Source organism: Paroedura picta, chromosome 2 (assembly GCF_049243985.1).
Source record: "Paroedura picta isolate Pp20150507F chromosome 2, Ppicta_v3.0, whole genome shotgun sequence".
In the NCBI taxonomy this organism is placed as follows: domain Eukaryota; kingdom Metazoa; phylum Chordata; class Lepidosauria; order Squamata; family Gekkonidae; genus Paroedura; species Paroedura picta.
This window is the reverse complement of record NC_135370.1, coordinates 59237285-59300416: the sequence shown is the minus strand read 5'-3', so window position 1 is coordinate 59300416 and position 63132 is coordinate 59237285. Positions and strand designations below refer to the sequence as shown.

At 40.2% G+C, this 63132-nt stretch overlaps 1 protein-coding gene across 10 annotated transcripts; it reads left to right on the top strand.

Annotated features, from left to right (window-relative positions):
- The first annotated feature begins 8126 nt into the window (after positions 1 to 8126).
- Positions 8127 to 53816, top strand: SLC35F5 (solute carrier family 35 member F5). Of its 10 annotated transcripts, none has more exons than XM_077320271.1 (19): positions 8129 to 8233; positions 15481 to 15548; positions 16607 to 16739; positions 19449 to 19515; positions 23152 to 23235; positions 26091 to 26232; positions 27557 to 27700; positions 29610 to 29672; positions 32439 to 32520; positions 34090 to 34280; positions 37192 to 37273; positions 39094 to 39181; positions 41652 to 41707; positions 43608 to 43712; positions 44520 to 44679; positions 46780 to 46870; positions 48883 to 49037; positions 49876 to 49967; positions 50524 to 53816. In XM_077320271.1, exons 5-18 carry the CDS (start codon positions 23180 to 23182, stop codon positions 49958 to 49960), a joined length of 1500 nt encoding a protein of 499 aa, XP_077176386.1. In that variant the 5' UTR covers positions 8129 to 8233; positions 15481 to 15548; positions 16607 to 16739; positions 19449 to 19515; positions 23152 to 23179; the 3' UTR covers positions 49961 to 49967; positions 50524 to 53816. The 10 variants fall into 10 exon arrangements, with proteins under 10 accessions (XP_077176380.1, XP_077176386.1, XP_077176388.1 ...); XM_077320273.1 differs by lacking the exons at positions 8129 to 8233; positions 16607 to 16739 and adding exons at positions 8240 to 8384; positions 25436 to 25646; XM_077320269.1 differs by lacking the exon at positions 8129 to 8233 and adding an exon at positions 8240 to 8384.
- Positions 53817 to 63132: the final 9316 nt, after the last annotated feature.

The window sequence follows — 63132 nt, the reverse complement described above, 5'->3', positions numbered from 1 at the left end:
ACAGAGACTGATTCTGCACGAAGGGATGAAACACATGCTGCCGCCTTCTTGCAAACTTGCGATAGGAAACTGCATGTTTGTACGCTTCCTGATAGGAGATCCCTCCTGCATTATCCCGCTGCCTCATCGTACAAAATATGTACTTCAGACTGCCATGTACTGTTTATATCCTCCCTTAATGTAATAGTATCACCTGGAGACCATGCCTTCTCCACTGCAGTTTCCACTTTGTGGTGGTAAAAGGGGCATCATCTTTTTTTAAAAAAATTGACAGGGTTTTTAACAGGGTACAGACTGCGGGTTTTTTGGGGAAAGTGGGATATCTGTTTTATTTCGATTGTTTTAAAATGTGAAGTTTCTGATTGATTTGCCTTTAGCAACAAGGCAAGTTGGCATATAAATATTTTAGTAAATAAAAATAATTCCCCCTACCTTCATGGATATTTTTATTATCGATAACTATGCTGGAACTTCATCACCAGTATGTCAGCACTGAGACTAGGGTTAGAAGCTGGTTTGTGAGCTACAGATTAAGCCATGGTCAGCCATGGTCCAAATGCAACACTGAACTATGTGAGCTAGGGAAAGGAGGATAAATCCATGGACAATCCATGACATTCAAGTAAGGTGATAATTATGTTCATGGTAGTTCTTTGCGTAAAATTCTGTATCTGAAGGAGTCCAATCATTTCTTATAGGCGGTGGCAAGGGGCACAGGAAACTCTTCCAAAGCTATATAAAATTATTTAGCAAACAGTCCTGCAAAAGTACTTAAATTCTCATATATCTTTCAATAAAGTTTAAACACTGTTGTAATTTGGAAAAATAAAAGAAACTATCAACAAAATTACGCTATATTTATGTAACAACCATCTGATACCACAAAAATATGAAAAGTATGCATTCCACTAACCTCAGACCATTTCAGGACAATTAAAAATGGCTATTTCTTATATTTTTAAATATTTATTTAGAAGAGTTGGTTTTATATGTCACTTTTCCTCTATCTGAAGGATTCTCAAAGCAGCTTACAATCACCTTCCCTTTCTTTACAATAGACACCTTGTGAGGTAGGTGAGGCTGAGAGATTCCTGATATTACTACTTAGTCAGAACAGCTTTATCACAGCCGTGATGAGCCCAAGGTCTCCAGCTGGCTGCATGGGTGCATTTTTATGCTGCTGTTCCTCCAAAGAGCTCAAGGAGGTCTACCTAGTTCTCCACTTCTCCATTTTATCCTCACAGCAACTCTCTGAGGTTAGGCTAAGAAGGAATGGCTTGACCAGAGTTATGCAGAAAGCTTCATGGCAAGCCAACGAGGATTTGAATGGGCTCTCCCTAGCCCTAGTCAAACATCCTAACCAGAATACCACACTTGTTGTTGTTGTTAGGTGCAAAGTCGTATCCGACCCATCGCGACCCCATGGACAATGATCCTCCAGGCCTTCCTGTCCTCTACCATTCCCCAAAGTACATTTAAATTTGCACCTACTGCTTCAGTGACTCCAACCAGCCACCACATTCTCTGTCGTCCCCTTCTTCTTTTGCCCTCGATCGCTCCCAGCATTAGGCTCTTCTCCAGGGAGTCCTTCCTTCTCATGAGGTGGCCAAAATATTTGAGTTTCATCTTCAGGATCTGGCCTTCTAAGGAGCAGTCAGGGCTGATCTCCTCTAGGACTGACCGGTTTGTTCGCCTTGCAGTCTAAGGGACTCGTAAGTCTTCTCAAGCACCAGAGTTCAATAGCCTCAATTTTTTGACGCTCGGCCTTCCTTATGGTCCAACTTTCGCAGCCATACATTGCAACTGGGAATACCATAGCCTTGACTAAACACACTTTTGTTCGCAGGGTGATGTCTCTGCTTTTTAGGATGCTGTCAAGATTTGCCGTAGCTTTCCTCCCCAGGAGCAAGCGTCTTTTAATTTCTTTGCTGCAGTCCCCATCTGCAGTGATCTTGGAGCCCAGGAAAATAAAATCTGTCACTATCTTCATTTCTTCCCCATCTATTTGCCAGGAATTGAGAGGGCTGGATGCCATGATCTTTGTTTTCTTGATGTTGAGTTTCAAGCCAACTTTTGCACTCTCCTCCTTCACCCACATCAACAGGCTCTTCAGTTCCTCTTCACTTTCTGCCATTAGAGTGGTATCATCTGCATATCTGAGGTTGTTGATATTTCTCCCTGCAATCTTGATCATATTGAGTGTAGCACTTTTATTGCATCATCTTTTAAGATTTTGAATAGTTCAATTGGAATGCTGTCACCACCACTAGCTTTATTGTTGCTCAGACTTCCTAAGGCCCATATGACTTCACATTCCAGGATGTCTGGCTCCAGGTCAGTAACTACCCCATTGTGGTTATCAGGGATGTTAAGCTCGCTCTTGTATAGTTCTTCTGTAAATTCTGCCACCTTTTTAAAATTTCTTCTGCTTCTGTGAGGTCTCTACCATTTTGGTACCTTATCGTACCCATCTTTGCATGAAACGTTCTCTTCATATCTCCAATTGTCTTGAAAAGATCTCTGGTCCTCCCCATTCTATTGTTTACTTCTATTTGTTTGCACTGTTCATTTAAGAAGGCATTCTTATCTCTTCTAGCTTTTCTCTGGAATTCTGCATTCAATTGGGTGTATCTTTCTCTTTCTCCCTTGCCTTTCACTTCCCTTCTCTCCTCAGCTATTTGTAAAGCTTCCTCAGATAGCCATTTTGATTTCTTGCATTTCTTTTTCTTTGGGATGGTTTTAGTTGCTACCTCTTGTACAATGTTGCGAACCTCCATCCATATATCTTCAGGCACTCTGTCTATCAGATCTAATTCCTTAAATCTATTTGTCACCTCTACTGTATATTCATCGGGGATATGATTTAGTTCATACCTGAGTGGCCTAGTGCTTTCTCCTACTTTCTTCAATGTAAGCCTAAATTTTGCAACAAGAAGCTGATGATCTGAACCACAATCAGCTCCTGGTCTTGTTTTTATTGACTGTATAGAACTTCTCCATCTTTGGCTGCAGAGCACATAGTCAATCTGATTTCTGTGTTGACCGTCTGGTGATGTCCATGTGTAGAGTCGTCTCTTGGGTTGTTGGAAAAGAGTGTTTGCTATGAAATTGTATTCTCTGGACAAAATTCTACCAGCCTGTGCCCTGCTTCATTTTGTACTCCAAGGCCAAACTTGCCTGTTATCCCGATTATCTTTTGGCTTCCTACTTTAGCATTCCAATCCCCCATGATAAGCACATCATTTTTTGGCGTTGCTTCTAGAAGGTGTTGTAGGGCTTCATAGAACTGGTCAACTTCATCCTCTTCAGCAGCATTGGTTGGGGCACAGATCTGGATCACTGTGATGTTGAATGGTTTGCCTTGGATTCGAACTGAGATCATTCTGTCATTTTGGGGATTGTATCCCAAGACTGCTTTTCCTACTCTCTTATTATGAAGGCTACTCCATTTCTTCTGCAAGATTCTTGTCCACAGTAGTATACCTGATGGTCATCTGAATTAAATTCACCCATTCCTGTCCATTTGAGTTCACTGATTCCTAAAATGTTGATGTTCAGTCTTGTCATCTCGTTTGACCACGTCCAGCTTGCCTTGATTCATGGATCTGACGTTCCAGGTTCCTATGGAATAAAAATCTTTACAGCATCGGACTGTCTTTTTGCCACCAGTTACTTCCAGAACTGAGCGTCCTTTCGGCTTTGGCCCAGTCGCTTCATTCATTCTGGTGCTACTCATACTAGCCATCTGCTCATCCCCAGTAGATTCAGATTTAGTTTATTAGTCGGCCATTGGCCATTTCCAGCAAATTGACTGTACAGTACAAAAGTCAGTTAAAATTAAGACATCAAACTGATAAAATCACAGGGAGTAATAAAAGTAATAAAAAGTTACACAGATAAAAGGAGCCATAATGATTAGGGTTTTAATCCTAATTGCACAATTTGGACCTGATTTTCCTGATTTTCCTGGCTGCGAGAGCAAACAGTGCAACTCTGTTGGTAACGTAGGCATCGATATCAGACAATAAAAAGATCATATACTCAGTTTTTGAGAGGCCTGAGGTGGTAGGGAGTATTCTTTTAATAAACTTGCCTCTTGGTTCATCATAGAGGGGGCAGTCCGTTACATAGTGTGTGAGGTCCTCAATCACTCCCCTATCACAATTGCAGATTCATAGGGGGAGATGGGAGAACCGACCACTACGCACTGCTATGGGTAAGGATTGTAACTTTAAATGAGTAAATGCCATCCTGAGTGTTAAAGATGGCAGACTCTCCAGATATGAAGATCTGCAGTGAATTCTCTTGAAATGTTTAAAAAGAGGGACAGCTCTGGACCAAGCAATTATATCACCATCTAGAACTGCATCCATTTGATAGATCCATTTCCGGAGCTCCTTTACTGAGCTTCCAGGCCTGATTAGATCATCTGGGATAGAGTAGTGTAAGATAATACTATTTATATACTCTAGATGGATTCTATCAGTAATGGAAGTGAGCTCTAGGTTTTGACTGCTGATGACTTCAGAATTCTTTCACGTACATTTCAGCCAGTTTTTCATGGTGATTAGTTTAACCCGTACTTTTATGGATGGTAGTCCCAGTTCAGCCCTCATAAGAGCCACTGGAGATCCTTTAGGAAGAGCTAAAATCCTTCTCATAAAGAGGTTCTGAATTTTTTCTAGGTGGTTAATCACTTGCTCATTCCAGCCCCAAATCTCTGCACCATATAGTATGGAAGATATTACTTTGCTGCCAAATAGTTTAATAGCGGGGTCAATCAAGCAGCCTCCTTTTGAGAAAAAGAATTTGACAATAGCCCCCATACTTCTCAGGGTAGCCACTCTCAAACTGGACAAGTGTGCCTTCCATGTTAAAGTTTCGTTAAACGTTACACCCAGGTATTTGTAGGAGCTGCATTGTTCTATCCGTGTACCCAGGATACTCCAGGAAAATTTTTTGGGGCGTTTCCTGAAGACCATTACCTTGGTTTTAAGATAATTTATGGACAGGCCCTGATCTTTGCAGTATAAGCCTAGGTTGTCCAAAAGTCTTTTTAGCCCTATTCTAGTCAGTGATATCAGCACCATATCATCAGCATACAGGAGGATGAAAATCTTGGTCTGCTCATCCCCAGTAGCATATTGGACACCTTCCGACCTGAGAGGCTCATCTTCCAGCGTCATACCGTTTTGCCTTTTGAACTTGTCCATTGGGTTTTCATGGCAAAGATACTGGAGTGGTTCGCCATTTCCTTCTCCAGTGGATCACCTTTTGTCAGAGCTCTCAGCTATGACCTGTCCGTCTTGGGTAGCCCTACACGGCATAGCTCATAGCTTCACTGAGCTACGCAAGCCCCCTTGCCACGGCAAGGCAGCGATCCTTGAAGGGGGAGAATACCACGCTAGCTAAGTCATTAATTTAATTTTGTCTATTTGGGGGACATTTTAAATTTCACATATGATTAAATATATATAAATATATATCTTATATATAGGGCTAACCTTAAAAAAACAAAGTTGTTTTTTGCATTGTGAGGGTCAACCTAAAATGATGGCATAGAAAGAAAAGATTTATTGCATCTTTTGATGTGTAAACTATCCGTAATTTTGTTCTTAACCAAGAATTACTGTTGTTTTGCTGCAGAGCAATCTCCTTAGTCATAATTCTTAAAGAGTAGCTATGGAAGTCTATTGGAGAAAAAGAGTTACTGGAGTCTTCTGGCAAGCTAAAAGCTAGGTGGTCTGTCTCCTTAGTCACTGTATTTATAGGCCAATCTTAGAGTGTGTAGCTTTCCAAAAGCTAAAGAAACTTTTAATATTCAGGGACTCAGTAAGCAATGGGGTTGCCACCTCCATCTTGCATAATGCTTGGATATTTGGGGGTAGAGCCCTGAGAGGGGAGGGGAAGGAGCTCAGTAGAGTTGCAATACCCTAGAGCAGTGGTCCCCAACCTTTCTGAGGTTTGGGACCGGCAGGGCATCGGGGCGCGGCCCGTGCGGGGCGCGCCCACGCATTGGCCGCGCCCGCGCATCGGGCTGTGCCCGCGCATCGGGCCGCACCCGCACAACGGGCGCGGCCGGCCCTGATTCCCTCTCCCCGCCCTCCCGCAGTAAGAAACTTCCCAGGCCGCAAGCTTGCAGCCTGGGAAGTTTTTTACTGCGGGGGGGGGGGCGGGGAGAGGGAGCCGTGGCCCGGCGCCATGGCCTTCACGGCCCGGCACCGGGCTGCGGCCCGCAGGTTGGGGACCACTGCCCTAGAGACAACTTTCTATCTGTAATATAAAAATATTACCTAGTCAGTATATAATTGCATCAGAGTGTGCTTAGTGCAATAATGAACAAACTAGGGGGACTCAGCACACTGCTGTCCAGTGAATGCTGGAGAGGGAGAATTAAATCATTAACCATGAGCACAGAGTAAATCTGCAGATAAGATTGCTCACAGTATAGCTGCATGATCTACAGTACAATCATAGTTACACCCTTCCAAACCCACTGAAGTTAACTCTGTTTAGGCTTACACTGTTACTGTGCTAACCCAATTCCCTTCCGAGCAGTCTTAACACAAGTCTTTTAGCCATCTCCTTGCCATAAGTATAACTGGATCAATCAATTAATCATTCTTGATGTACAGATTAGGAGAATTACCCATCTTTAAAGAAGGTTGTCCATTTATCTTTGCACAAGTCACTCTTTTGGGCCTGGGCTCCCATTCTATGGTGCAAAAACACACAGGAGATGCTCCTCAGGCTCTTTCTAGGTTTCAAAATAACACATGCCTCCAATTTTCATTCTGAAAATGTATACGTCTGCTATCAGACCTTTGGAAACATGGATCTAAGGAACAGATCAGGGGACTGTGAGTCACAGACTCTGTGCCTGATGCTGCTATTTGCTAGTGGCATAGCCTCGGTTACTCAAATATGCTAGTGTTCAATGACTCAATTTTCCCTTGCTAGCAAAGCATACTGTCATTTAAAAATTGTTTATCCAAAAAGCCATGCCATTTGTTTTGTGTCAGCTTATTTCATGTGGGTTTGACAATTCTCAAACAATATTTTAATTGGAATTTACAAACCACAGACTCCAGAACTGATAGATCAAATGGTACTACTTTATAGAAAGTAGTTTCGTATCTACTTTAAAAGCATTTTTTTCTTTGTTAAAAGTATCAGCCTAAACAAGGAAGACTAATGCTTACCTAAATGTGTACAATTTAGTCTTTCAAAAGATTAGTGAATTTTTAAAAAACACTTAATGCTTATATACAATTTACATACTTTAATGGCAAGAATGCTTCCAAATTTAAAGCAACAACTGACTTCAATTAATTTATAAGTAGAACAAATGTTGAGTCCAGTTGCACCTTAAAGATCAACTTAGTTCTCTTCAAGGTATGAGCTTTTCATGTGCACACACACTTCTTCAGATACAATGTCACTGACCTTGTATCCGAAGGGTGCATTTACACGAAAGCTCATACCTTGAATAAAATGTTGTTGGTCTTAAAAGGTGCTACTGGGATCAAAATGTGTTCTGCTGCTTCAGACCAACGCGACTACCCTTATAAGAATGTAACTCTGATTAGGACGGTGCTGACCATGAAAAATCTGCTTCCGAATCAAGAAGCCAGACAAGGGATCAAACAATGTGACAACTCCAGAGTTTTAATTCAACTCCAATCACGTTTATTCAGAAACACCCCAATACCTAAGCTCAGCTAGCCTCCCAAATAAAATGATGGACCTCAACCTTTAGCCCAGGTAGCTATCTTGAGTCACAGCGAATCGCCAGAGACCTGCAAAAGGTCTGCGTTTGAGCAGATCACCCTGGAATCCAAGCCACGCTAGCTTCCATGCTGGGGGAAAGGCGGGCTACAAATCAAACGAAGGAATACTCAAAAACGCCCCGCCGTGTTCAGCGGAATTTACTCCCAACACACCGGTGCGCAGAACAGCAGCCGTCAGCATATTGATATGCCTTTATCCCACCCATCTATTTTAGCAGGCATTCCAACGGGGAGTTTAAAACTTCCCATCAAGCGCAAAACTATCGCTTCTTCCTCACGGCGAACCCTGACCTCGTGACTCTTCTCCCCAAAACCACGCCCTTCCCTCAGCCTCCCTTCACACCTCGGAGAAACGCGCGTGCGTGAGAAAGGAGGGGGCGGCGGCGGCGGCAGAGCTAGGGCGGCGAATGGAGTGCCGAGCGACTCGAGGACCACCGGGGCGGGTAGGTGTTTCGGCGGCCGATTCACCTCGGCCCAGGCGAGCGGGCTGGGGAGCCGAGTCAGCTGCGAGTGGCAGCCGAGCGGACGGGTCGGGGCTGCCCCCATTTCCGACGCAGGCGCGGGGCCACTCAGCCGGGACGGGACTCGACCCAGGTACTGGCCGTGCTTGCCCGAGAGCTGGAGCCGGGTGCGCTGTGGAGGTGCCCTGTCAAGCGCCTGCCGCGCCGCCCTCTCCCTGCCGGCCTGAGCTGTGCTGTGCCGGGGAGTCGCCCCGCCGGCGCTGCTGTCGCCGGAGGGTGGGGAGGCAGGGCCACAGGTGGGAGGCGGTCATTTGGCCCCCCCCCCCCCACTACCACCTCCCTGGGGGAAAGGCGAGGAAGCCTCTTCTCATGCCGCCGTCTGGGACGGTCCTGTGTGTGAAGAGACCTCGATGCCGCCTCACAGACGCCGCGGGGGTTATTACGAGCCGGGGGACGTCGTCGCCCCCCTTCGCCGCCAGGTGGGTGCGCGGTGAGACGGGTCCGCAGGTAAACTTCGGGTATCCTCGGAGTGCTTGTTTTAGGTCCTCCTCTACTTCCTTCTCGCACCGGACTGAGTGGGAGGAGAAGGAAGCCACGTTCTCTTTCGCCGTGTGAGGCAGGCTGAAGAACGTGATGCCCCGTTTCCTCCCTCTGTGCGTGCGTGTCTGTATTTCTTATTTTAATGCACCCTATGTACGCCCACGCTTACTTAGCCCTTGTTTTTCTTCTTCTTAAATCCTACCTTACTTTTGATTCTCAGATCTTCTGAAGAGGTTTACAAAAGAGGGAAACAACGTCGTTGTGTTTTGAAGCTTGTCACCCTAAATGCAGTACGGAGGATTTATTTTGCACTCAGTTTGTTTCTTTGGGTCGCATAGTTACCCTGCTGTCCTTCCTAAGGAGCTGAGGGCAGTACATATGGTTCTCTCTCTCTGCATCCATTTTATCTTCCAGCAACCCTGCGAGGTAGATTAGGGTGAGAGATTGTGGCTGGAAAAGTGAGTTTCATGGGATGGTTACTTGATGTGTTTTGGTATATATTTGATATGTTGGATCAGCCTGTATACTTACAGCCTTATGACCAGTTTTACTTTCCGTATTTGTCTCCAAGACAGCAGCACCTTTTAAGACAAGGAAGTAGTACAATAGCATTTTGTGTTTGTCATGTTGTGAAATGTGGTGCAGGAGGCTACATTTGATACATTTTTCTTCCTCTTTTGCTTTCAGTATGAAGTCCAGTCTTGGCACATACTTTGGTTGTATGCATCTTCACCTCCAGTGCTACCATAATGTTGGATTAAAAAATATTTTTATTTATTTATCTATGGGGACCCAGAGTGTCACTCATTGCACCCTCCATCTCCTCTGTTTTATTCTCACATGTTATGATTTTATATTTAAAAACATAACATTTATGTAATGTTCTAGTTCATATCATATGTTGAAGGGACCAACTTATGCTGACCCAGGCAACCACAACAAGTTGATAGGCGAGGGGAATATGCTACTCATAGATTAGTTGAGATTAGTTCCTGTATTGTTCAGGGGGCTGGACTAGATTACCCTGGAGGTACCTTCCACCTCTATGATTAAAAGGCAGATAGAGGCCAAGGTACAAGTGGTCCGCTGAAGCACCATGTCTTGGAATCAACAGGCTGCAGTCATGTACATATCTGGGAATAAACTAATGAACTGACTTGGACTAAGCACTCCGGAATAATGACCTGAAGGCCTGAGTTGTCATTCCCCACCCTCAACACACTTTCCTGCCCCAATGGGAAACTGAAAATTGGGAGAAACATTGCAAAAGCCCTCATATGAAGTATCATCTTTTTTAGAATGTGAAAATCTTTTAAAGAGGATTTGCTAATTTTCAACACCACCTCTCTGTAGTATGATGACCTTTTATGTAGGACTATCTGAAAAACTGTAATGACTGGGGAAGGCACTGGCAAACCACCCCGTATTGAGTCTGCCATGAAAACGCTAGAGGGGGTCGCCCCAAGGGTCAGACATGACTCGGTGCTTGCACAGGGGATACCTTTACCTTTACCTATCTGAAAAAATAGATAATGATAATCCATTTTAGATTTTTTTGCACTTAAGAGTTTTTCTATCTCTAATAGATGAGAATAGAGGACAGCCTTCATTTGTGGAATGCTACCTGTCTGTCTATCCATCCATCCAATGTGTCTAATCTACCACCCTCCACTGAGGCTCAGGGCAGTTTACATAAAACTTAGTGGAACAGGGAACAATACAGATAACTCAGTAGTGTTATAAACAGTAACAATACAGCGATGACAATAGAACAGTAGAACAAAGGTGAGAACAGTAATTTAACTACAGCATACTGATGGCTAAAAGTATTTCCTCTCTGTGGTCAGTCATTTCACTTCTATCCTCAAGCAGACACCTGGTTACATGAAAACATGCAACTTCTTACTCTGTAATGGTGGAAGATAAAGTTAGAAGGAGGTGGGAACAGAAACTGTAAAAAAAAACCCTATTGTCAGTAAGCAGAGCCTCAGAAGAGAACATTTTTGCCACCTGTCTGAAGCTAGGATATATATGCTTAGGTAACATAAGGACCGTTTATGCACTGGAGGTTTCATGCTGGGCTGCAGGCTGGAGATTTAGTTGTGGCAGGTTGCCCCACCTCTTCCTGCACTCACATGGGGAAGCATTTGGCCTGGTGTGCCTCATTTACCCCCGATTTGTGCTCCTGCACAGGAACTGGGGCAATGAAGTTCCCAGTGCGTAAACGGTCAAGGTGTGACAATTCACATTATATGCTCTCTGTCGAATACTGAGCCATTAAGAAATGTATGTGTCTAAATTTCAAGTAAATATTCTCGATAATCTGAGGAAATGATAATAGTGTCCCCCCCGCCCCCCCCCCCGTGACTTCAGAATTTATGGAAAATTTACATACATGTTTCCTTAAAACTAGCTATATGTATTTCCTTAAAACTTTATAGATCATCTGTGAGTCATTATGGTTCTCCAGGTGATCTATAAAAAACCAAAACATTTGTCTATCTATTCTTTCCATCATTTTCTGTATATATGAATGATTGATAAAATTGTCTTCTGCATTTTTAAAGCAATGAATGTTTGCTTTATCATTCCAAGGCTTATTAGAAAGGTACAGGTAATTCCTGGAACATAACAGGAACAGGCATTTTCTGCTTGTACGCTGGAATTGTTTTAGTTTTTGGTTAGGAATGAAAAAGGGCATCGCTCCTGGCACAAATCTTGACATTGGTAATCAGATTCTGGGTATTTAAATAATGTTCAGGATTAGGTTTTCTAATCAGGCATGTTCTTCATAGTGATTATGTCACAACAGTCACTGCTCTGTTTTGTTTTATTTTGTGCGTACCCATGTCATCGTATTCTAAATATTATTGTGGGGGAAAGGTAGCTCACACAGTGTTGTAAATTTTAAAATGTATTAGAAAGGCTAATCAACAAAATCTCTCACAGCTACTTGTGAAATACATGAATATGGATATGTATTTTGAAACTTCTGGCATCTTAATTTCTTGTTCCTTTAGCGAGACATGAGGAGACATGAAGATCTAAAGCCATAACATTTTCTTATTTGTATAAATGGTATAATTCTCTCAATGGACATAAATGTAGCTAGTCCTAAAATACTTCCATTGGTTGTGTAGGTTTCTTCAGTTGCCCTTACCATTCAGAATTAGGAGGTACACAACAAAGTTAGCCTACGTGTCATATGGTCTTCATGTTACCAGCACCTTGTCCTATTAGAGACAGAGTTCAACAAGATCTGAACATAGAGACAGAGTTCTAGGAGATCTGAACACAATGGAAAAATGGGCAAATGAGAACAAGATGCAATTTAATAAAGATGAGTTCTGCATCTGGGTCATAAAAATGAAAAGCATGCCTACTGGATGGGGGATACGCATCTAGGTAACATTGTGTGTGAACGAGACCTTGGGGTACTTGTAGATTGTAAACTAAACATGAGCAGGCAGTGTGATGCAGCGGTAAAAAAGGCAAATGCCATTTTGGGCTGTATCAACAGGGCCATCACATCAAAATCACAAGATGTCATAGTCCCATTGTATACAGCACTGGTCAGACCACACCTGGAGTACTGTGTGCAGTTCTGGAGGCCTCACTTCAAGAAGGATGTAGATAAAATTGAAAGGGTACAGAGGAGAGCGACGAGGATGATCTGGGGCCAAGGGACCAAGCCCTATGAAGATAGGTTGAGGGACTTGGGAATGTTCAGCCTGGAGAAAAGGAGGTTGAGAGGGAACATGATAGCCCTCTTTAAGTATTTGAAAGGTTGTCATTTGGAGGAGGGCAGGATGCTGTTCCCATTGGCTGCAGAGTTAAGGACACGCAGTAATGGGTTTAAACTAGTACAACGATATAGGCTAGATATCAGGAAAAAAAATTCACAGTCAGAGTAGTTCAGCAGTGGAATAGGCTGCCTAAGGAGGTGGTGAGCTCCCCCTCACTGGCAGTCTTCAAGCAAAGGTTGTATACACACTTTTCTTGGATGCTTTGGGCTGATCCTGTGTTGAGCAGGGGGTTGGACTAGATGGCCTGTATGGTCCCTTCCAACTCTGTGATTCTATTGTTTACATATTTACCTTGACTGATGTGTTTTTTCCTTGCAAGGGTTAAATCTTCAGAGATGCTTAGGTTCCTTTGACAGTATCCCTTCCTTTCAGGACCATACCTCTAGCTGACAGAGTTGGAGTTCTTTTGTGTGAGTCAATGTATAAAAAAGAAACTCTTCCACTTCAGGCCTAATTCCTTTCAATTGACCATTCTTCCTAGAAGCAGCAATTTTTAAAACTGCCTGTCAGTGGAGCAGCCCAATTTCCAGGGAGGGGAGAGGTGGTGGTTAAAGCTTTTAAGTTACTGAATATTTAACAGCATATCCTGTGGAGCTTGCAAAGTATTGATGCAAGAAGCTCTGGTCAAATGGACTTTCAGGACTTGGACTAATGTAAGTCAAGGCTAGGAAAAGTATAGCTAGGACTGTGTTAGGATTGTTTATTTTTTAAACCGTTTGCAAACACCATCTGTGTGAGTATTTATCTACCCATTCCCTTTCATCCTTAGATTCTCCAAGCATTCTTTTTTCTTTTTCCCTTATTTCAAATAAAGTTGTTGCCCTGAAGTCACAAGTTGATGAACATCTCTGATTGTTCAGTGAAAATCCAAGACGTGTGTGTGTGAGTGTGAGGTATGTGACTGTCATGAGGTAGAATTATAGTGGCAGGTACTCTGTGAGTGGCCCTTACTGGGCTGATAATAGCAGGGGAACACTCTGGTCATTTCCACGCATCTGTAAAAATAGTGTTACGCGAGCCAAATGGCGTAACCCTAAATATATGCTTTCCAGCCCCTCCTCACTTTTTTTCCTGTCTCACTCTTCTCTGCTGTCTTTTCGGGCTTCTCACCCTCCTCATGCCTGCTTGAAATGGCGGGAGAGAGCAACATGCTTTACATGAGACTCTTCCGCCTGTCAATCAAGCCAGGCAGCCAATCCCCTTTCTCAACGTTTTAAAGGGCCTGTGATGCCTGCTAATGGTTTTTTTTAAATTAAATTATTCTCCATTGAAATGCCTATACATGTAATTATAGTGCTTTTTTAATTGCCACTCCTTATGGAATCATGAGTCTTGATACTTAAAAGATTTTTTTTTTGGTGCGGGGTGCTTTAGAGAGGCATGCTTTGTGTGGTAGCTTTTAGGAAAAATAATTTTTGGCTTTGCCTGCACACTTCTATGCCTATTTGTTGCTCCAGGCAGTTCACTTAACAAAAAAAGAAGGAAAAGAAAAAAAGAAACCCGTCCCTGGGAGAAGGGAGAGGGAGGTGGGTACAAGGACGGGACATTGGAGGTGGAGATAGTGCTTCTTCGCCTCCATACCTTTCTTTAGCTGGAGGGCTGCTGGTTGTTCAGCAACTAGCGCTTTAAAATGGAGGATGTTGCTGGCCTTTTACTGCCCAGATGCTGCATGTTGGCAATATGGAGGGGCTGGAATATAATGACAATGAAAGGTAAGCATTTTGCTATTTTTAACAGGTGTGGAAATCCCCTCTCTCCCCCTGTATCCATCTGTATCTGACTATAATAACAATATATGTGAGCACAGACCCAAGACTTTATATATCATCCAGCCTCTGAGAATAGAACTAGTCACAATGTTTGAATGAAATCTCTGAAGTGATATACTTCTGAAAGCCAACATCAAAGATTATCTCCTCTTCACAATGCTTGTAAGCTTCTAGAACCATCTGGAAGCTGATGCTACAACTAGAATTTTAGAATTTGGTGGCTTGTATTCTGATCTAACAGAAGCAGCTATAAAGTCTCATTGGTAGAAATACAGCAGTAAGTTGAATACTTCTCGGTTCTTGGAGTGTCCATGACAATTGCTTATGCTGTGCTGTGTGTAGGATTGTGATCTCTTTCTGGCATAAGTACCATTTTAAAACTTCATTTCACCACATGATTCCTGTAACTCTCCCATCTTCCTGACTGCATCATGGTCTCAGCAGAAATAAGTGTTCGAAGATATAGAATTTGGCTTGGATATAAATTCCCCCTACCCAAGCTTGTGGTGTAAACATGGAGATATAAAATTTAAGGATTTAACAATTTAACAATATAGTACGTATAATAATGGTTGCCGTGTATGAGGTTATTTCGTTACATTCTAAATCAGACTGCTAAGAATTTGCATTTTGGAAGTAAATGCATAACTCTGTCAGTTCCAGAACACAATAAAGGGATTAAATGGACAATCTGATCCTTATGCTCTCCTTAACCCACTCTCCTGTTAAAACTAACTCTTTACCAAGTGTCCTCTCCCTATCAGAACTACTAACTCTGCGCTGCCAAAAAAGTCAAACAATCCTAAACTTACTGCTTCCTGCACTCATTGGATATTGTTAGCTTCAGAGAACCACTGATTCTCTGCTCTACCTGCCACAAGGATATATTAGGCTGCATTGACTCTTTATATGTTTTCCATGGATCCATTTTTGAAGGAAGCATACGTGTGAATCAGCTTCTGAGGAGTCAGGATTTTGTGCACCTTTAAACTTTTGTTTGGCAGCAATTAATTATTCTGATTAAAGCAACCAAAACTATGTCTAATACAGAATCTTATCACTGAATGGAAAGTGATGTCTTCAGGCTTGTTTTTGTTTTCTCCACTACTTGCAGGTTGCTTGAACCTTAAAGCCCAGCCAGCTGCCCATAATCAACACTGGCCTGCAACGACCTATTTTATGGCAAGTACCACCTTCTCTGTTACTAATGATAACTGTGGAAACAAATTATATTTTGTTCTTAGAGTCTGTTTTCATTATTGGTCTATCCTATATTATTTAATAAGATTTTGGACAAAATATAATTATAAACTCTATATGGAATTTTAGATATCTGTAATGAAGTTACATGCAAAGCTGTAATTTTTCTGTAGTTCAAAATTCATTGAATGTTTTTTCTTGTTCAGAGAAAACCAGATACTCTTCTCAGATGCTTTTTTGCACATGGCCAATAAAATATGTGTAGGGAGTGGTTTATGTTCCAGTAGCAAACATTGTACCATCTATAGAAGTTCATAGATACTCCAGGTATATATACACTTAGAAGTCTCTCCCCTTTTGGGGAACTCTTCATCATATGATTGGCACAGACAATACATTTGTACTTCCTAACCATAAAGTAAGGGAGTCTGAGCATAGTAATATTTGATATCCAGTGCTTTCCTTGAGTGGCCAGCCAGTGAGAACTGTCACTTCGTGACTATAAAAGGTAGCTCAGCCTCTGATCATCAGGCTCTCACCTGCACAGCACCAGGCTCTCACCTGCACAGCAAAACCTATCTTGCCTTCCCTTGATATAATGCATTGTGAGATTAACTTGTCAGTACAGGGTCAATAGAAATTCTTAAGGATTTCATGGTGAAGTCACGCAGAGTTAGTTTTGGTTGCATGCTGTATAATATCTTCAGGATAGGTCTAATTGACCTAGTTGTTATTTTGGCTAGTTAATTTAGGAGTTACAAGCTGACAGGATTAGTGTGGTTTATGGGAAAGGGCATAGGGCTTATTTATTTATTTATTTATTCATTCAGGGTATGTACCCTGAAACATTACTTAGGATAAGAGTGGTTTGCCTAAATAATTTCTTTATGACTGACAAACCCCAAGAGATCAGAGAAGGCCCCAGGGTATACTCCCATCTCTTCTGTTGGTATACATTTCATTACATTAACTTTAAAAAGTCATTACATTAACTTTTCTTCACCAGTGCAAGTGGAACTGATTTTGTCCAATTCTTACAGCTCCCCCTCATCATTGTAGACATCTGTGCCATGTGGAAGCATCCCCTGATTAATTCAGCATTGACTCTTTAGGTCATGCACGGAGCTCCTGGAAGAAGATAGGAAAGAGTTGCCTCTGTGAACTTCTTATTCGGTAGAATCCAACCCATATTTGAGGAAATAGTTATAAGAATAATATAAATTGGTATAATATTTAAACTAGAGACTACACTTCTAGTAGTTGGTGTTATTATGAATCCATTTTGAATCTTACCTTTTGTACATCCTTTCATTAGAAAATGATTATTAGCTGTTACGGTTTAGGGTTACTTGGTTAATAGAAAAAATTTTGCTTTTCAGATTACCCCTATAAACATTTAAACTGGAAAAATCTCGGGTGGGGGACAGCACCTAGAACAGTGGGACAGCACCTAGAACTTTGGACATGTTTTTCCATCTTTGTTTTTCCATCTATTGGTTTTTTTGTATAATGGAGTTGATAAAAGATCTGCATTCTTGATATGAAATGTTGGTTTACTATAAGATGAAAAAAGAAATCCCTATGATGCACTATATAGTAACTTATCTACCGGTGTCAAGTAGCAAGTGTACCTTTAAGAGCTTTGTTATTGCAGCATTGTTCAACCAGTTTCTATGGTGGTGCCTTGATGGTGTCTTATCTGTTCTCCCCCACCACCACTGCTGCAGCGTTGACACTTAGTATGCTTTGTATTTTGAAGGCTGTAAACCAAATAGATCAGTATTTCATACCAAGTTGTATGTTCTTAACCATAAAACAGTAAAAGCTTTGTTATCCAGTGCTTGATTATCCAGAATGCTCAGTTAATTGGTATCACCCAGAGGGTAAGCTGATCACCCTAAGCCACCATGTGCCTGTGTTTTCACACATTTTCTCCACTTCTGTCTCTCTAGCAAGCAGTTGCTATATTCTGACAGCTTGCACTGCCAGTGGATATCTCTTTTGGATGCCACCTTTCCTCTCAAGTTGCCGTCTTGTTGATTGAATGGATTGTAGGCTGCCCCTCTCTAGCAACAGTCTCCTGGTGGCTTGTGTTGTTAAAAGTCAGCATTGTCAGAGGGTTCCTGGACAGCTGGCTTGCTTGTCTCCCTGCTGCACAGAATGGCTCTGTGGTTCAGGAGGAAAAGGTCTTACCAGGTGTGGGGGCTGTCGCCATGGTATTCCCAGTAAGCTGGGGTTGGTCACTGAATTTCTATTGGTATGGGGCAGGGCAGAGCAATAAGTTTGCGTATTCAACACTGGCAATCCTCCCCATGAGTGCTGGATAAGAAACCTTTTACTGTCAAGATTTAAGTTTTGTCAATTTTAAATGTTTTTTTCACTTGTACTAAGACTAGTATCTGTTCTGAATCCCTCAACATGGTACACTGCCACACAACTTCTGATACCCACACACTCTAACTTAAAGGCGCTGCTCAGCTGCTGTCACCCCCTTGTGATCTGATCTATTGCAAGTACCCAGTGTGCAATGTTCTCAAATGTTGACTGTTTTGTGCTTTCTGTTCATATTGTTGCAAATGTTTCAATATACTTGTTCTGTTGTTCCATGTATACTGCCCTGAGATGCCACAGTATATAAATCAGTAGTATATAAATCAGTATATAAATCAGTATATAAATCAGTATATAAATCAGTATATAAATCAGATGAATGAATAAATAATTAAATAAATGTTAAGGGAATTTATATTAGTCATAACAAACAGTGCCTTCTGGCTTATGTATGTCTGATAAAAAATATAAAGTAACTGTGTTTTAGTATGTTATGAGAATTGTGTTTATTAATAAATTTGATTTGCATTAAATAGTGAAGCTTGGGTGTAACAGGCAGTGGAGTAGCAGAGGGGAAGAAAAAAGATAATGGGTTATTTTTTTGACTGAACAATTGAAGAAATTATCCTCATGAATAAAATGCTTGTGCCTCCCACTAATACAAGAGTTATGGGATCAATTTTTGCTCACTATTGTTGTTTTGCAGGCATTTATTTAATTATTTATATATTAATTAAATATTTGGGTTTGTATCACCACCCCTCCCAGATACTGGCTCAGGACAGTTTACAACATTTAAGAGTTACATTGTAACACTGAAACATTAAAACAGCTAAAAATGTTTTAATGTTTCAATGTTAATCTGTTAATAAATGTGAAGGGTACCTCCCAACAATGTACCAGCCCTCTGATGGGCCCACAGATGGGAGGCCTCTCCCCACTGAGAGCCACTTAGAGGTGCTGGTGCACTGTTGAGAAACACCGGCAGGTCTCCAATTGGCCGTCACTAGGAGGACCCTCCTTCACTGAGGACCAATCAGAGGCTTCCTGTTGCCACTCCTCCTTCCACTTCAACCATGCAGTGCTGTCAGGAGGTAAATTGCGTGGCTCTGCAACCAACCAGCCTGCCTCCTCATAGCTAGTGGGAGCTGCGCAGACCTATTGCTTCCTCCACTGACCCTGCGGTGGTGACTGGCCCATAACCTTAACACCTCCCAGGACCCCTTACCCCTAAGACTCTCATGGTTACAGATTGTTCCATACTTGTTTGTCTACTTGTCTACTTGTTTGTCAGCGCTTCTCCAGGGTTATGGGTAGATGTCTTTCACTTTATCTAGTGCCTGATCCTTCTGAGATGTGTAGTATTGAAGCTGGGCCTTGTATATACAGCACATGCCAGTAAGCAGTAGCTTCTTACAACAATATAAATGTCTTTGCTTAAATTATGGTATCTTCACTAGAATAATATTATCATAAAGCATTGTAATAGTAAGCAGATCACCGCTATGCAACAGAGTAGCTAAGGATCAATTTATTTTTGGATTTTTGCAGAAAATGGGCCAAAACTGGCTAAAAAATGTCCAATGAGATAAATCGATAACACTAATGAAATTCAAAGGTAAGGATATCTGTATTATAAAATCTTTTTTCAAGTGTATTTACTTTTCAATACTTTATTAAGATTTTATTTAAAATATTGAAAATGTTTCATGTAATGTTGCCAATATTAGTATGTTTGTCCATTTTTCCTCACCCTGCAATTTCTTCTATTTTCCTAAATTCCTGTGGCCAAGACTTCCTTTGTGGAATTTTTAATGGCATGTGTCTATTTTTTTTCTCTCAGCTTTCAAATCTTTTTGGTCTAACTTTTTTAATTCTGTTGTGATTTGTAAATTGCTATAAATGTACCTATTTCTTACTTTGTTTTCATCTTTCCTATGAGGTTAGTTTGGGTAAAGACTTGAAATTCTGTGTTTTCTGTGTTTAGTATTGAGATCTATTTCTCAATTCACATTTAATGACATAGTCTGAATATTTTCAGTAATATGGACATAAAATGGTACCCTCAGTAACATACTAGGTGGTGAGGGAAAAATCTTTTTGTGGAACATGTTCCAAATCTTGCCAGACTGTGTACTCCTTTCCATTCGTATGAGGAGCCCACTACATATTTCTCCACACTGATGTAAATTTTCCCCTCAAAAAATAAAGCGTTATTCCCTCATTGTCTGAGAAGCCCCATTAACGTAATTTTTGTTTTAAAGCTGGCTGACCACCCTGTCACTGACTTTAACTCAGCCATGTAACATTATGGGAAGGTTTAAGAGCCGTCTTAGAATCATAGAATAATAGAGTTGGAAGGGACCTTATGGGTCATCTAGTCCAACCCCCTGCACTATGCAGGACACTCACATTCCGTCACTCATCAACTGTAACCTGCCACCCCTTTGCCTTCACTAAGACCTTCTTCACTAAGACCTTTTCAGAATGGCACTGAGACAATGTTAAAATCCAACAAAATAAAATATTGTATTTAACATAGAGGGAAAGGGCAGATATAATGAGATCAGGTTTTGGTACTGTTGCAATTCTTTCTTACAGGTTTTAGAGAGGTTTACAAGTTTTTCTTAGTTTCTGAGTTCTTTACACTGAGAGATTTGTGTCTTATTTTTACCCAAACACTTCTGTCTTTCCTTTGAGTTCTTGGAACTCCCATGGTTTTCTTTGAAGGTCGGTATCCTCTGCTAGTATCCGAAACTCTTTAGAAACACCAGTTTCCTACTGTGGTGTTTGAAGCAAGTTTCTTTCCACAACAGCCCAAGGAAATCTTCAACTAATTTTCCTTTTTTAACTGGGCAGGGATTCTTCTTCTCTCAGATTTCTCCCCCTTCCTTTGGCTTGAATTTAGAGTATCACACTACTATCCAAATCTCTCTGACCAAATGTCTTTTCCAGTCCTCTCAACTATGTAGAACTGTGCTGTATCCAAACAATTAGTCAATAATGTTTTCTCTGACCAAATTCTCAGAGTAGATGTTTCTCAGTTTCGGCACAGTGAGATCTCTTTTCAATACAGACTTTCATCAGAATCTCAGCTAAAACTCTTCCCTCAGCAATACAACTCTAATATCATCTCTCTCACATCTGTTGCTGACTAGTCAGAATGCTTACAGCAGCCCATCACTCACGTTCTCTGCTTTACTGAAGAATTATCACTTCACTTACTGGTTTTATGTCATTTCAGCACTTGAAACCTTCCCTTTAAAGTGCTGTCTCACACGCTTTTTTTCTAAAATCTTTTGTAATAAAACCTCTATCTGTATGTCTCCATAGAGCCTTTCAATATGTTCATATAACCATTACAACATCTTCTTATAATAATTTTACCTTCTTTAGATCCATTCAGGAGACTTTGACTCTTAAAAAAAACCCTTCTTACTGTTTGAAATTTGTATACTTCTCAATGTGAATATTTCATTATCAGTCATTTAGTTATGTTGTGATTATGTGGTGATTAGATACAACTCAGTAGTCCCAAAATGTAATGGTGCTATATAATAATTAAGTTTGAGAGGAAAAGAGGAAGTTCTGTCTGGTCATTAAAAGACTGTTATAAATATCTGATATTTCTATGTTACATTTTCTGATTAATCAATGCAACAATTAGTAGCAACAGATAATAAATTAATAGCAGTGTAGAAAAGTAGTAAGTATTCAGTAAACAAATATTTAGGTAACAGTAGCTGCTGTTCAGTTGATGACCATGGATTGAAAAGTCAGATGTCCAATTAATAGATACAAATATTCCATAGCCGTTAGTACTTGCAAGTGATATAAGCAGCTAGTATAAATCTACCAAGAGTAATAGGTGATAGCAGCAAATTTCTAAGTTATAGCAACAGCAGTTAGGCAGTCCATGACAGCTGATCTTTTTGAACTAGTAAGCATTAATTTGATATTTGAACCTGAAGTTAGCAGTGACTCATAAATTTTCCAATCTTACTTCCCTTGTACCTGTCTAATCGAATTAGCACACTTTATGCCATTCCTAAACTTAATAACTTCCTGTCTGGCCAATTATAGCCATTGTCTATCTCCTTGTAACTCCTAGTAACTCATTGAGGTTTCTCCCAGAGCATTGTCCTTCTCCAGAAAGACTATCACGTGTCTCCCAAAAGTTGTCGTCAACATGGGAGATCTCACCAACTCATTGTTTTACGGGCTTACATGTCAGCAGTGCTCCGGGGAACATTTTTCCTACATCAAGAGGCATTCTGCCCGTGTGTGTGTTCTGGACACCATGCATGCACCCCTATTTACATGTAGGTTCTTTTCTTTGTGAAACACTGGTTGCTTTGCAACTGAATCCACTGACCTATCTTCACATGGTGATTGGTAAATATTGCCTTTCCCAATAATGCTATTTCCCTTATTTCCTTAGCCAGAGTTGTTTGTCTGTTTTATTGTATTTGTGTGTGTTGTATCTATTTAATTACCCTTTCTAAAAAATATTCCAGCTTAATATCTGACTGGTTATGCTGAATCTCTCTAAAGTAATAATCCCCATAATCATTGGTGGAGATTCTGAGTTACTCTCTCTTGCTACAACTCTGTTTAAAAGCTAGTTTCCCAGAATAATCAAGAGACCTCCTATTTGGGTAACAAAAGTGCCTCATCGCAAAAAAGGATGCATCCTTACCAATAGACTTCTTTAAAAAATGGGCCTTGAAAGAAGTGGTAGGCAGGAGGGCGTGAGAGGGTGGGTGTGGCTCCCTGTGGCCCGCAAAGCAGGCTAATGGGGGTGGGAAGCTCCCCCCCTGCCGGCTGCGACAGGGCTCCCAACCAGCTCCCTCCCAGCAAAGCCCTGTCGCTGCCTCTCTCCTCGTGGGCGACAATGGAGGCCACAGCCACAAGGCTTCTAGCAGGCAAGGAGGGAGGGTGGGAGCTGCTGTTGTAGGGCCAATCAGAGTGGACCTGGATGGACAGGGCCTGGACAGTCTCCTCCCAGGAGGCTGTTTCTCAAATATATAAGGGAGCAAAATAGTGTTAAGGATGGTATTGTGGTCTTTGTGACTTCACATGTTGCACAATAATGGTTTTCATTAACATGCTAGATATGCTAACTTTGCTGGGGGTGCAGATTCTGGAAAATTGTGAACAATCTGCTTTAAAAATAGGTGGATATGTGTATGTTGAAGCCAGCAGCCAAGTTAGAAACAATGTAGATTCATTACCTTGTTTCTTTATTTTTCAGAGGACAGCTTTCATCTTAATGTGATGGCATGAAGCTTATCCAACACCAGTTTTTACATTTAACATTAGAAAGGTTACAGAGCAGGTATGCTTATAGCTTAGTTTATAATTTGGATTTTTGCAGTCACATTAAAATTGTGTATGTGTGTTAAAAAAGAATGCCTGGGTACCTTGTTCAGCCATTGTGAATAAGAATGCGGTCTCCCAAAAAGTGGTTTGAGCTGAGGTCCTGCTTGTAATGATACTACTTAATTCCCATAAATGCAGTCTCAGCAGCTTTGTGTTGTTGTTATTATTATTAATTTACATTACAGTGCCACCCCTCCCTGTAGGCTTGGGGTGGCTTCCAGCATTATTAAATAACAATTACAACATATCATTAATTAAAAAATATAAACATTAATCAAATTGTACAATTAATTAAAATCTCATGAGCAACCACCTTCTGCCTTCTGTCCAATACAGGGAGGGGAGTGCTGTATTGTTATAGCTATTTATTTATTTACTTATTTACAATTTTGACTTATTGCCCACCACTCCCATAACTGGCTCATGGCGGGTTACAATTGTCCGTGTAAAAAGCCCCATTAAAACAATTCTGGATAGGATTTCATTCATCCATATACAAACAGACTCCTAAAGCATTTAAAAACCATGGCGGTCTACACCCCACTATCCCCCCTAAATGTGTCTATGTGGTGTCTAGTGTAGTTCTTATCTAGTTTCTGCAAAAGGACACCAGTTTTGCTGTTGATCTATATATGGGCTTTAACGATAGGCCTGGTGGAGCAGTGCTGTCTTACAGGCCCTGTGGAAGTATTTTAGATCCTACAAGACCCTCGTTTCTAGTTCCACCAGGCCAACACCAGGGCAGAGAATGCCTTGGCTTTGATTGAGGCCAGTTTCACTTCTCTGGTGAGCAGATTTTGTGAGTTCAAGCATAAGCTTCTTTGAGGAGCATAAGAGAAGAGGCAATCCTGCAAGTCCAAAGGTCCCAGAAGCTTTAGGGCTTTAAATACCAGTACCTTGAACATGTTTTGGTCTTCAGTCTGGAGCCAATGCAGCTGGGACAGCACTGTGTGAATGTGCTCCCTCCATCCAGTTCCAGTGAGGAGTGAGGCCTGAATTTTGTACCAGCTAACATTTCTGGATCAGATACAAGGGTAGCTCTACATAAAGTGAGTTGCGGTAGTCTAGTCTGGAGTTGTAGAGTTTGTGGATCACAGTGGCTAGATCAGGTGCCAATTGGTGGAGGTAGTAGAAGGTTGCCATGCCTGGTGGAGATAGTAGAAGGCCTGACAGGCAAGATTTGCAACCTGGGCTTTTATTGATAGTGAAGATATATGATCATGTCAATCTGCCTTTCCCCAAATGGCCAATAATGAGCTTAGAGGGAGTGGGAAGAATTTCTCAATGGTAAAAAAGTTGACAGACTGTGTATACTACTGGGTATACACAGAGTATACCACTGCGACCGTTTACGCACTGGAGGTTTCATGCCAGGCTGCAGGCTGGAGTTATAGTTGTGGCAGTTTTGCCCCACCTCTTCCTGCACCCACATGGGGAGCATTTGGCCTGGTGCACCTCATCCACCCCCAATTTGTACTCCTGCACGGGAGCTGGGACAGTGAAGTTCCAAGTGCGTAAACTGTCTGGGAGATTCTCTCCCCTGTTGCTACCCTGTGTTCCCCCCCACCCACCCCCCACCCCCCATGGAGAAAAAACTGCAGCCATTTCAAGGCTCAAATACTTTGGCCACCTCAGGAGAAGGAAGGACTCCCTGGAGAAGAGGCCAATGCTGGGAGCAATCGAGGGCAAAAGAAGAAGGGGACGACAGAGAATGAGGTGGCTGGATGGAGTCACTGAAGCAGTCGGTGCAAACTTAAATGGACTCCGGGGAATGGTAGAGGACAGGAAGGCCTGGTGGATCATTGTCCATGGGGTTGCGATGGGTCGGACACGACTTCACACCTAACAACAACAACAACATTTCAAGGCTGTGCTTATTTCAGGCATTGGGCAAGTAGCTCATGGTCTACTATGTTGAATGCTGCTGTGAGGTCTAAAAGAATCATCAGTACTGCCCTGCCTAGTTCCAGCTTCCTCCGTAGGCCTTCTGTCAGGGTGACCAGAGCTCTCTCCACTTCACGGCCCAGCCTGAAGCCAGATTGGAAAGGATCAAGAGCCTTCAGCATTGGTATTCTGCTTTATAGGATTTCAGCACTGGTATTCTGCTTTAATGAGATTCAAAACACTTCTGACCAAATTGTACACTTTTGTGATAGGTGCTACTCTGTATTACTGTCAGTGGGTTGGATCCACAGAGTATTTGTGCTAATGGAAAAGGGAACAGATATTCACCATTTTCTGCCTGCCACAGCAGACCTTCAGCTGTCCCCCATGAACACCACTTGGGGGAGGCAGTTTGGACTGCAGTAGAAGGTGGAAAGGTGAGGAACACAGGCTGTATGAATGGCAATTACCAGTGTATACGAGGTAACAACTCAGTTATTTCATTGTTCAGTTGCATCAGTTTAATTTATCATAATAGTATATCCATTTTGTAACTTGTTCTAATGTTTCAAATAGCTGGCCATTATCTTGTTATACAGATTATTCTGCACTGTATCTGCCATTGCAATGACGTATAGTTTTAGCTGTAATCTAACCCACCACAGATATATATATATACATATACATATATACATATACATATATACATAACGAATAAAAAATTTAACTTGAATACTACAGAAATAGCTATGTCACTGTTGCATAGCTTTGAATATCTTTATTGAGTAATAATAATGTAAGATCTTTTCATGTTGTGCAGGTTAGATATTACTTTAAAATGTAGTGGCTTTCTGATGTTTAGTGTCCGTTGCACCCTGTAGAAACAGTGTAATTCTAAAACTAATTTGTGCTGATGCTGTACAATAGGTTACAAATGGTGTGGGTTTTTATCATGAACCGGATGAGCTCACAAAGCAGTTCTCCCACGCAGCGTAAACGAATGGCTCTTGGAATTGTCATTCTTCTTCTCGTTGATGTGATATGGGTTGCCTCTTCTGAACTTACATCGGTAAGTATTATTTTGTAATATGGTAGTAGCATGACTTTAATATAGCATTACTGCATGATAATGGGTAACAGTTAATACTCTCAAATGAATGTTTGTACATTAGCTTGTTTGATGGAAGCTAGAAGGCTGATACTAGCTAAATAGTTTTGTATTTGTCAAGCTGCATTTCTTACTCACCCAGAGGCATTTCTGGACACTGATGTGAATGTCAGCAATGAAGAACAATTTTTAAATAGCATTGCCTAATAGGTAAAACTTTGATGACCAAGTTCAGTTATATTGTCTAGGGTAGAATTTCTTGGGAGACAAGAAAAACTAACTTCCATGAATTTCTGTGTGAAAGTATGCAGAAAGCTAAGAATGTAGAGTTGAAGAGCATATTTTATTCTGACTTTATATTCATACAGGGGACATCCATACAGTTAGCATGTCTCTACTTAGGTAGACTTATTAGGTTAAATGTTGGAAAGAGGATTTAAAAGGTAACCTTCATACTAAATGAAGATTGAAAGCACTTTTTGCCACCACACCAGCCCATTTTTCAAAGTGCAAAGCTGGGTCCAGCAACAGCAAACTCTTTACTAATTCCGACAAAGATACATCAAGTAGCATGTTATGAACTAGACAATCAACATTGCCTATTGTTATAACTTCATTAAATTAAGTTTAATCTTGGATATCAGCCTCTAGACCCCAACAGAAAGTCAGTCGTTTTGAACAGAGGTAGATGCTTATAAATTCTTAGTAATGAAATACATACCTGGTTGTTATCAGTATACTCAGAGTTCTGAACAGTCTGTGGTCCTATATAGATACTGGATAGCAAGGCTGGTAATGAACAACAATAGAGCAAGTTATTGGTTATATCTCATGCCATGGATCATAAGTGTCCAACTTGCCCTTGCCTATGGTAGAGATAGAGGGCTGGACTTCCACCACACCTCAGAAAATTCTCAGTTTCTGTCCACTCCCCTTGGATTCAGAATGGATAGTCACATGGGCCAGTATCTATTACATCCATGTTCTACCATAAGATTCATATTAGAACACATATTCTGACTCACTTGCAGCTCTCTTGTTCTACACTTTGTATATGAGAACCTAATGAATGAATATGACATTGCCTTCATGACCTATGTGCTCTTTCCCAATTAGCAAGTCCCTAGCTTCTCCTTCTTTGCAATTGTTTTGTTCTGTATGTTTATAAACGATTAGCTAATGGCTGTAGTTTTCCGGTATTGAAGAGCTGAATAGTAAAGCTGTACTTGTTAGAGAACATGCCTTAATTTTATCAGTGATGGTTACCTCCCCCCTTTCTTCACAGTATGTTTTTAAAAACTACAATAAACCATTTTTCAGTACATTTGCAAAAACATCCATGTTTGTTCTTTACCTCTTGGGATTTATTGTTTGGAAACCATGGAGGCAACAATGCACACGTGGGTTTCGTGGCAGACATGCAGCTTTTGTAAGTGTTTTTTCAGTTTATAATTTTCCCATCATCATGGCTTCTGTGAATTTTATAAAATCAAAGCATATGTTTGGAGGGGAAAGCTTGCATAGACTAACATAAGCTAAACCCCCAGATGTTCAGTTAGTAAAATAATGCTTTCATTAGTGTAACATTTCGAAGTGAATCACTGCATAAACAAAAGTGGTAATTGCAGTGCTAATGATTCATAGTGGAATTGAAATGGAATAAATGATAAAATTTAATCTGTGCCTAGAATCAGTCCTTGGACATGTGTTTTATCTTTTTGTTATGTTCTTCTTCCTGTGAAGTATTTTTATTGGCCTATTAAGAAGATGTGTTGGGACATGTCTCTTTGAGAGTGTTTTTCTTAAGTCACTCTACAATAATTTAAAATGTCTACTGTTAAAATGTAGGAGCCTCTTGTGGCGCAGAGTGGTAAGGCAGCGATATGCTGTCTGGAGCTGTCTGCCCATGAGGTTGGGAGTTCAATCCCAGCAGCCGGCTCAAGGTTGACTCAGCCTTCCATCCTTCCGAGGTCGGTAAAATGAGTACCCAGCTTGCTTGCTGGGGGGTAAACGGTAATGACTGGGGAAGGCACTGGCAAACCACCCCGTATTGAGTCTGCCATGAAAACGCTAGAGGGCGTCACCCCAAGGGTCAGACATGACTCGGTGCTTGCACAGGGGATACCTTTACCTTTACCTATTGTTAAAATGTAGTAGTACTGGATTCTTCCTCAAATCCAGTGTTGTGCTTTACATATCTTGACTAGGCTATTTATTTATTTATTTATTTGTTTGTTTATATTCTGCCCTCCCCCAGAGGCTCAGGGCACCTTACATGGAACATAAGAACAGTACATGAAACAGTCTATAACATATGAATAATTGTACAATAATATTAATAACTAATAGTTGTAACCATATAACAATATAACAGTATAAACAATATAAACGATGAACAGTGCAAACAGGTCCAGAGTATTCTGGTGGAATACTGAGAGGGAGGGGGGGAGCAGGGACCCTTCAGTCGCTGTTGGTTATGTCTGGTCTCAATGAAGTGGCTGGTGGAAGAGCTCCTTTTTGCAGGCCCTGCGGAATTGTTTAAGCTCCGTCAGGGCCCTGATCTCCTCCGGGAGCTCGTTCCACCAGGTGGGGGTCAGAACAAAGAATGCTCTGGCCCTGGTTGAGACAATGGCAGTGGGGTGGTTCATAACTGTCTAGAGTTCCATAAGAGCACTGTCAGAGTAGTTTCACTTCAATGTTATTTTTTATTAGTGAAAGTATGGTGAACAAATTAGGTGTATTTTATTTGGATGTTCATGAGACTGCTGTTTGCCTGAGGCTGGTATACAGCTTATTCCTGAAAGAAAGTTCATTGGATGATGGAAATATCAGGCAATAGTTTGTAAGCTCCCACTCACATATGAGTTGTGGTACCTAAATGTTTGTCCCATCTCTTTTTGGACTCAAGCGTAGCTGTGGCAAGAAATGAGGGCAGGGAACTGCAAGACGAGCCCTGCTTGGATCTGACTAGTACTATATCAGCATCCTGTTTTACACAGGGACCAGCTAGTTGCCCTAGAGCAGGGTGGCCAAGCTGCGGCTCTCCAGATGCTCATGGACTACAATTTCCAAGAGCCCCTGGCAGAACATGCTGGCAGGGGCTCATTGGAATTGTAGTCCATGAATATTTGGACAGTCTTAGTTTGGCCACCCCTGCCCCTGATATTGGTATATAAGACTTGCATTGGAAAGCTGCTGCTCATGGCCTGAACCCTGCTAGTTATTCACAGATCTCAACTAGTGTTATAGCAAGCTTTAGTTTTAAGTTTGCCTGCAGTTTTCAGTTTTTAGTTTGTCTGTTGTCATAATTCAGTTTCAAATATTAAATCTCTGATTAGTTTGCAGATGCTGAAGGTTATTTTGCTGCGTGTACAACTGACAATGCTGTAAATAGTCCTTTGGTAAGGTCTCTAAATTTGACATGGTTTCAATGTTCTGTATGTTAATGAAACTTTTAGACTCATCAGTGAAAGGTGCTGTGGAGCTTAGTTGGACAGCATATCTGTGCAGCATTCTTATGTCAATCTAACTTGCATGCAGCTGTATTAAATGCTACATTGTTTGTCACATTTTCATTAAGAAGAGCTGTTTTTTGTACCCTGCTTTTTACTACCCAAAGGAGTCTCAAAGCAGCTTACAATCACTTACCCTTCCTCTCTCTACAACAGACACCCTATGAGGTATGTGAGACTGAGAGAGATCTGAGAGAACTGTGCCTGGGCCAAAGTCACCCAGCTGGCTGCATATGGAGGAATGGAGAATCAGACCCAGTTATCCAGATTAGAGGTCGCTTCTCTTAACCACTATACCAAGTTGACTCTCAGGTGTTTTGTTTCCATAAGAGACATTATCCCTTAATGTCTAGAAACAGAAAAGTTTGCAGGGGTGGATATTAGGAAATAAGAGAAAAGCCTAAATAAAACTAATTCTTTAATCTAGTCAACATTGATATATTTAATTGTCAGTGTGGTCCATCTGTGGATATTTAAAGACAGAAATTGGGGCCATGTATAGTCAAGACTGATCTTTATACAAATCTGAGAAAAGGTCCAGGTTTGCAGAAAAATCTGAGAACTTTAAACTCACCCAAATAAAAGAGGCAGCCTATGAGAAATGAATTTCTTCTGTGGTCGTTGCTAGGCAACCACAGCATTATTGGCTGCCTTTCAAACTTGGTTTCTATCTGTAAAATGTGAGGGAGGAGGCAGGCCCTTTTCAGGGCTATTCTGGCCTTGCAGGGCACTCTTATTGCCTTTCCCTCTTCCCTAGCATAAGGATTCATCATTGCCAGGTCTGGTATCAATAACTCAGCAGTTCACTATCACATGATTTGCACAACTCACCCATGGCCAGAAATGACTACCTGATGGCTCATTACTGTTCAGCAACAGCCACTGTATGAAAGCCAGAGTGGTATAGTGGCTGAGTATCAGACTTGGATTGAGGGGACCAAGGTACAAATCCCCCCAGCCTTGAGTGGATCACTCACCCATAACATAATCTGCTGTGGCAAGAGCAGGCACTAAAATATTTTTGTCAGTGTCTCCTGTAGCATTCTTCCCCATCACAATACCAAGCACTGCTTGATGTAGTGGTTAGGAGTGCAGACTTCTAAACTGGCGAGCTGGGTTTGATTCCGCGCTCCCCCACATGCAACCAGCTGGGTGACTTTGGCCCAGTCACAGTTGTCTCAGAGCTCTCTTAGCCTCAGCTACTTCACAGAGTGTCTGTTATGGGGAGATAACACATTTTTATATTTGGAACTGCTAAGCCACTTCTTTTTTTCCTAATCTTGAAGTGTTTTACAACTTATTCTAGGTTTCTTGCCATTCCAAATACATTTATTTATTTATTTGTCTTTGACATGTGGCATTATCCACCATTAGTGACTCCTGAAATAAACTGTGTTAGAGCTTCTGAGGCACACACTTTGCCCTTTTTCAGAAAATCCCAGTTCAGCCTTGGCTGCCCTACAAAAAAAGTGTATTTTACAAAGGAGGCAAAGAAAACTTTGACATCCAACTTTATACAAATGCAAGTTACTGACAGAAAAAAACAATAAAAGTAGCTTTGATTCCCTGTTGGGGGTAAAGGCAGTATATAAATTAATTAAATAAATAATAAATAAAGCTGCAGACTATATTGCAGGGAAGTCATAGGTGGGAAGAAGAGGAGGAAGCAAGGAAGGGGAGGGGTTGTGGGGGCTGATAGGAGGAGGGAAAGGAGAAATAGTTGCTTTTGTTTTTGCAGCCTCAAGTAAAGTGCTCAATCCTCTGTATTCCACACATTTATGACTTCAGCCTTTGCATGTACATAAGTGCCATCAATTTACAAGTAATTTATGGTGACCCTGGAAAAGGGATTTTGAAGTAGAGATTTGTTATTGCCTTCTCCTGCTGAGTCTTGGTGTTCTACTCTCCATCTGTTAACCCCGCTTAACTTCAGAGATCTGATGAGATTTAGTTATACCATGCTGCCTTCCCTTCTGCTTGCAACCTAGCATTCCATAAAATAAGATCAGCTAATCATCATAAAAACACATTCGGCTACCATGGGTGCAGAATACCATTGCATTTTGATTAGAATTAGATATACATTCAAGAATGAATGATTAAAGAAATTAAAGAAATACCATCATTTTCCTGATTTTTTCCTGATTTTAAAAGAAAATGAAACATTTTAGTGGGTCCCTAAAAGTATTATGAGCCCTAGGCACTGTGCTTTCTGGACCTAATAAATGAGCTGGCCCTGGAAAGGAAGTGAAATATTTTCATCCTTCCTCTTTGTCAGCTTTGCTCATACAACTTGGTAGGTAGATGTGATTCTGCACTTCCCTATCCCCCCCCCCCAGGAATAAACTTTCCCAGGTCTGGAGAATAGCTTCTATGGAGAATGGAAATCCAAGAAGATCAGTGATCCTTATGCAGTCCTTGTAAGTTCCTAGCGCTTAATACAGTATAGCTCTATGTTTGTAGATGAGCTTTAAAATAGTACGTATGGTTCATATAAATGATATTCCTATGAAAACAAAGGTACTGATAAATTACTTCAGTTGATAAATACTGTGTGATTTATTGCTATCAGCCTTTTAATAGATTTACCATGAAATAGCAAGTTTAGTAACTTTTTCCTTTTGTCAATTGGGAGCTTTTTATGCTGCCTTTCAGAGTGAACCATTATATGTTCCCGTAAAGTTTCATGACTTGCCAAATGAAAAAAGCAGTAGTACCAGTGATGATACTGAAAAAAGTAAGTTTCTTCTAAACTTCATTGTATAAATTTTGTTTAATACTGAACATGACAAAGCACATTGGTGACGATTTTTTATTGTTCCCTGTAACTTACTCTTGTCTCCTGCTGACTTGTCCCCATGTTTGAAAATACAATACTGTTCATGTCAAAGTAAAGCATTCATAGTTTTTAAAGAAGTAATAGCTCCTAACCAGAGAATAGGAATATCAATATAAAGGTTCAGATGACATCCACTTGTGTATGATTGAAGCAGGGAGTATCTTACTCTGATCTGTATCAGTTTGATCTCTATCAGCTCAGTGAATTTCTGTGGGAATAAAGCACATTACATCTTTAGAATTCTTTTGCTACAGAAATACAATTTATCATGAAAAATAGTAATGTAATACATTCTTTTAGTCATTTGGGGTGTGTGGTTACTGAAAGGTACCATGTCTCTTTGTTGTATACTTCAAGAGTTTCTTTCTGCTCCTAGGTCTCCCCCCCACACACACACCCTATGAATGTTCTGTGACAGAGTTCTGTTGACAGCTCATGAGCACCTTTGGAATGTTGACACAGCATGGTGGGCACAGCCCAAAATAGCTGACATAAAATGGCTGTTTCAGGAGGTGGAGCCAGCTGAAAATTGATTGCCGCAGCTTACTTTCAGGCACACAGTGATGAGCCAGCTGGCCAAGAGTAGCAGTTAACAAATAATGTTGTTGTTGTTAACAATAACAATAACAATAATGTGGTGTCAACTGCTGCCAAAGCAACATTTTTTAAAATGTGCAAATTCAGTAAAATCCCCAATGGCCCCACATGGCTACTTCCACTTTCAAAAAACACTTGGTGGGCAACAGGAAAAGTGCCAGTGGGTGCCATGGTGCTCATGGACACCATGTTGGGGACTCCAGTTCTTTGACATGATAGAAATCCATTTAGTTGCTCTCATTTGCTTTATTGTTGCTATAAATTCTTGAGTGTGTCACAATATAGATTCTTGAAAGTTTGTAGATTCTGAGTAGAGGTCCTTTTATATATATTTGGAGTTGTGGAGTAAAAAGTATACATTGTGGTGTACTTGTAATTGCTATAGCTGCTTTTTTTAAAGAAATCAAGCTCCTGGAACTAAAAATAATTAAGTTGTAAACCAATTTCAAAAACTGGTGACTGATTACTTGTTTAAGCCTTCTGTTGGTTTAACCACAAGATGGTGCAGTATCCATATCTAAGTTAACTCAGAGCTACAACAGATCTATTTTTTTTCTTCTGAGTACCAGATTTATTAAAGTGAAGCAGCTGCTCTTATAACCAAGAAAGTATAGTGTTCCTGAGTACAATGAATGCATTCACTATGGAAACTTTTAAATTGCAATTTGAAGAGAAAATGAAAGATACATCAAACGTATATCTAAGCTTCTGATGCTAACAAATGGATAGTTGTTGTACAGATGGTGAAATGTAGATACATATATTGAAATGTCATTTGGACAACAGAAATCTTAACTTCAGAAATTATTTTTTTGTTTCTGGTTTAATACACACAACTCATCACTTTTCTCTTATTTTTATTCCCCTAAGCTTCCAAAAAGCCTCGTGTGAGATTTAGTAATATAATGGAGATTCGTCAACTCCCATCAAGTCATGCATTGGAAGCAAAACTGTCTCGTATGTCTTATCCAACGGTTAAGGATCAGGACTCTATATTAAAAGCTGTAGGGAAGCTTACTGCATGTCAAGTAGCCAAAATCAGCTTTTTCTTTTGCTTTGTGGTATGTCTCTTATCCTTTACTGAATCCTTTAGTGAATAAACAATATTGAAAGCTTAGTAATTTTTGAAGTTGTATCCCTATTCATATTCTTCATCAATATTCAGTGCATTAGCCCAACATTCTTACATTATTTCTGTAAACAATAGAAGAAAATGTTTTAGGGGTCAAACTATTTTTTTTAAATTTTAAAAATCATGTCAGAAAGTGGTAACTTCTAGGGATGTTCACTACATTATTTGACAACAGATTAATTCATTAAAGTTTAAATAAAAATGTATGCAAGCAGATAATAAATTTTGAGATAAATGAAATGTGAGCAAATTTAAACTTTAATAAAATCACTTTATAGCCATTTGAAGGAAAAATCCTTTAATACTTTCCCTTTTACAATAATGCATGCCAACAGTCGTAACGTAATGTAATTAATATTGATCAACAATGACTGGTGGTGACCAAATTTAGACAAGTAGATTAAAACTTGCCAATGTGGAGTCAGCTAGATGAAGTAAATTCAGAATTAAAAGTGAGAATGCAAGGTGCAATAATCCTTTATTTATAATTTTTTTACCACTCTCCGAACCAGCCGGTTCGAGGCTGTTTACATGACCTTTAACACCCCACATAAAACAATAGCCACACAACCCAACCCTGATGATCGTAAAACACTATCTGCAGGATACTCACTCCTTTCTCACACCCCCAACCCCCATGGGCACAGCCGTCAATTCTCCAGGAGGTAGCTTCAGAGAGAGTCTGGCCCAGCAGATTTCCATAGGCCCATACAGGAAGGGAGCAGTTCTTCCTGACCCAGGCCTCAACCAAACGCCTGGCGGAAGATCTGTTTTAGAAACAGAATGTTGACAATTCTATCTGGGCCCGTAGCTCTTCTGGAAGCTCATTCCACCAGGTTGGGGCCAGGACCAAAAAGGCCCTGGCCCTGGTTGAGACCATATGTGCCTCCCAGGAGCCGGGGACAACCATCATTCCTACCTGCAGAGCAGAGAGCTGTGAGAGGGGCATAAGGAGACAAGCGGTTCTTCAGATAGGTGGGACCCAAGCTGCAAATGGCCTTGAAGATATGAACCAAAGCTTTAAACCAGATCCAGAAGCCAATTGGCAACCAATGCAGTTGCCTCTGAATAGGCTAGACATGAACCCTCCAAGATGACCTTGTGGAGAATCTAGCAGCTGCATTTTGGACCAACTGCAATTTCCAGATCAGAGATAAGAAAAGGCCAGGGTAGAACAAGTTACAGAAGTCTAATCTGCAAGTGACCGTTTCATAGATCACTGTGGACAGGTGGTCCGAGGACAGGAAGGGCACTAGTAGCCTTGTCTAGTGCAGATGGAAGAACGCAGCTTAGGCTAGCTTTGTGACCTGAGCATCCATCGATAAGGAGGCATCAAAGATCACCCCCGGCACAGGCACAGCCGTAATCATCCCTGGCACAGGCACAGCCATAAGCTGCACCCCATCAAATCGGGAGGCGTGCTTCCTGTTCCTGTCCCCTACCAAGCCACAAGGACCTCCATCTTGAAGGGGTTGAGTTTCAGGCAACTCTCCCTGAGCCATCCAGACACCAATTCCAAACAACTGGCAAATATTTATGCGGTGAAAACCAGCCGGCCATCAATCAGGAGATAGAGTGGGGTGTCATCCACATACTGATGACAACCCAACTCAAAACCCCAGATCATCCATCAGGGTGACCAGCACGGTCTCCACCCCCTGGCCAGGATGGTATCCTGAGTCAAAAGCCGAAGTTTCTTCCAAGTATGCTAGGAGCTGGTCCGCGGCGGCCCTTTCAACCACCTTTCCCAGAAACACCAGATGGTAGCTGGCAGGGTCCTGCGGATCCAGTGACAGTTTTTTCAGAAGGGGGCAGACCACTGCCTCCTTAAGCCCTTCAGGAAACTCTCCCAATGTCAATGAGGGGTTAATAATATCCCTCAAGGGTCCTCCTATCTGGTGGTCACCTGATTTGAATAACACTGAAAAGCTGGGGTCCAGGTGGCAAGTGGTTGCCCTCACTGACCCCAGCAACTTGTCCGCCTCAGTTAAAGAGAGCTGCCTGAAGCCATCAAACAACACCCCCAGTGATGGCCACAGGGCTCCCAGTTCACATTCTATATCAAACGTGGCAGGAAGGTCCTGGTGGAGCTTCATATATATATGAATTCCACTTAGCATTAGTGTATTAGCAGATTTAACTAATAGCCTTCACTTAATTCTTCTCATGTGCATCTACTAACCTTATAAATGTTTCATTCATATCTAGCAGCATCCACTGAGTCAGCATAGAAACACCCTATGATCTTTCTTATATAGTAACAAGAAGGTTACTATGACCAATAAGATTGCATATGATGTGTGAACATTGCCCCCCTTTTCTGTGATTCTCAAGTTTCCAACAAATTCAGTATATCACTTGGTTTATACAGTATAATAATCTATCATATGTTTCAAACTAAAGAGAAATAATCTTAAATCATCGGGGACTTAATAGAGAGAAAACTAGTCGTACTTAAGACTTACTGAAATCAATAGCACAATTTGTTTAGGACTAAATAATACATTTCAGTGAGGCTTAAGCATAAATAACTTTTTCGTAATTTAATGCTTTTTAGTTTGAATGCAGAAATCATGAAAAGGTGCTTCAGAAGGCAACAAAATCTGTCAAGTTTAGATGTATGTAAAATTGCTGTTACCAAAGTTAATGATCCAAATTAGTTTTTATCTTTTATATATGCTGAATTTCTTACCTTGTCTCCTAATATAAACTGAAAATAGATTTTCTTACCATTCTGCCTTTATGGTGTATGGCATGTGTGTGGGAAAGTATAGATACTAAATGTTACAGGATGAAAAATAAACAGATATTACATTAACAATTATTGTTTTATCTCCTAGTGGTTCCTGGCAAATTTCTCTTATCAAGAAGCACTGTCAGACACCCAAGTGGCTATAGTTAACATTCTGTCATCAACTTCTGGTAAGAATAAATTATGTATTTAAATGACAGACAAAATTAAATTTCTTACTGCAGTTGCTAAAAATACTCGTTAAATTAATGTTTAAGAAGCATAATTCTTAAAAGGAGCAGTTGCCTAGCAATATGTGAAACTGATGTATCATCTGATGTTGCTTTAAATACAATAGTGTAGCGATCCCCAACCTGTGGGCTGCGGACCACATGTGGTCCGTCGACTAATTGGAGGTGGGCCACGAAGGACGCCTTCTCCCCCCCCCCGTCCCTTTACAACACATTTTGCGTGTCATTGTCTCCCATCACTCCCAGATGGGATTATCTCCTTGCAGAGAAACAAGCTCAGGGTTCCCATTGATTTGTCATTGTCATGAGTTAAAATTTCCATGAAAATAAAATTTTCCTTATGTTCATTGTTGTGGCGGGTCTGTATCTTATTTAGAAGGGATGTTTAAACATTACCATAGCGATCAGAGAGCGTTAGGGCAGTGGTTGAGAGTAGAGGAGTAAACTACCCCTCCCCCACCGAGCCTCAGTAAAATTGTCAAGCGGTGATAAAAAGGTTGGGGACCACTGCAATAGTGGGTAAAGGTGGTTCATGTTTTCAATTGCCAGTCAGCAAGAGATAAGAAATTCAGAATGCATAGGTGAGCCAAAGTTACATATTGGATCCTAGGATTTCCTTCTGCTGTGTGAGAACTCCCTGTCTTTAGCCCAAATCTTGGCATGGGGAGGTTTAAGTAAATAATTGGAAGAAGCATATATTTTCAGAATTAATTTCCTATTAAGCTATTTCCCAAGCTATATTCTTGAACTTGAAATTGATCACGTGTTTATGCATTTTTAAATTTACTGAGTTCTTGCTGAATTAGTAACACTTGTTCATATCAGATTGCTAAGTGATCTGTACTTTTATTTCTTCTATTGCTTATTATTTTTAACCAATTATAAGTGAAAGTTCCAGAAGTCCATCAGGGTTAAATGGAGGAAATCCAACAGCCCAATACTTTTAAGCAAAGATTTCTTAAATACATTATCCTGCACAATAAAAACCCCTTTTCACCCTTGTTTTGCCATAATGTGTTAAGAGCCTCTTGTGGCACAGGGTGGTAAGGCAGCAGTCATGCAGTCTGAAAGCTCTGCCCATGAGGCTGGGAGTTCGATCCCAGCAGCCGGCTCAAGGTTGACTCAGCCTTCCATCCTTCCGAGGTCGGTAAAATGAGTACCCAGCTTGCTGGGGGGTAAATGGTAATGACTGGGGAAGGCACTGGCAAACCACCCCGTATTGAGTCTGCCATGAAAACGCTGGAGGGCGTCACCCCAAGGGTCAGACATGACTTGGTGCTTGCGTAGGGGGTACCTTTACCTTTACCTTTACCTTTGCCATAATGTAAGGGCTAGTTTATTGCTATTGCAAGTACTGGAAATAACTACAATCACATGTAGCATGCACAAATATCAGTATTGTAGGCATTAAGGAATTACATATTTACTAGAAAGAGCACCTTGAACATTAAAACATTAGGTTGGATCCAAAGAACTATGAAACACTCCATCCTACTGCAGCTCTTATTGCCTCTCAAAATACTACCCCAATGCTGGCCACACCTCCACTGTGAATTGAACCCTGTGTTAAAACGAAGAAGTTCCTCATTTTAAAAATAATACATAGGAAGAATCTTCTGTTTGAGATGCTTTTTTAAAGATCTTAGAGTTGATTAGAATAATCTCATAACTCCCTCCCCCCCTGCATCATATAATGTGCTAGTATGTTCCTGCTTGCATATTCAAGATTAAAATAGGATCTTTTCTTCTTTTTCTCTCAGGACTTTTTACCCTAATCCTAGCTGCAGTGTTTCCAAGTAACAGTGGAGACAGGTTTACCCTTTCAAAATTGTTAGCTGTCGTTTTAAGGTAGGAATATAGACTCCTTAATCTCCAATTTTCTTCTCTACCATAGGCAAGAGTTGTCTTATATTCCTTTAGATAGCTGGATTTAGTAGTGAAGGCTTCGTCACTATTTTTAGATTCTGTAGATCATGTGTAACTGTTGGGGAACTCTGTAGCATGTCTGTTCAAGTGTTACTGCTGTTTTGACAGCTGCTGTGCCTTTCATTGCCCACTGTTCCTCTAGTCTAACAACCCAGTACTAGATTTGTGATAAAACCCTACTCTGAAGAACTTGCTTATGTTAATGTGCCAGGTGAATATACTAAATCTTAAAATTCCAAGAAAAATTTGTAGCAGAGCAATTATGAACTGTCAGCTTCTCCACTCCCTACATATTGAATTTGGGGCACCTGAACCACTTGTTTTGATCTCCATATATCAAAGCTGTGGAGACCAAAGGCTGTATCTGCCTTATTTTTTCTGTGTATGCTTCACTTCTAATACATCACAGCTAAAAATGCAAGACTTGAACTGCTAATGTATTACTTCCTTACAAAAAGAACTTGTTCATTTCTCAGTTATGCACAAATACATATGAACGTACCACGATGGTACTATTGCCAAGCATTGTATCTTATTGCTTATGAAAAATTGCTTATGAACCCCCTCCCCACACACTCATTACTGACTAGTTTTTATTCTTTTTCTTTTTCTCTTTTGTGCCCAATTGAGTGGCAAAGAAAAGTAATTTTTTATAGAAAGATCTTTCTCTTCTTTAGATGTGAAGAGGTTTCTGTAGGATGTTATCATTGCTTCATAACTATCAGTTCTCTTCATTTTAGTTTTATGTTTAAGTGTCTCTAGGATATCTCCATACCCTGGTTTGACTTCTACTATTGCTTGTTTTTACCACAGATTATAAACATTTTCAAGTTCCTGTTTTGTCTTTCATTAACAAATAAATTAAGATATACACCAAATCTGTGTATACTAGTAGTAAAGCCTGTTGCATTCTGTAATACAACAGGCGCTAGCTCATGGTTTGGTGTGGATTTAGTGCCTCACTTGGAAGCTGGCAACCCTAAGAGGAGATTTCTCTGTGCACAGCAGTATTTTTATTTTATGTATTAATTGTTAATCTTATACCCTGCCCCTCTTGACAAATTGCCTTGGGGTGGCTTACAAATAAAGGCTTACAAATAAAAGGCAAACAGCCTTTACAATAATAAATATAATAAAAATGCTAAAAACAGCATCCCCCCCCCAAATAAAACATAACAATCAAACCCCACAAATAATCAAGCAAGGCAGATGGCAGACAAAACCCAAAAACAACTCCCCAATTCCAATGCCGCCACCCTTATACCATTAACGGTATATGATGGAAAACAGGAAGTCAGATATCATAGACGGGACCCATAGATCGATCAATCAACCCCGGGATCCTCCCCCCCCCCCTGCAGCCTCAACCAAAAGCCTGATGGAAGAGCTGTCTTACAGTCATGTGGAATGTTGATGGCTCCATCAGGGCCCTCAGCTCTTGACCCTAGTCAGGTTTATGCATGTCTAGGAATTTAAGATCATGAACCTACACCAATTTGCAATATTTTCTTGACCTGAAATAGGTCAGGGAGTGCTGTCTGGCTGGTTAGGTGGCTGTGGAGGCATTATACACTTTTGAGGCACCACTTCCAAACCTCAAGGAATATTTTCTGACCAGGGACAGCCAACCTCCAGGTGGGGCCTAGGGTTCTCCTTGAATTGCTGCTAATCTCCAAAGTATAAAAATCAGCTCCCCAGGCAAAAATGGCTGCTTTGGAGGGTGGACAGGGTTGTTGTGCAGAAGAAATATTTAAGGCCTCCCATGCAGGTTGTTGTGGAGATGAAACACTTGAGGCCTACTGCAAAGGGTTGTTGTGCAAATGAAACTGGAGGCAAAAGAATCTCTGCCACAGCATCTAGTTTCATCCCCACAACAACCTTGTGCAGTAAGCCCCAAACGTTCAGAGAGTTGCGGAGGAGAGACATGTATGGCTTGGCTGCCTCTTCCCTCTAGCAGGCTGGCCACAGCAGTGTTTTAAATGAGATGGGGCTTTTCTGTGGCCTCCCTGTCACCCAGCAGTTAGGCAGAAGAGGAAAGCTCTCCCCCCTCAAAAGGGATGTATGCCCATGACCACAGACTCCCCTGCATTGCTCTCGGAAACACATTCCTCACCAGTGTCAGTGGTTCCTTTCATAGCAGACCTGAAGGGGAGGAGGGGATTACAGAATCCTGAGCCTCTGGGGAGTGCGGTATATAAATATAATAAATACATAAAGGCAGCATTTGGCCCTGGGGTAGGGGAGATTCCACCAATAGGAGTTTGGAAGCTTCAGTATATTTTCAGAAGTTTGAATCACATTTTATGTATACGATAATTTTATGTAATCAACTGCTCTCAAGTTATTTCTCTGTGGAAATTCTGTCTAATTCTATTTTATTCCCCTCAAATAGCATTGGAGGTGTTGTTCTTGTGAATCTTTCTGAATCTGATAAATCTGCTGGAATAGGTATATTTTTTCAAATGCAATACTGTGAATACATTTGATAGATATTGTTGTATACACTTCATAAATTACACATTTAATTTTATATCCGTGTATTTAAAGTGTACAATGTTATGCATGTTTACATTTAAAGGCCTTACTGTATTCAGCTGGGTTTTCTCCCATGTAGGTGTGCATAATTTTGCAATTTTACTGTGTGCCTGAAATAAATTATACAGGGGCAGACAGGCAGGCAAGTGTGCATGCACACGAAATCTCACACCTCGAATAAAACTTTGTTGATCTTAAAGGTGCCTTTGTTCTGCTACTTCAGACCAACATGGCTATCTACCTAAATTTGTCTGAAATACAGTTGCACTACAGCAGGCTTTCTCAACAGGTTTTGTGAATAAGTCATTTCTCAATGGCCCTCAATGGAAGGTTTCCAATTAGAGGGGGGGGGGATTAATTTTTTAGATTTTAAAATTTTTTACAAAAATTAATCAGGTTATATGCCCATATATGGCTATGTTGACCCATCCCTTCCATAATGGTCAATGAGGGAGCCTGGAGTAGGTGGAAAGATAAAGGACCCTGGTCATAAAAATCCTTGCTGGTTTGTTGCATGTATTAACAACTGGAGTCAAGAGAGTTAAATATTCTCGAGTTAACTGCATGCGGGTGCTGGCGGCAGGGGGTGATGGATGCCTGCCCCAATCCTGTTTCCAGTCCAGTGGAGTAGGCTATGGGGCCGTTTCTGCTGTTGGGGACAGGGAGGTGATGGAGAACCCTCTCCCCCTGGCCCCTTCTGTGCTGCAGATGCTCCACCTTCAGACAAGAATGGAGAGCTGTGCTGTGCCTTCTTGGGTGCAATCCTGGCCCCTTCCAATTGCTCTTGAGGAAATTAAAGGGGAAGGGCAGCAGCTGCCCCCCTTCCCAGTATAGCAGGGATGGACAGGCAAGGCACCTGCCCTCACTGTGTGCTCAGACAACCTGTTGCAAGCCTGTATTTATAAAAAATTAAAAGCCACATGGGGGGCGGTTGTTTGCAATGAGCCCAGCCAACTTTTGTTGATGACGTCTGGCCCCTATTTTTTTAAGTTCATTGTAGGGGGAGACGGGAAACGTAGGGGAAGCACATATATGGATATGGGGGCATCATTGTGGTTTATGCCTCAAAAATGGGGGAAGTTCCCTGCAGTGCACAAGAAAGAGGGCCCAAATCCCCACCCCCACCGCCCAATTTTTGCTTTTCACTCTAGGATGTGGATGGCCATCCCTAGGCAAGCTAAGGGAAGCAGAGCACTGACTCATGACTGCTCCTCATAAGCCTGCCTGCCTGAGCCCTGTGATTGCAGCAGCCATCTGAGCTGCATGTGAGAGCCACCTTTCTCATCCACATGCTTGGGAGGTTGATGAAGCACCAAGATCAGGGAGGCCACCCAAAACACAGCAGCCCAGCATGGGGTAGGGGAGTGACGGAGACCTGCCCCAGCCCCATTCCTCGGCCAGCGTAGGAGGTTGCAGGGCCATTTCTGACATTGGCAACAGTGTGATGTCATATCTGGTGTGAGTGTCTGGATGATGTCACTCCTCATGATCTGACTTCTGGGGACATGGCAGGGAGGTGTCGCCTGCTGACATCACTTCCAGGGTTTCTTGAAATCTGAATAATGTTTCAGAGGTTTCTCAATTGTAAAAAGGTTGAGAAAGGCTGCTTATGTTAACAATTTTGGAAATTTGAAGTATTTTCAAACTGTTATAAAAAGTTTAATTTTTTCATGAAAATAGCTTTATTTGCATAATAATGTTCAATCAATTGTAAATATTAGTCTGAAAAATATTCTAAACCCTATGAGTTTTACAAATATGGCTTAATAGTATAATGGAATGAGGAATGTTTGGGTTTTCCCCCCCTCTACAGGTTCCCTGTGGTCCCTCATAGGAGCTATGCTCTATGCAATCTACATAGTTATGATAAAACGAAAAGTAGACAGAGAAGACAAACTTGATATACCTATGTTTTTTGGTAAGAGCAAGATTTAAAGGGGGACAAAAATCATGGGAACAAAGTGTTGCTACTTAGGCCTGAAGATACGCAGAAAATGGTTTAATGTATATGTATATTCATATAGAAAGACAAAGAACAACTAAGGCTTTTCTGCCACAAGCTGTAAAAAGCCTAAGGATCGTTTTAGGCTTACTGCTAAAACCCGACTTAGCTGTAAATAAACTATATGAGCCTTTTTTTAACAAGGTGACTAGATAAACCATGGTAGTATAGGAAGAACAATGTGTATTCACTAGAGACTAGCTTTTGCTGCAGCACTAATGATCATTTCTATGCACGTGCATTGTCTTCTGTTATTCCAACATGGTAAACAGCTAATCTCTGTCAAGGCATCTAAATATGCAATTAAAGGGCATAATTTTTTGGTCAGTTTTCAATTATTATTAGACTACCTTTCTTTAGAAAGCCTCCTAACTGAACTTGTTGAAGTATCTAATCACAGGTTATAGAAATCTGGGGTGGATTTTACTGTTTCATTCTGTGGATGTTCCATTGGAAAGACCCTTCCACTGATATAAGACACTCTTGTATCGCCACAAGAGCATGATCTATCAGCGAAGGGGGTCCTTGGTGTAGAGGAAAATGCAAGCATCAGTGAGATCCAAATCTATGTATTTTATGATCTATTTCTGAAACTAGTTACCAGTTGTACAAAAATTAACAGTTGCAAATATACTAAATCAAGTTGTGTAGTTTAAGAAAATTAAACACACACCAAACTCTTTTGTTTGTTCGAATAACACTTTCTGTTATGAATCCCTGCAGGTTTTGTTGGTTTGTTTAATTTACTGCTGCTGTGGCCAGGTTTCTTCTTACTTCATTATACTGGATTTGAGAACTTTGAATTTCCCAGCAAACTTGTACTTACATGCATTGTTATCAATGGCCTTATTGGAACGGTTCTGTCTGAATTTCTTTGGTTGTGGTATGTACATTTGGCAAACTGCTTTCCATATTAAGCTTCTTAAAGTTAGTTAGCCATTAAAAGTGGGAATCAACAAATAACATTGCGTTTTGATATTATGGATGAGTAAATAAGACTGGTTTATATAGCACCAAGCATTGCAAAAAATGTCTCAGCATATTGTCATCACTGATACCATCAAAACTTAATTATTAAAGAGAATAAGGTTATCAGGGGGCTGGTTTATTAATAGTTTTTTTTTAGGCCAGCCATATTATTTTGCTCCTTGGTTGTTTAGGGTGAGCAGTTCTGGGGGGGGGGGGGTTATTCCTCCAGAATTGCCTTGTAGCTCACAAGGTGAAATGTGAGATCTCCTTTTCCACTATTGCACTGTGCTTTGTTAAGGTTAGAACAGACCTGTGGTATCTGCAACGTATCACTGCAGCTCAGAAAGCTGGAACTCAGCCATGAATGAAGCCACACATGATAGTGTCACAGTAGTTGCATGTACATTTCTGTGGTCAATATCATGGCTGCATGTACACTTCTGTTATGAAAGCCAGTGTAGACTGCTCCTGTTAGATAGTGGGAGAGGATAACAGTCAGTAATCATGGTAGAAGGGAAGGCATCAGATTTTCATGGAAAGTATTGAATGGACAGTGTATATATAACTTTGAACCATAGCCATCCAATCTAGACATTACTATTAAAAGTTTATTTAACCATCTGTAGCCCTTAGGCTGCCACCTACCAATTGTTCCTCTGCTTAGGGTAACCAGTCTGCCATTAATTACATCATGTACTTTTTTAATTTGTGGAATTGTCTTCCTAATTTTTTAAAGTTATAATGTATTTTGTTTTATTTGTAAGCCACAGTGAGCTGTGGTTAAGGTTGGATATAAATATTTAAATAAATAAATACCATGAGTAAAGGACTGATCTTGTGACTACATTCCCATGTGCTATTACAAGTGTTTAGATTTTCAAGATTGAGGTCCCAGGGTAACTGTTGCTATCTCAAACATTCTAAGGACTAGTTAAAGACATTCATATACACAACTTAAACAGTGAACACTCTGACTTTCAGCCAAGAATGTGGACTTTTTCCAGTACTAGTTGCTTATGTTTGCATTAGTTAATACAGTTTAATGGGATGATATCTATGGTGGATTCTATGAACCTACAAGTCATCCTTTACTGCTATGATGACTGATGAACATGTATTAGTGAACTACCCCACATCAAGTACTAAAGCAGAGGAGTACTGTGCTGACAACCAGAGAGCAAATTGGAAGTCTATTCTGAATAGGAGGGCTAGGATTTATAGAACTGAAGTATATGTGTTAACATTAATCAGAACCCTATTAATCCATAGTGGGCAGTCTGAAAATGATGAATCCAAATGTAAAAAAATCAGAATATATTTGAAAGTCATGAGATCTTTAGTATTGTTGTTTTTTGTTTTCTGATTTTGGTACAGGCTTAAATTATGTCCATAGTTAAGGACCAAAGTGCATACGTCATTATACATAAGTGATTGCATTGAATTTGATTCCCCAACATTTGATATAATGTTTGATGTAATTTCAAAAAGCAGTGCATGGAGCAGTGCTGAAAGTAGGAATTTAACTTTTCACTTAGTGCCTTTCCCTCATTTAAAATAGGTTGCTTAAAGTCCTGGTAGAGGGGAGAAGTAGGTATATGATGGGGTACATGCCTGTCTTTTCCTACTGGAACCAAAAGCAGCCAATGAGGTCTGTTTTTATTAGGGAAAACAGTAGGAGGTAAAAGGGTTAATGTTCCTCTTTCCCAAAAGCACAGTCAAATCTATAATGGAGGTCCCTCATGCTTGTTTTTTGAGACTGAAGTGAATGTTGCGGATGCCATTTATGGTTCCCTAAAGTTATGTGAAATTTGATCATAAGTAATGCTAGTAATATTTTTTAAATATTTTAAATAAAAATCATTCTTAGTTACATCTTTGCCTTGGACTTAAGACATGGCTTTAGAAACCACAACAAGCCCACAAACACTGCTACTCATGAAAATACCTTTATGTACCCTAACAGTGCTTTAACTGTTCAACAGCTTTTAAAATTGAAATCTTAATATTTTCCTAGGGGCTGCTTTCTTACCTCATCATTGATAGGCACACTTGCCCTGAGCCTTACAATACCTCTGTCCATAATCGCTGACATGTGCAAGCAAAAGGTAATGTACACTTTATTGGTGAAAATTGTGCTCACCACTAGTGTCTTGACAGATAATTTAGACAGTGTCACAAGACAAGGAAGAAGTAATATAGCTGTGGTAAGGCACAGATTGTATTTAATTATAGACAATTACTCTTGTTTTTTTCTTGAATGGGCCGGTCACCTTTTATCAGTGAAAGCCCACATATTTCTCATGATGCTGTAACAGGAAAAGATCATGACAGAAAATGTTTTGTAGGCCATGAAAAATGAAGAGGATATGTCCTGTGTATAGGCTTTCCCAACACTGAAAATGCCTGTATGTGGGTTTATCGAGAACCGCCTCCCCCACTGGAAAAAATGATTGCAGTATTGATCTGTGCATACCTCCCCTTTTCATCCAACCTGCTTCCTCTACTTAGACAAGGAGAAAGAGATGGGATCCATGCACAGATCTATCCTGTAACTGCCTTCGAAACCTGTTGTTTCTTAAATAAAACATATCTATTTAGCAAAATTATACATGATAGATGCTGAGCCACTTGAGGTATATATTATATCAGAAATTGTGGTGAAGAGAGTACTTAAAATCCTATTTTCAGAGTCTCCAGAATGGCTTCCAGTTTTATAGAAAACTGTGTAGTGTGTAATACTAATTATTTTTTCAGTGGCCACAGAATAAAACAAGCTTTAGATTTATTTTGATGGAAGTAAATATTTCTGCAAACATGGCCTCTGCCTCACTGAAGGGAAAGTCATCCAGCTGATAATGGACAAAGCTATGGCGATGACTGTATCATTGAAGCCACTTTCATTGTATTTCTGGACATTGTATTTCTGGTGGCAATTATGACAGCCAGAAGAGTTGGAGAATAGGCAGCTCTGAGGGCTGAACACTCATTAAGTTTCAGTCTAATCATGTACTGTTGAGGCCAAATCTATTTTTTTTCTTTTAACCAAAGTCCATTTCTAGTTTCAACCTGGCTCAGGACATTGTCCTTCCAGTATTTTTTCCCATCTCCTACCTAATAGGATGAAAAAACACTACATACATTAGGCATACATTAGTCTTTATTATTTTACCTAGACAGAATAGAGAGATTCAGGCAATCCCAGCAGCTATTTCTTTGTTATTCTGGTAGATCAAAAGGGAGACCAGCTTCGGCATATTTCTAATTTGGTTAGGATATACTACAGTATTCTGTGGAGAGGCGAGTAACAAATCTAATAATAATAATTCTTTTTGACTGCACAACCTGTGAGGTAGATTAGACTGAAAAAAATATGTCACTGGTCCAGAATTACTCAGTGCACTTCAACAGCAAGATGAAGATATGAACCTGGGTCTCTAACCACTATACCACACTGGGTTTAATAGGGTGATTATTGTTGAACAATAGCAAGCAGCTAGGCCTCGTTGAGTCATGCAAGTCAAGTGGTATCAAATCACGCAGACCGAAGGTTGGCAGTTTTCAGGTGGGACCTGGAGATCTCCCACAATTACCACTGAACTCAATCTGTCCCTCTGAAGAAGATGGGATCTTAGGAAGGTGGAATCTGGGGAAGGTGGCATTATATCCAGTTGAACTGCCTCCCTTCCCCAAACCCTGCCATCCCCAGACTCCACCACAAAATCTACAGGAATTTCCCAACCTAGAGTTGGCCAACCTAGTCAAGCCTGGCTTCAAGAAGTCCTCCCTCAACTGCCAAAATAGGGCCCTTCTCTACAGGCACACCTATTATTATTTTCATATTCTTAAGCATTTCTTATGTATTTCTTTTTTAGATTTTACCTTTTTCTGCAAATTTGGGTCTCTTTTCAGGTTTGTAGAAAGAACATCTTTGCCTTTTCACAGTTCCAATCAACGTTCAGATTTAAGTATCCAGAGGTTTCCCAACTCAGCCTTTAGTATATAGATGTGATGACATACAGCAAGTTTCTTGTCCAATCTACATATGCCTGCACCTGTGATGCAGGTGACATGATGCTATCTACTTTTAACCAAAATATTATTCTTGTTCTAATTTCAGGTTACATTTTCTTGGTTATTTTTTGCAGGGGCAATCCCTGTATTTTTTTCATTTTTCATTGCAACTCTTTTGTGTCACTACAACAACTGGGATCCAGTGATGGTGGGAATCAGAAGAGTTTTTGTATTTTTCTTCAGGAAGCACCGTATTCAGAGGTAGGATAACCTCCTTGAAACTACCCCCTCCTTCACCTTTGAAATCAATTGTAATTTATACCTCAAGTAGCTCAAGATTTACTTGAAATCTTAAGATTCCTGGCATCTTGCTTTTTCCTCTCAGACAAGAAGTTGAGTCTTTTCGACAATGCTGCAATGCAGTTGTGTAGGTAAATGTTGTCTCCTCGAGTGCATACCAGTTGGACTTCCATCCTGGCCATGAGGTGGAGACTGCACTGGTCACCCTGATAGAGGATATCCAGCGCCAACTAGATCAGGGCGGTTCAGCAATCCTCTTACTTCTGTTGGCTCCATTTGATATGGTCAACCACGGGTTGTTAGCCGACCACTTCACCAGGGCAGGGATTAGGGGGCCAACAGGGTTTCATAAGCAGAGAAAATGAAGAAAGGGCAAAATTACTGAACTCTTAAAACATTTTAAGACTCAAGATGATTTTTGTTCTGCCACTACAGAATTGTATGGAATGTTCATGGATCTCTGGAGCCTCCTGTGGATGCCAGCACCTTCCCTGGTGCCTGCCAAGTGGGTGGGGCCAGGAGGGGCTTTTGACCAGCAGGGCTTGATTAGCCATTGAAGATTTGATTGGCTGTGCAGATATTTTAAAATATTTCTTTGACAGCCAACAGCAGCACAAGGACCTTCACTGTATGACTGAAGCTAAGTTGTAGCACCCATTTTTGTTGGACTTTGCTTCCTGCAGCAGACATTTGTGGCAACCATTGTGTGACTATGCCCATGGGCTGAAAAGGGTTGGGGACCCCTGAGATAACTTTTCTGTGTAGATAAACTAATTTCATAAATTTTAATCATCTTTAGAACACCGGAAGAAAGCGAGCAATGCGAAAGTCTCATTCCAATGCACAGTGTTTCTCAAGAAGATGGAGACAATGGTTGTTCCTAGGCAACAGGTTTATATAATACTGAAATATTTTTGTGCATAAAAAACAAACAAAATATCAGAATATAGTGATTTCTGTCTTTTGCATGCCTGCCCTTGATATCTGGTTTATAAATGTTGACATCCAGTATATACAACCCCCCCCCCCACACACACACACTTCCGGTCTATTTGAGCAACATCTTAAATAAACTTAGTTTCCTGTTAACATTTTAAAAGTTTCATTATTAATTATGAGGAAGATCCTCATTGTAATATGAATTATAAAGACAAATATTTGCTAATAACTGCTTCCAGATGTGATTCCTGGTAGCATTGGCAGGTAGATTTGCTCAGATATTACTGCATGAATATTCTGAGTAGGAAAAAATACCTTTTCCTGTCATGTTTCTTTGTACTTCCTTAATATGCTAAAATTCTAAGCAAATTGCTGCATGGTCATATCCTGAAAACTTTTCTTACTATTCCTCAGTAAGGTGATTAGGAAGCTTACATTATAAAGTCAAAATTCTGCAGATTGTAATTAGGTACTATTGTTAATTTTGTGTGTGTTTGTTTCTCCATAGTGTACGATGAAATGATAACTCAGCGAAGAGACAATCTTATGGAAAGTGCTTATGGAATCATGTTTCAGTGCCTCTTCTGAATCTTTTAATGTTTCACTTCATGTGAAACTTAAAAAATATAGTTCTACCCATCCCATCTTAATGTCACATCTCAAATCATTTTGATTATAGAATGACTTCACTACAGGAAATACCAGTCCTTTTAAGAAACCAGCCTGCCTTATAGAACTCAGTTGATGGTATTACTTGACATAATCAAGAAAGTGAATGCTGTTCTAGTGATTTTTTTAAAGCTTTCATATGTTAAAATGCTGGATAATTTTACAGATACTTTTCAGATTCTTCAAAAAGTCTGTGGATCATAACTTTGTATAAGCTTTCAAATGGGAAAAAAACCTAAAATACAGCAGAAACTGTAAGAGGTACGAGTAACCATTTTCTGATGTATAATCTCTACTTGAATAATAGAAAAGGAAGGAAATTATTTTTCTTATTTGAATATCTGCATTACAGAAGAAAAGAGCAAGAGTTCAGTAGCACCTTAAAGAGTAACAAATTTTGTGGCAGGATATGAGCTTTCATAAGTCACTGCTCACTTCTTCGGATATACCTGCCACAAATTTTGTTAGTCTTTGAGGTGCTACTGGACTCTTGATCTTTTCTACTGCTACAGACAAAGATGGCTACCCATCTTGATCTGTCTTCATCACAGGTGTTATTGCGGTTTTCCAACATTACATATACCCTTCTGTTGGTATGAGAGAACTTGTAATAGTTTGGGTGCCTTGAGCTTCAGTATGTTCTCAGTCCTAATAAAGTTGAAATGTTATTGTAAAAGTGAACTTTGGTGCACACATTAGATTCAAAGTTAGTTGATACAGAACCCTTCTAAAATGTGCCAAATGATTCCATTCACAAAGTTGTAAAGACAATATTTTGAGTTCAACTGACAATGCTGTGGAAGGACATAAAGCCTCTACACTGGAATTCATGGTATGTGAGCCAAGTTACAAATGACAAGCAGGTTTATTATTGTTTCTCCAACCTCTTTACTTTTTTCAAGAAATTGGCTGCAAGGAGCTGAAATCAGAAATGAAAGACCAACACAAGCGAGAGGCTTCTTTTAACCCATTTATCTGCAATTGGTTTGTTCCAAATCCCTAATCATATCCAAATTGTATCTGCAGTTTTCCCACTTGCTGATGAGGAAATAATGGGTACATAACTTAATTTTTATTTTGTCAGGTTCCAAATGATGGAATGCATTCAAGGAGTATTGTTTGAATGAGTGTGGGGAGAAATCTAAAGTCTTTCTCATGAGCACCGTAAATGTGCCCAGATAGCTTTTGTGGAGTATCTTGGAATGTTATTTAATCAGAAATAGTCATCATTTTTAAAGATCTGTATAGCAGTATATCCTGTAAATCACAATAGTAGACAAAGTTGTATCTGTATGGAAATAATGTATTGCTACCATTGTCGTATTTTTTTGAAAAGATCAGTTGATTCTACACTACATTGCAGAATGTTTTCAGGTTATGGTTGACAATGAATACTAGTGCACACGAAGCGTACAGATCAAGTAAGGAAGAACGCAAAATTCTTAGGGAAAAGTCTGACGGAACAATTCTATTCAGACTTACTCCAGTCTCAGTTCATTGAAATTAATAGAACTGGTGTAATTCGCCAGTGTAAAATGTTGGCACTACTATGGAATCTGGGATTATATTTAGTACTAAATGATAAAAGAATTTTTAAAACATAAAGGTAACCTGCCTTCCAAAGCCAAGTATGAATATGTATAAACCCTACCATTTATTATTCTTAAAAATGTCATGTTCCTCAACTAGAAGAAGAAGAGTTGGTTTTTATATGCTGCTTTTTTCTACCAGAAGAAATCTCAAAGCGGCTTATATTTGCCTTCCCTTCCTCTCCCCACAACAGACACCCTGTGAGGTGGGTGAGGCTGAGAGAGCCCTGATATTACTGATTGGTCAGAACAGCTTTATCAGTGCTGTGGTGAGCCCAAGGTCACTCAGCTGGATGCATGTGGGGGAGTGTGGAATCAAACCTGGCTCCCCAGATTAGACGTTGATGCCGTTCTTAACCACTACACGAAGCTGGCTCCCTACACAACTACTGTTGTGATTCAAGCTTTCCATGCTGTCCCATTATAAAGTGGCAATATAAACTTATACATTCCTCTTTTTCACTTAGTTGCGAAAGTTCTGTTTAAACCCGATAATGTCAACACAAAGGAAAAGATACTTGGATGAATACAATAAGTACCTTGACTAGATTTTTTTTCTTGCTGTCATTCTCCCCCTCCCAATATTGTTCAATATTATATCTGTTCCCAGTTATAAATGACAGCCCAACCTGCCCAACTTTGTAAATATGAGGTGTTTCAAAAGAAAATGCATAGCTGTCAGTCATTACCACCTATCACATGAACAACATGGTGGCCTGTGTTACTTTTGAAGAAGATTTTACTTACTTGATTTGCTACAGCACATATTTTTGTCATAGTGTTAAGTTCTGCCTATTGGCAGTCAAGAAAGAAACATCCAGTAAGAAAATCATGAGTGCCGAATTTGAACTGCTCTGAAACTAAGAAGAGAAGCTATTAATGAGTCTACCAGTGGGGAAAAGTAAAGAACAATTGTTTGCTGCATCAACATTTGCTGTTTTTATTGAAAGCATATTGAATTAAAACTGCCTATAAATGACAATTGTGACAATATGCCTCATTTCCCCATTCTGCTTCAAAAGCAATATTTCAGTGTTTTATCAAGAGAAAACAAATGTTAATTCTACAATTAGTTACCCGTGAGACAAAAAAATACAGTATTCAGTTATCACTATAAGAAGAAACCCATCCTTGGTTTTACCTCATACTAAAACTGTAATCTATTTTTAAAAAAGATTCTGATGAAGTATTTTAAAAATTCATAGCAATAATATGGTATGTTGACCTTTCAAATAAAGGTTTTATTTTGCTCAGCATTCTTTGTATATCCTATAATACCACTAAATGGTAAAAAATCCAGTACTTTCACTTTTTGTTACTCTGAATTTGTTTTAAGTGTGCTCAGATCAATCAGCCTATAAACAAACAACTGTTATTTAGCAGTGGGGAATGCTATAAAAAACTGAAATCACAGGCAAATTCTAGCTTTTGAATAATTACATCAGTGTTACAGAATGTTCACTATTACAGTATGAATTACAGAACATATGTTATAGACATTGAACCTGTAATAAAATGTGATTTTACACTTTTCTACACTAAATTGTCTTTTTGGAACAATAACAGTTCTTTATGTCTACACTGTTACTTTTTGGAGAAATGTTAATAAGTAGCTTTTAACCATTAAGAAGCACGTAATGATTATTCTTCCTACAAAGGAAGATAACCTAGTTTTTGCTGCCCTATTCTTTAAACTTAAAATGCAAGGTCAAAAAAAAAGTATGCAAAAAACAAACCCAAGCCCAGCCTTTTAAAAACAGGTTTGGGTATATTGGACCATAAAAATATGGTATTTCTTGATCTTCCCCTATCCAATGGTATTAGAATTTGGGATTTTTGGGAATCCCAAATGATTTCATTATATCTTAAGTGGACTGTTATGCTCAATGGGAAATCTTTCTGAAAGTTTCCAAGGTACTTGTGGGCTGTTTTTTGAGGTAGAGGCACAAAATTTGCAGCATAGCTGCCAATGCCCTTCCTTAGAAGAACCCCCAACTTTCAAAAGGATTGGACCAAGTCCAATGTTATGGGCCGCCAAAAAAGGTGCTACCATCCTGTTTAGAAGAAAAAACAGCAAAAAAAAAAAAACCCAAACAGAACAACCCAAAAAAGGTAAAAAGGCAATAGAAACCACAGCAGAATAGAATCAAAGTCCCAAAGAAGCTGCAGTTAGAAACTGATGGTAGGGTGGGGGCATTTTTGACAGTCCAGAAGAACCAGTGCAATCACAGTGCTCAGCAAATCCCAGTGCCATTGTTAGCAATATCAGCTCCACAACAAATCCAAACAAGGGGGGTGGGATTGCAAGCCCAATAGAATAAGTGCAAAGCTCAGTGTTCAGCAACACCCAGTGACCTTGAGACAATGCCTGCTTGACCAAACTGATGTGAAGCACAGAATTCCAATCCAAGCAAGAGAGGGTTGTAAGCTCAGCCCAACCAGTTCAATGTATAGAATGTCCAGGATACTGTGGTAATGCAATCAAAAGAGGACTGATGTCAAATCAGATAATCCTATCAATGCACAATGGATAAGGGGGCATTTTTTTTAGACACAGCATTTGTTTGGTGCACAGAATGCCCAGCCGAACTCTGTGGTGCTGCAAGCTTAAAAGGATTGATTTCAAAGCACGGATCCACAAGAGATCCAAGCAAGGGAAGGGAGAGGATATTGCAGAACATGTTTCCTGTGGAAGGGAGGGAACTAGCATCTATGGAAGCTTTTAGAAAGTGTAACGCCATTTTGTTTGTTACGGCTTTTGCTGTGGTTAAAGTTGCAAGCCATTTTTTTGGTGGGGGAAGGTTATAATGTGTATTTTGTATGTTTTTCATCTCAATACAGTAAGCTGTCTTGAGCAAAATGTTAAGGTGGGATATGCCAAGAATGCAGTCTGCGTAGCAAAAGAAAGGTCCAAGAACACAGATGACCACATTGAACCGTTGCTTCTTAACTGTCTGAAAAGGGAGGTTATTTAATGTGAGGAGATACAAAAAAGTTCCATCACTCTATTGCCTTTAGGTCCATCAGTGTCTAGACTTGCTCGGTGGAGGAACTTTAGGATAGGCTTCTGTGACGGACTGTGCTTTGGAAGCCGATAAGTGCTGTATAAATATGTGATGTACTGTAAAGTGTTAATTCCTCACAGAACCAGAGAGTCTTTGAGTGACAGGCTGCTCAAGCAAATTTTGTTGGATAGCATCAGTTGAGAAGAAAGAGTTGGGAACTAACTACTGAAGAGAACTCACAGCCATTCTGCATCTGATAAATATAGTGTGAAATACCTTATGCAGATGCCATATTTTTGGTGTTTTGCATGACATCGCCAACATCCAATATCTAAGCAGCAAACTGGTAGCTACATTCTTTTAAAGTGCTAGCTGGGGAATCACATAAACTAAAAAGCGCAAGCTAGAGGAGAGCATCCAGCAAGCCACGTGCTAAAGAAATGTGTGCAGCTGAAGTAGCACTATCTCTGCCTCCAATTCCCACCCTTGTACCTGCCTCCCTCCTTGTTTTTTTTTCTTTTTTAAAAAAGCAAACTGCCTGGAACAATGAATAGGCATTAAATTGTGCATGAAAAGGAATCCCCCCCCCAGTTAAAACACAAGACAGCCTCTCTAAAGTCCCCCACCCCAAAATCGGGAATGAGATTAACTTTTAAAAGATTCAAGGCTTGTGATTCCATAAGGAGTGGTATTATAAAAACCACTATGCATCTATGATTAGATGCATATGTGTTTCAATGGAGAAGTTTTACTAAAAAAAAAAAAACATTAGCTGCCATTGTGGGCCCTTTAAAACATGGAGAAAGGTGATTGGCTGCCAGGCTTGATAGACAGGTGGTGGAGAATTGCGTGTAAAGCACGTTGCTCTCTTCTGCCATTTCAAGCAGGCATGCAGAGTGCTCAGAAGCGTGAGAAGGCTGCAGACGAAAGCAAGAGAGCCAGAAAGTGAGGAATGGCCGGAGGCGCATTATTTAGCCATAATTCTATTTTTTTCAATGAGTGGAACTGCTCTCAGTTTAATATTAGGAAGGTGGCAAGGAGGAAGGAAAGGGTCACTTCATTCGGTCCCAAATTAGGAATAGAGTTTCTAGTCTTAGAAAAGTACCTGCCCAGCTGAACAGCTCTGATTACTGGTTTGTTTACAGAAGGATTTGGGATGGTTGGTAGTGTATCCCTGCCATCCGAAACCTGAAGATATACAGGAGTGTTTAGTAGACACAGAAACTAAAACCTCTCATCTCAAAGGTTCTATGTGAAAAGCTTAAAACTCTTACTTGCTGTAAACATACTAACTGGAGTTATTGATTCACCTTAGACATTTTACTACTGATTTCATCTGACTTTTTTCTCTCTGTTCAATAAAATATTGAGTTTATTTTTGAACTTTCACAAGACACTTGTGTCTCAGTTTCAGAAGTATAAATTTAAGAAGGGAGTCTTTTCTCTTCTTTCAAGTTCCTGAGCTGAGCCAGTATCAAAATATTACATGACAGGGTTGGACAGTCATAAATCTCCAAATAAGAAGAATATAGATGAAGGGGCTGCTCAGCCAGAAAGGGGGAAAAAAAAGAAAAGATGGAGAGAAGAGGTTGAGTCCTCTTGGAGGCAGTTCATCCTCAGAATGAAGATGGAAATCTTAAACAACCCAAGTATATAAAAGAATTGGGATGCCCTTCACAACATCAATGAAACTGCCTCTCAGGCCAGAAAAGCAATGCTATGGATAAGATCTTTTCAAAGTAATCCTTTTTGATCAAAATTACTGAAGAATGCCTACCTAAGCTGTCTTGGTGAAAGACTTAAGACTGGGTACCCTACAGGTCCCATATTGGGTCTTTACATCATCTAGTTTACAGGCATTCAGGCCAGTCTCCCTCAAGGGATAATTATTTATTACTTAATACAGTCATCCAGTTGAGTAATACTATTTGAGTATGACTCCATCATAAGAAGTACATAAGGTAACTATCTGTGATTATGTATTTTCTTTCAATAGATGTTATATTATATAATATAAGACTATGAAGGTGGCATCAGGAAGCAGAATGTTTAACAAGGTACTGTTGATCTCTCATTTCTCAGCTTTCCCCCCATTTGATCTGAATGGTGAAGCAGTGTTAGTGAACATCCTGATATGGGGTATTCAATACTACTGAAAGAGCAGGAGATGCTGGTACTTCATATACATGTTTATTCTTTTCATTAGACATAGGATACCTTAATACACTCTCGAGTGGTTTTGCTGAAGGAAATTTCCTGAGTTACCTCAGGAATAATTGTCTTTTTTTCCTTCTTCAGAGTTATATGTAAAACCAGTAAATTCTTGCATTAAATTCCCTTTCCTGAGACTCCTCTTACTTTTCTCTCCATCAATTTTGTAGGGAGTTCAAACTATGTTTGTTACATAGTATAATATTTTTCTTCAGTTGTATCAAGCCTAAGTTTGAAAGGTTCTTCCCCCATACAGTACAGCCAGCTTGATGTTCGTTGTCACTGTCTAAGAAGTGGATGAAAGGAGCAACCTGATTCAGGTGATCTTCATCCACTGAGAAGAATGAATACTCATAAGTACCAATGTTTCCTTTTATTTATTTTATTTCATTTGGATTTTTATACCGCCCATTCTTTACAGCTCTTGGCAGTTATGTGGGACACCCAGTAAAATCAACTTAGACCTTATTTATACATTCAGGAAAATGAGATGGGTATAAAGTGGTAGAATGGACTGCACCACTTCAGACTGCAGGTATATATATGAAGGAACAAAATATTGTTCACCTGCAGTCAGAAGAGGTGCATTTGTTTCTGTCACTATAATCTATTTGTTCTGTTTCCTTGTTTACCCTTACTTTGCTGTGATCTCTCCCAAAGCTGATCTGAGATGGTGTGTTTGGGAACATCACAATCAGATAACAACATTTTAACCAGGTCCTGTCAGACCAACCTGGTTTCCTTTTTTGACCAAGTGACAGGTTTGCTGGATCGTGGACATTCGGTTGATGTCGTTTACTTGGATTTTAGTAAAGCTTTTGATAAGGTTCCCCATGATGTTCTGATGGATAAATTGAAGGACTGCAATCTGGATTTTCAGATAGTTAGGTGGATAGGGAATTGGTTAGAGAACTGCACTCAAAGAGTTGTCAATGTTTCATCAGACTGGAGGGAGGTGAGTAGCGGGGTACCTCAGGGCACGGTGCTTGGTCTGGTACTTTTTAACATATTTATTAATGATCTAGATGAGGGGGTGGAGGGACTACTCATCAAGTTTGCAGATGACACCAAATTGGGAGGACTGGCAAATACTCCGGAAGATAGAGACAGAGTTCAACGAGATCTGAACACAATGGAAAAATGGGCAAATGAGTACAAGATGCAATTTAATAAAGATAAGTGTAAAGTTCTGCATCTGGGTCAGAAAAATGAAAAACATGCCTACTGGATGGGGGATACGCTTCTAGGTAACACTGTATGAACGAGACCTTGGGGTACTTGTAGATTGTAAACTAAACATGAGCAGACAGTGTGATGCAGCGGTAAAAAAGGCAAATGCCATTTTGGGCTGTATCAACAGGGGCATCACATCAAAATCACAAGATGTCATAGTCCCATTGTATACGGCACTGGTCAGACCACACCTGGAGTACTGTGTGCAGTTCTGGAGGCCTCACTTCAAGAAGGACGTAGATAAAATTGAAAGGGTATAGAGGAGAGCAACGCAGATAATCTGGGGCCAAGGGACCAAGCCCTATGAAGATAGATTGAGGGACTTGGGAATGTTCAGCCTGGAGAAAAGGAGGCTGAGAGGGGACGTGATAGCCCTCTTTAAGTATTTGAAAGGTTGTCATTTGGAGGAGGGCAGGATGCTGTTCCCATTGGCTGCAGAGGAAAGGACACGCAGTAATGGGTTTAAACTTCAAGTGCAACGATATAGGCTAGTTATCAGGGGGAAAAAATTGACAGTCAGAGTAGTTCAGCAGTGGAATAGGCTGCCTAAGGAGGTGGTGAGCTCCCCCTCACTGGCAGTTTTCAAGCAAAGGTTGGATACACACTTTTCTTGGGTGCTTTAGGATGGTTAGGGCTGATCCTGCGTTGAGCAGGGGGTTGGACTAGATGGCCTGTATGGCCCCTTCCAACTCTATGATTCTATGATTCTATGATTAATTACCTGCCCTCTCTCTAATTACTCAGGGTGGGTTACAAAATTAATATAAGAACTTAACTAAACTAATTAATTAAAAATATTCAAACAATTACAAAAATATTGTTCAATTTTCACTATATCAGAAAAGAGGTCGTTAGTAAATTTGGTGGGTTTCCAACAGGGAGGCCAGGACTCTCAGGAGTCATTTTGACCCAAACCATAGGCCTCAACCAAAGCCCCTTTGAGTGCCATACAGATAAGGTGTGCATTTTTTGTGGTCCTGCAAAATTTCATATAGTTATAATAAGATGGAGACAGCAAAAACAGAAATTCTGTAGGTCAATTTTGTATAAAATATTTCATAGTAGTCATTTTGCATATTGAAATGGTTCAGAGCAAAAAGGAGTCTCTTGCCTCCTCAAACAGACAAACAAAAACAGGCCACTCTAAGGTTGGAATTGGGGTTTTGCTAGGTGCTAAATAAATGACCCTGCTGCTTCAAAAGCTGGAGCTTCCTCTGCCTGTCTCCCAGTCTAGCAGTGGAAGCAGCTTGCTTGGGAGTGAGTTGTTTGTTTTGTCTTCCCAGCTGGATATATGATAATAAATTTTCCCCCTTGATTGTTATCTCATTTCCCATGATCCCTATAAATAACTTTCCAAGTCAGCTGTTTCATTTGCTCTGCTCCTGTTTCTTCTTTGCCTTGTTTTATTCATGCTTCTAGAACCTCTTGAGCCTGTCTTTAGAATATGACCTTGGTTGCAAGACATGCACTTACCTCTGGCTTTGCATTTTTGATTAAGGTGTTAGGTTTTTCCCAGGACTAGAATCTTGACAGGTGGTATAATTAGTATGTTTAACAGCATAGGAGGCAAAAAAAAGAGCCTCCAATATGGGTGGGTATATGTTTAAGAGGTAAAGATGAGGATGCAGGAGGGAATCTATGTTTTTAAAGGTATGTGGACAGTTTAGGTTAGGTACATGGCCATTTTGAACTTGGTGCTGTTTTTGTGCTGGCGCAGAGCTTGCAAAAAAGAAAAAGAAAAAAAGAAAATAGAAAGTCTGCTATCCTCACAAAAGTAACCCAAGGAGTAGGTCATAAGACACAAGTCTCAGGCATAAAAAATGCCCATCAGTTAAAACACACACATACCAAAAAAAAGAAAAAAAAAGCTAGGTGAAAATCTTAAGAACAGATGACAGAAACAGATGACAATTTCATTTTGTTTTATACACTGCAGTGTGGGATTTTAGGGCACTGCATTTCTGCATTCTTTTGCAATACCTTGTGGGCACCATTTGTATGTGTATATAACTAGATCACAATGTGCTTGAATTCTGCCTCATAATTGTATTTTGTCCTTCAACACTCTCAGTGCCCAAACATTGGCTCTAATTAAATTTGCATTGTGGTACTATGAAAAAATCCTGTTGTGCAGAAGATTTCTTTTTGACGGAGAGTTGCTACTGGCATCTTCATGCGAGTAAATTGAAACTCAGATGTTCAAGGTAACAAAAGACTAGACAGATTTTAATGCAGCACAGATTAAGGATGTTGCTTGAATCATTCTGATAGCTCTTGAACTTGCTCTTAAAAGCACATAGCATATCCCAAATCTATAAAGTCATTTAAATCCTAATGCACATTTATGAAAAAGTTACAACTTGCTATTGCATGATAATAGAGATTTTACCCTCTCATCTTATGAACTGGAAATAAACAGAATAAATGTGCCCAATGTGACTATTAGAATTTAGAATTACAGCTTTAAAACTCTAATACACAAAATAATGGCTAAATCTTATGTTGTGCTGCAAGTTATTAGAATCAATTCATACTTCATAAGGCCCATGTTTTTGCTCTCAGGGTAACAAGAGTCTCTCAACAAAGACTATAAAATGTGAAGGCAGTAAATATATTCCTGAGCATCAGTGGAAATACACTAGACATGTCACGTTTAGTTATATCTTCTTTTCACACTCTATGATAGATGGGAAATATCAGTATAAATAAAGTAAATGCATCTGTAGTATAACCTTGATATCTGTTTCTAGTACCGTGGAAGTTAACAGGTCTTCACAGTTACTATGTCACATATAGCATTTTTGAGGAGATGCAGTTGTCAGAAATAACAAGCTCTTTTCAAAGTTTCAGTTATCTGTAGTAGCCCAACTTAAACATCACTGACGTAAACATCACAGCCCATTCCTGACTATCTGTTTGTGATACCCAAATAGGTACCCATGTAGAGGCTATCACATGCAAAGCTACCTTTACACATCTAAGGCCCAAAATGTGGCATCTGAGTAATAAAGGTCTGCCTTTCACCTGTGTATACCAGGTTCCCAGTTCAAGGCAGCCCTCCAAATGAACAAGGGAGAAAACAGCTCTTAAATAAGAAAGATTATTAGTCACAAAACAAGATGCAAGATGGAAAAATGGAAGGGCAAGAATAGCAAAATGAGACAGGACAATATACAAATGCAAAACACTTACAAAAGCCTACCTACTTATGAGCATTGTTTGTGGGGAGTGGCAGCAGTTAAGCAAACCTTGAGAAAATAAGGAGGAGCTATAACCATGGCTGTGATGGATTGGCTAGGTTCCATTTCTTCCCAAGAGCAGCCAATGGTAGCTGATGGGATGTCAGTAAAGAAAAAAAAATTAAAAACAGCAGTTAGGAGACTCAAAGACAGCAGTGAACTAAGAGAGAGTCTAGCTGAGTGAAACTGGAGAGAAGAGCTACTTAAAGCTGACTGAAAACAGTCAATCTGTAACAATGGATCTCAAATGCTGGAATATGGAATCAGTTCAAAAGTTTAATTGGAAGAACTTTTGTACCCTCTACCTGACTTTCTTCAGTGTTACATTCAAACCACATATGAAATTAACTCCCTGTTTATTCAACTGTGTGGTCTGGCTGTCTCAGGGAAAGAAACATACACACACAGATATAGATAGACAGACAGATAGATAGATGCAACATGTGAATGAAACATTATTTGAGTCCTCAACTCAACTCTGCAATATCTGAGTTAGGGGCAATTATTAAAGGGGGCTTGGCTTGTAGTGGCAGTGATGCAGAAGATATTGTTATGAGGAGTATAGTGACATGCCTTGTCTTTCCTCACACCACATAAATATTCTTTCCTCACATCAGATATATTTTGCTTTTACTTATTTTGCTGAATCATGATGATATGCAGTATCTTTTCTTGAAAAACATGTTTACCCAAATTCTGTGTAATTGGGGAAGATTTACAAATGTAGAATGGTCCCGAGTTGGATTAGATTCACCTGCTCTTATTTTTGCTAATAAGACTGGGCCCAGGTGTTATACACCATTGGAATGAGGAATTGGGAGCCAGGTGTAATCCATCATCCCTGTTTACCATGTAAGATTAGGATTAAAAGTGGGGTGTTGGCTAAGGAAGGGGAGCTTCAGTGCAGGCTGGGCCCAAGTGCTGTCCACTTCCAGGCCTGGGTCATTATCTCCACTATCCTATTGGGGCAAAGAGAGATAAACTTGCCTTGTATGTATTAATGCTATGTTGTTATATCTATGTTGTGCTGTTAATTTCAACTGCCTGCCAATTGTTATCAATAAATATAAGAGAGAGAGAAAATTCATCATAATGGTCAGGAATCCAGTTCAGTAGTAGGTCAGAGGATGAAGTTCCAGGGCTGAAAAGAGCAGAAAACTCTGTGATTTCG

Bases quoted from the DNA above. Each gene is read 5' to 3' on its own strand.
- SLC35F5 (XM_077320265.1), top strand. From the start codon at position 23,180: ATGAAGCTTATCCAACACCAGTTTTTACATTTAACATTAGAAAGGTTA. The intron at 32,521-34,089 runs GTAAGTTTCTTC...TATTCCCCTAAG, and splicing joins CAGTGATGATACTGAAAAAA to CTTCCAAAAAGCCTCGTGTG. The intron at 37,274-39,093 runs GTAAGAATAAAT...TTTTTCTCTCAG, and splicing joins CATTCTGTCATCAACTTCTG to GACTTTTTACCCTAATCCTA.